This window comes from Sciurus vulgaris, assembly GCF_902686455.1.
Source record: "Sciurus vulgaris genome assembly, chromosome: 3".
In the NCBI taxonomy this organism is placed as follows: Eukaryota; Metazoa; Chordata; class Mammalia; order Rodentia; family Sciuridae; genus Sciurus; species Sciurus vulgaris.
In genome coordinates this window covers 156,606,874-156,678,962 of record NC_136463.1, presented here as the reverse complement: position 1 = coordinate 156,678,962, position 72,089 = coordinate 156,606,874, and the positions used below count along the sequence as shown (strand labels likewise).

General features: G+C 39.7%; 1 long non-coding RNA gene across 1 annotated transcript; it reads right to left on the bottom strand.

Annotated features, from left to right (window-relative positions):
* Nucleotides 1–21,295: 21,295 nt before the first annotated feature.
* LOC306655932 lies at nt 21,296–56,665 on the bottom strand. Its single transcript, XR_013762359.1, has 3 exons — nt 56,564–56,665; nt 45,714–45,826; nt 21,296–21,421 (listed from the first exon to the last, which is right to left on the bottom strand). It is a non-coding gene; the product is annotated as an uncharacterized lncRNA (long non-coding RNA).
* Nucleotides 56,666–72,089: the final 15,424 nt, after the last annotated feature.

Below are 72,089 nucleotides of genomic sequence, written 5' to 3'. Positions count from 1 at the left end.
TACCTAGAGTAATGATGTCAATCTGATTCCACCATCTTTCCCACTCTACTGCCCCCTCCCCTTCCCTCCTGTCACTCCCCTCTGCCCATTCCAAAGTTCCTCCATTCTTCCCTTGCCCCCCACCCCCACATTATAGATCAGCATCCACATAGAGAAAACATTTGGCCTTTCTTTTTTGGGATTGGCTTATTTTACTTAGCATGATATTCTCAGACTCCATCCATTTACCTGCAAATGCCGTAATTTTATTCTCCTTTAAAGCTGAGAAATATTCCATTGTGTATATATACCAGTTGTATCTATTGTGTATATATATCCATTCATCTACTGAAGGGCATCTAACTTGGTTCCATAGCTTAGCTATTGTGAATTGAGCTGCTATAAACATTGATGTGGCTGCATCACAGTAGTATGCTGATTTTAAGTCTTCGGGGTATAGACTGAGGAGTGGGATAGCTGGGTCAAATTGTGGTTCCATTCCAAGTTTTCTGAGGAATCTCCACACTGCTTTCCATAGTGGTTGCATTAATTTGCAGTCCCACCAGCAATGTATGAGTGTGCCTTTCCCCCCACATCCTCGCCAACACTTATTGTTGCTTGTTTTCTTGATACTCGCCATTCTTTCTTTTCAAAACATGCCCTCTTCTTGGTTTCGGGGGGACCACAACTGACAGTTGTCTGAAACTTCAATGGCTCTTACCTTAGAGTCATTTGTCAGGTTTTATTTTTTCCCTTGCCTTTGATTTTTAGTAAAGTTATATCATAGATAGTTTTAACAAATAGGAAGCCAAAGCTGATAATGAGTAACACATCCTCTGATATTACCTTTGTTTCTTACCCTCACTCTTAAAAGTATTTGCTATGTTACTTGTCTCCATATTTTAAAGAACAAGCCATTTCTACATTTTTCTCTTTTAGATTAATCTGTTGATTTTCGGGTTAGAAGTCGAGTATTTAAATCCATTATATCTTCTCCTGCAAAATATACTGTCTTTTCTTCTTTCTATCCTATTTCCTCTCTCCCCTTTCTTCCCTCATCCTATCAAGAAATTACAGCATAAATTTTAGTAAAATCATGAATTAGTATTTATTCTTTTACAATTATATAAATGCTATGCATGGCAAAATTCCATTAAATAAAGGTCTAATTATTGAAAATGTAGATAGTCTTAAGGATTGCTCTGGCACAATCGTTCTTCACCAGGGGTGCTGTTGCATTGTTTGGAGATAGTTATGGTCGTCACATTGGGATGGGAGGTGTTCCTGGCAATTAGTGGGTAAAATTTAGGGATTTTGCAAACATCCAGAACAGCCCCCTATAACAAAGAAGGATCCAGTCCAAAGTGCAAGAGTGCCAAGGTTGAAAATTGCTACAGTGTGAATGGATGGAACTTCCCCACATGGGTGACACTGCTGACCAGTTCTTACGTCAGCTGCACTGGAACCTATTATTTTCCCGTGTTTCAGAAACCTAAGTTTCTTTTTCCCCTAAAGCTACAGTCTTTATTTTTTCTACCACAACTTTTTATTCTTTTTATAGCACCTTTGTCTTTGTGAAACACTCTCTAGAAAAGAGTGTAAGTTAAATGTGTTTAAGATTCATCTATTCCATGCATTCTCTGTGCCCATCTTAACCCACTGTGCTCTCTAATGTATCAATTGCTACTGTTTGGGTAAAAGGACACAATATTCATTTTGTATGATTATGTCTTGCCTTAAGCAGTAAAATTGAGCTTAAGATTACTTCAGAAGAGATCTACACCACCAATTTGACCCTTTATTCAAATATTGGCCTCACTTAAACCAAATGCCCCTGAAAATTTGAAAGAACCAACCACAGTAACTTAAGCAAATATTTCTGTGCTTGTATTTAGCCTGGGTCAAGAAACAATGTAAACTATAATAATCCACCACCAGATAAGTCCTGTTTGCATAGCAATCTAACCTGACCTAAATCAAGATAAACAGGTAAATCAATACACGCAAGTTTGGCAAGTAGGCTTAATTTCCAGACCTCAGAGATTAGAGATGAGTTTGGAAAGACATATAACACAGACTTGCAACTGTATACAGATTGCTTTCAACCCATTAACATGCAAAATTCCTTTTCTTCATCTACTTATTTGTCTAACTGTGGTTTGCATCGTGTCTTAAAAAGCATTGTAACCTTGGGAGTTTCCACTTATTAATAATATTGGAAATTAAATGACCACACGGCAGGCAGAAGTCTAGGCCAAAAGAGACTGAATTTGCTCCTGGATTCTCAATTCTCTCCACTGTGTTTCTGCTCTCCTTAAACATTGTCCTGGCATTTATTCCCAACAAACACTTTCCCTCCTCTCTAACTGCCAACTCCTTTCTCCTGCCACCACGCCGATTTCTGGCTCCAGAGAGAGCCCCTCAGCAATGATCCACACTCATCATTCAACGATGTATCTTCATATCCAGGGACAATGAGCTACTTTTTTCACGAAAGGATAGTCAGTACTGAAGCCCTTGTCTTATATTACAGGAAATTGCATCAAGCATTATGTTTTCAAAATCTAATTTTTTTTAAGGTAGAGGGAAAAAGGAAGGTATAAGAAGAGATAAACTCCAAATAGATTTTTACTGAAGCATACCAGAAATGGAGCTTGAAGTACAAGCAGAATATTTCGAATACCATTTTTTAATGATTTTCTATGAATGTAAAGAGTGAATCCAGCATGTAGCTTATTACTGGAGTTGGAGTGCGTCTGATACAATAGTTTAAAGGCTACAATAGCTTTCCACAATTCAAGTGGCTAAGGCCAAGATGAAGGAAACCGGAAACTGACGGTCAGTTGAGAAAATGGGTTTTCTAGGCAATGAAACAATGCCCGAACCTCTGAGATACATAGGAAGTGAAGATGGATGGAAGATCCAATCAGAAAATGAAACAAGCACCTCCTTTAAGGAAAGAGGAATTATTTTTAATGCATTCATCTTTTAAAGAAAGAAGTGAAGGATAACAAATCAAACATTTCAGTTAAAAGCTCAGAAACAGCTTGTTCTCATTTGGTTTAATTTAGTGCAAAAGATAAAATACTATGTCCAACTTTCATCCATAACTGTCATGAGACTTTAGTACACTCTATTTTCTTTTCTTTCAGAGTGTGTGCTGGTTTTTCTTCCTTTCTTTCATACCGTATGCCAACCAGTAGAAACTGGATTGCTACTAACTTTTGAAGGAAAGTGCCAAGCCATTCCAGTGAATGATTATGAAAATGATGACATGTGAATTTGTCCCTGAGGTCCTACTGGTTTAAGAACTGACTCTTCATCACCTTCTCCACCATATTGTCCATCTTTCAGGCTTATCCTGAAAAGACATTAGAAATAAAGTAAACAGTGAAGTCTGATGATGACATTTGAAAAATGAAGAATCTTGGAATTGAGAGGATGGGGGCATGTGAATCAGGATTGGACACAGCTGAGATGCAGTGGGATTTTCATCTGTTGACCTACCAGGACATTCACACCCTTTTGCCCCTTAGTTATTGGGCAGTGGAGTGGGGGGAGGGAATTGGTAACTGGCAGTCATAATTTTTTTCTTGGAAACTTTCCCATGGATCAGGAAATTATGGAATGGACCTAGCCATCCTTGCATTTGAGCTGGTGAGGAAAGAAAAAATGTAAGAAAAGCAGAGAAGAAAATTAGTTTTCAGATTTGTTTAAAGATATAGTATCATGAATCTACTTTGAACAAGTGAAAAAATCCATGCACAAATTATTTATATTATGGGGATATTTTTGTAAGTCTCCTTAAATATTTTTGGAGCATATTTATATATCTTTTTTAAATCATAAAATATAAACTAGTTTTGCTAAGAAGCACTAGTCAAAGAATCAATCCACCTGGTCTCTATATTCATACCTTGTTATCGATAAGAAGTAATCACCCTTAGTCTTCTCTGTTTCCCTCACATGCTATTTAAATCCCCTATAGAACTTTTCTCATCTGAAGGCAACTGTCTAGTAATATATCTGTCTCTGTCCACAACCATAAGCTTTTTAAAGAAAAAGATTGTCTTGTTCAGCTCTGTAACTGCCTGACATAATAGGGATCTTTGTTGAATAAGTGAATGAATGAACTTTCTGCATCTCAATTTCCTTTTTTATTCCCCATTGAAGAGTCGTTGTGAGAATAAAATGAATGGAGGCAAGTAAAAGTGTCATTAAAATGCAATGTATCTTTGGGAATCACTTAGAGAAGAATGACATCAAGATAAATATGGAATCTGAGCAGATGAAGGTAAGAAATACTTTAAAGGAATATCTAGCTAATAGTTCATTGGCTGTCACCACAGCCTTCTCACAAAGGTCTAGTGATGATTGAGGAAGACCCAATCTGAAGCTACCAAAGGAAAAGTACCTAAGTGATTATTATTCATTGCACTTGTTCTCCCTGTTGTCCAATTTGTGAAGCCAAACTTATGTTGTTTTTGGAAAAGTCTTCCCAACCTGATGATCCCAAGGGACACACAGGAGCTTATACCTCTCTTTTTGACTTTCATTTGAGGTTGATCTAATCCAGATGGAAAATTTTGCATAGACATTGTAAAGTACTCCATCTGTGAACCAAACAAAAGAGAGTAAGAGATAATGAACTCTATGAGAGCTGAATTACCCATTAAGGGGTTATGCTGAGGTCTGATAATGAATTAACTCAGTGTTGTGTGAATGCTGTAGATAATGCTGAGAAAAACTCTTTCTTCCTCTGCTTGTCCTTTTGAGGATCACTGACATTATGAGTGTCTTTACCAGTTGGTGGACAATATAACTTCCTATTTATTAAGTAATATGTTTAGATGGCCTTTTTAATCCCAGCTCTCCGTGTGAGATAGACAAGCCTCTGGGTAGCAGTGTGATCATGGGCAATACTTTTAACATTTTGAGCTTCAGTTTCTTCATTGTAATTGGCAAGAGGATATTTATTTCTCAAGATTGTTGAAGAACAAAAATGACAAACGCTTGGCAGGCTTAGCAGAGTGTATGAGAGTCAGTAGTGTTATCAAGTTTCTGTCAGACAATTTGTTTGTATTACTATGCTTTGTTGTTTATTTTGTGCATTTTATTTTATACTTTGTATCTATTACCTTAGACCCAAGAAACAATAAAGCTCAGGACCACTTTCTCTCCAAGGTGTTAGAGGATGGCTAGAAACTTTGAACATCAATCACATTGAGGTTAGGCTTAGAAAAATGTGTACTAAAACAGAGCAGTATCCACACTTGATCCAAAATTTAAAAGAGTGCCAACATCACATGCCAGGTGTATTGCAGGGAACCTGGAACTTTCATCTGTTGTTGGTGAGATGGTAAAATGGTATGATCACTGTGGAAAATGATCTGACAGCTTCTAATCAAATGCACATCCAAGGTATTTGCCCAAAGGAAATGAAGACATACATCTACAAAATATATTATGAAAATGTTTGTAGCAACTTTATCAATAGCCAAACACAGGAAACAGTCCAGATATCCATCATTAGGAGAGGATACACAACCCACAATGGGTAGTTACTACTACACAACAATAAAGAGGAACAGACTACCAGACGTTGGGTGAATCTCAAAAACATTATTCTATTCTGAGTGAAAGAAGCCCACCCCAAAGAGAACATGCCATATCAGTCCTCATTATTTCTTTGTTTCTATATCTATTAATTGCATAAATTGGTATGATCACTGTAACATCATTTCCATACATGCATATACTGTGTACTGATCACGTCCACCTCCCTCCTGCCCTCTCTCCCCCTTCCCTACAGATGAGTCCTTTGATATTACACTTTACTACAGGGACAGGATAGGATGATTAGAAGGGTCATGTGGAAACTTATGGGATGAAGATAACTTTGTATCTTGATAGGAATTTGGGTCACACAGACATATGCATTTGATATACTCCACAAATGTGCATTTAAGATTTGTGCATTTCGTTGTAAGCATATTTCACATGAAATGAAAAAACTGTAAGCAAATATCAAAATCTACTTAGTGTATTAATCAGTCTTGTGTTCTTGTGACTAAACTATCCAACAAGAACACTTAGAGGAAGAAAAGTTTATTTTGGCTCATGGTTCCAGAGGTTCAATCCATGGTAGGTCAACCCCTTTGCTTTGGGCCTGAGGTGAGCAGAACTTCATGGCAGAAGGGAGCAGCAGAGGAAAACTGCTCAGGTCAGATAGCTAGGAAGCAGATAGAGATAGACAGAGTGAGTCAGGAGGACAGGAAAATCCCCAAGGGCACACTGTCAGTGACCCACTTCCTTTAGCCAAGTCTTACCTGCCCACAGTTACCACCCAGAACAGTAATTCTTTCAAATTATTAATCCATTGAATGGGTCTATCCACTCATTAGGGTATAGATCTTATAATGTAATCATTTCCCCTTGAACATTCCTGCATGTCTCACACCTGAGATTTTGGGGCACACCTCACATCCAAATCATAACAATTAGGCACAGGACAAAATAGTAAAGTGGAAATATACTAAGATCTCTAACTTATTTTGAAATGCACCAAAATATGATAAATTAACAATAGAGGCTTAAATTTTTGATACTGCAGGGTAAACACAAATGGGTGGTGGGCATACAGGTTTTTGATGAAAAATTATTTCAATGACATTATATGTCCAGTAATTTTCTAAAGAAATGTTGGGGAAAAATTTGTATTAGCAAAAGAGCTTCCCTGCCAAGAGTAATCCATTAACTTTCTTTTGTCATAGGAGTCCTGCTATGTTGGAGGAAATGATTCCACAAAGTATTAAAAAAGGAATATATCAAATGTACAATAATTCAGGGGGAAGGTGAGATGATCAAAGATATCTTTGCAGAAGACAGATCTAGTTAAAATCAGGTGTTCCTTTACTACCTTTGCTCCCACCTCCACTCTTTCATTCTTTCTTCTTACTTTTCTACAGCTCTGGCAATGTCCACTAAGTCCTATCTGAAAAGGAAGGTCCTGCCCATATGTGGTGTGAGTTGGAGGCAAGACCAACCAGTTTAAGAGCCGGGGGAAATGTAATACAGAAGATGAAAGTATGTACCAGTTTGCTTCTGCAAAGATTAAGCTTTGTGTGAAATGAGTGTAGTGATAGATCTGCGCCTTTGCTATAAAGATTGAAACGCCAGCTTTGCCAACACATTAATATAATAAATATGGAGAAAAGGAAAGTGCTTGTTTCTCACTGGGCCAGGAGTAAGAGCAGTACCATGTATGAAAAATGGAATTTTCCTTTTGTTAAGTGGATCGGGTTTTCTATTTTTCCACATTAGGACTAGCTGGCATCATTATTTATAGGGCCTGGGCTCATGCACACTAGCCATTGCTGATTTTGATAGTTTTGCTTGATTAAAATTTATAACAAAGTAGAAAAAATATATATTACCTAAAAGAAATGAAATCTTATGGAAGTCTTTGTCAAGGCGATAGAGTTTGTTCCTTTAGAAATATTATAGGACTTTTATTTTGTAAATGAGCATGTGATCTGCTTATTTTGGCACAAAGAAAAGGAAATTTAGGCAGAATCAAAGGAAATGATCGTATCAAGGTTATGACCCCATAATAATAAATGGGCGGACAACACTTGATTTTAATGAACACATAAGTGAAAGTAATTAAGCATAATAGTTAAATTTGCTTTATATAATTTCAGAATAACCACTTTCAGGAGATGGAACTTTCTGCTAATGAGTTCAAGGAAGCAGCCAATGAGCTTTTTCAAGCTTCAATAGCTTTCCCAGAAGCCTTTTACAGGGAAGGTGGTGAAAAACAGCATTCAAAAGATAGCCATTGGTCATGAACGCCACTGGAATTCACATCATCCAAGAGGGCCTCGAGGCCCACACCCACTTGGCAGGAAATTTATCTCTTTAAACTTTTTCAGCTTAGTGCTAACACCTTATTAAATTTTCTTAAAAAGGACTGTGTCCGTAAATACAAAAATAATTGCTACAAGAGCAAATGAGTCAAATATTCACTTTCAGTGTTCATCTGAATAAGAGAAAAACATTTATTAAAGTGCTTTCTTTGACTTTCTGGAAATGGAAACTTGAAAACATTATTTTAATCTGCTGCTGCTATTTGCTTTTCCTCATTTTGAACAGAAGGCATTTAGAAATAAGAATGATCACAAAAAATGTGCATAGCCATAAAAATGAAGAATGTCCATTCTCATTAGTAATTTAAGAAATATAAATAAAGCAAGGAAATATCATTTTACTCTATCAAACTGGCAAGTATTAAAAATAGGCAAGAGAAAGGAAGGATAATTCTTATAAATAGCTCTGGATGTAGGGATATAAGTTTGCTATAACTTTTCTATAACCTTTTTGGGAGGAAGTTTTGGCAATGTGCATTTTGAGTTTTAAAATATTCTTTTTAAAAAGTTTTCTGCTAATGTAATATTCGAAAGTATACACAGACATATATTTGTAAATTTTTTTATGAATTTCAGGCATTCATTTATTTTGTATTCAAGTCATGTGTGATTATGTGCTGGGTATGTTCACTGTTTAGTGACATGTGGGACATAAAAGCTGACATATAGGAGTCCACAATTTAGCAGAGGAGCTTAGAAATAAGAAACCAGACAAATTACATGAAAGCCTATCTAGGAGTCACATGACTGTCTTTCCACTGCTGTGTCCCTGCTGTGTACCCAGCCTACCTGTATGCTGGCTTGTTGTCAGTGCTTAGTAATTATTTATTGAATGAATGGATAGGATGTTGGAAAGTCCAATATTGAGGGATCAGTCAAGGCCCCTCTGACAATGATTAGGAGACTTGAAGACTTAAAAGGGAAGGTGGTAGAAGATGGAGGAAAGAGGGGGTTGAGAGGAGTTGGATTTTGCAGTTAGAGAGAACAGCACAGAGCTGAAGATGAGGATTGTAAGTTTTATTGCAGTTTTTTTTTTTTTATAGTAGCCCCAATTAGAAATTACCCAAACACCCACCCATAGGGGATTGGTAAAATAAACAATAATACCTCTATGTGTTGGAACAACAAACAAATAAATTGATTTTTAAGGATATTTACTGATATATGTATAATATACCACTATGTTAAAAAAAGATAAATCGGGTGAAAATCATATTTAAATTTGCATAAAATCTGTTTAATTTATGAAAACCCTGCAAGGGTATATATCAATATTTGTATATGGTAAGACTCTGGGTGATTTTTGTTTTCTTACATCATCTGTATTTTCTACAATGAGCATATTCCACCAGACAACAATGAATCAATGCTTGGAATTATACAAAACAGATTTTATGCTTTGTTTGGATCTAGCAGGCCATTGTCAGTCAATTCGGTTGAATGATGGGGCAATTCAGTGAAGAAAAAAAAAAAAAATCAGGCAACCTGGTTGGTTGGCAGTTTGTAGACAAAAGAGTTGGCTAATTTCCCATACTTGTAATTTTTCAACTAGTTGGTTTGGCGTCACATAAATACAGCCAGAGTTGGAACGTTTGAAACTGAAAAAGCTTTAATGCCAAAAATCTCTTAGACCCAAATTGAAAAAAGATGAATACTGAATTTTTTGACTACAGTTTTTCTCATACATAAAAATGAACTAATAAAGCAAATCTTCCATCACCACCAGCTATATTTTGAGCATTTTTAACAACAAGTCTAGTCCTTAACCCCCATCTGGCCATCAGAGAGTTATTTGCTAGGCTGTAAGGGGTGCAGAGCACTCCATGGGAGAATAGGAAGCTTTCCTGCTTCGGGTATGCTGGGGCTTCTTGCTTTTAAAATTTTTGCCATATTCTACTGTGCTCCTGTTTCTTGGTTGGTCACCTTGCATAGGGTCATATTAACATTACAGTTGTTACCTAGTAAACATGAGCTGAAAGGTGCAAAATTTGAGGTCCTTTAGAATGAGTTAGCATCAGGAAAGAGAGATGGCAAAAGAAGTTTCAGGGGCCTAAAAGAAAAGAGGGGAAATAATGCTTTTCCTCTGCAAATTATCATTCTTTAAATAAGCAGTCATGTCCTTGAATAAGTTGAGATTCCTAGTAAATGTAAAAGAAGAAGGATTTTCTACAGCAAAATAGCCTAACATCTCATTAGATGCTTTTCCATGTTCTATTTACTGCAATCCTTCCAAGCAAGACATTTTTGGGGGGTGGGTAGGTATTAGGGATTGAGCCAGGGGTGCTTAACCACTGACCCACATCCTTAGTATTTTAAGACAGGCTCTCACTAAATTGCTTAGGTCCTTGCTAAGTTGCTGAGGCTAGCCCCAAACTTGCAATCCTCCTGCCTCAGCCTGCCAAGCTGCTGGGATTACAGAAATGTGCTACTATACCTCTCTGGATACAAGACGGTTTTTGTTCCCGTTTTGCAGATAGAAAACTGAGGCTCAGTCTAAGTAACTTGTCAAAGGACCAACAGCTACAAGGTAAAAGAACCTAGATTTATTTAATTCTAAAGCTCCAAAACACAAAGGAAATAAATTTGTTTTTTAAATGGAAGACTATGAACGCTCTATAGGAATTTGACTGTCTTTTCAGTTTTGCGCAGATATTCCAGCCTGGTGTCACTGGTGGTAAATCTTTCAACAGAGTTGAGCTACTGGGTGGCTTCCCAATAGAAGAAATTTAGAGAATCACTCCTTCAACCAAGCAGGAAAGACTATTGTAAACCTACCGCCACATTATCTTTATGAGTGCTACACCATCACTGTGCCAGCCTCCTGGGCAGTTAAAAAACCCTCCCCAAGCACTCCTCATATCCTTAAACAAATACTGGGAAGTTCCAAGTAAATATCCAGAAAGCAAAGGTTGAACTGAGAGCTAAACAACATTAAATTATTTAAATTCCTGAATATCAAATAAAAGAACCAGACACTAGGTAAATTAGTGGGATGTTTACACACCCAACTGGATAATTTCTAATCTAATTTGCACTGGCATTTGGAACATTGCTGACCATTTGAAATAAATAATATGTTGTCTTAGATTTGGATAATTTGAATACTTTGCAAAGATCTGTTTTATGGCACAATTCAGTCTAGCAAAGGAATATTGCTCTAGGAACAACTATTGCCAAATTGGGAATTGTTTGCAGAATATACACGACTGAGGATAATTGTGTGCAACATCAATCTTATCACAGTACAGAAAACTCAAACAAGCTTTCATGCATAGTAGCCGAAACTGAAATAAATATGATTTAGAGTGCTTTTATTCCGGAGAGTAATTGTGCACTCTGACCAGCAGTTGAGAACTATAAACAGTGTTCGGGAAGTCAGAAACAAATGTTTTAATTTTAGTGAGTTAAAGAGTTTGTGAAAGAACATCTGAGTAGAACAAGACTGCTCTTGAAAGCAAGAGTAGAAACCGACTACTTCCTCAGGAGGGCAGCTGGCCAGACAAGGGTTTTGAGAATTGGAAAATTGGACTTACTTCAGCCCAGTTTCCTACTTTCTGGAGCTCTGGTTTCCTCTTCTGCCAACAGGAAAAGCAAGGCCTGCATGAAAATAGAAAATGTACACTTTTCAGCAAGTCTTGCAGATTTTGTGGCATTCAGGTATCTCAAAGCAAAAAGCATAATGGGTAATGGCAGTGGTATGCCACCAAGAACAAATTTTAGTCTGTACCTGTTCCAAACTAATATTTAACTTTAAGTACCAATGAGTGGGCTACAGTGAAAGTTTGCAGTAACAAGTAGATTACTAGATATTGTAATTTTAGAATATTGATTTAAGAAAGGAATAATATTCTGGGCCCAGAGTACATAAATATATATATTTGATGTCATGTTCAAGGATGTGGGTCTCTAGGTCAACCATGTTCTGGTCAATAAGTATTGATTAAGAAATATTGTATGATTGCATCTAATACCTACTATGAAGGAGACAATATTATCAGAGTACCTTCAACCTTTTTGATAAAGAGGAAGGGAAAGAGATGGGAACTCATCAAAGGTCAACTGTAGGCCAGACACAGTTCCAAGCACTTTACTTTTAATGTGACAATCCTGCAAGGGAGTTGATAGGTTTTCTACTTTATGAATGAAACGTGCATGAAAACAATTACAAAATGAAACAAGATAGTATATCATGAAGTCTTATACTGAACATCATCAGGTCCTATAGTTTAGGATTCTCAGGAAGTAGTTTAGATAGTTCAGAAGGGAAGAAAGCATTTACTCAAGTAACTATACATGTCATCCTGAAGAAACAGATTCTTGGAATAGATTTTTTAATACAGAGAGGATTAGAAGAGATGAAACAATGTTTGGATGGGAAGAGATTGGACATGGGGAGAAAAGTCATGTCATCAAAAGTAAAAATTCGTTAATAATTTATTCGTAAATAAATGGCATGGAACAGTGGCCATCTGAAAAGTTAATCAGATGGTGAACAATCTAATAGGAAGAGAGAAGGTGTATTTAGGAGAGCATCACAGGATAAACTTAGAGAAGACGTCTTGAATGTTTAAATTCCGGTTGATCCAAAAATCAAGAGGAGGCAACTGTAGATTCTTGAGAATAAATGATAGGATTCAGATTTCCAGCCAGGCTGATGAGTAAATTCTTGGTCATGGGGGCAGTTCCATTTTTGGCATCGTTCAGCATACATCTACCGAGTATGCTACGATGACATTGATGTTTTAGGAAGACTTTGCTTGTGTCTGATATAGCAAAGATGAGTACAGGAACAAGACCTGACACAGGAATATCACACACTCTCCCTACCGTGACTGCAGTGGCCTGAAGCAGAGCTGCAGCAGTAGATGTAGAGACAAAGAAAAGCTTTGGGTAGTTGAAAGGAAGACTCTGGTGAGAGACATGGAATGGGGACAGGGAAAGCACGCAGGTGACTCCTGGATATCTTGCTAGGCAAGGAAAGAGCCCCTGGCAATGCAAGTATCAGTACAAAGACAGTACATAAAATCCAGCTGTGCTGTGCCGGGCCTGCAGCAGGGTTTTAACTAAGCACCTTGTCCTCACCCACAATTCAGAGCTAGATCCAGAAAGAATAGAGAGAATGGATTATAACATACACCTTTTAGTGCAGATACCTATCTTTCCCTAAGAGGATATGAAGGTGAGGATGGCAGGTTTGCAGAGGGTGACTTCCACATGTTCATACCACCAACTGATTAAAGATTGACGTGACTATTTGAGTCCCATTGGCCCCAGAAGATCTCACGTCAACCTATTATCAGCGACCTCACCAACACCCACACCCTGCCTTCACCTTGTTCACTACCATGAAATAGCAGGTTATTTTATTCGAGAGCAACAAAACCTATAGAGAATATTGAGTTAAAAAAATAATGCTAAAAGCAAAAATTCTGACCAAATTGAGGTTGTAATCCTCAGAAATATATACTATGTGTCTTTGAATCATTTGCTAAAATAATGGCTCAGCACTGGGAGCAATATCTGGCCCCAAATCAGAGTCCAAGAAATATGTGATAAATGAATAAATTGATTTTCTCATTTCCATCTTCCTCTTGGCTTATGTATTGACACTGTTTGAACAGATCCAAAGGCTTCCATCACTGCAGCACTCTGAAGAATGGCAGAGAATATCTAGACTTAAGGTCGCTGTGAAATTTTTTCTGTACAGTGGAGTGGAAGGAACATTTGGCTCAGGATACCTGGCCTTCGGTCCAGGCTTTGCCTCAAATCATGTGTGTGACAAATCACTTCCTTTCTCTGGGCCTCCATTTTCTCGGTGGAAGAAGAAGAGACTGAACCAGGAGAAACCTCTGGCTTACTCTGCTCTAACAAACTCTGAGTCCCTGCAAGCTTGCTGAGCCAGCTTTGATTAGCCCTGCCCAGAGCATCTGGTTGGCTAAAATTTCTGCTCTGGCCTTAAAATATGACTTAGTAGGATTTTCTTTTCATCGCCTGACATACGTCATTCAAAGGGTCTTTGGTGACAACTACAATGAATGTGGCATCCAAGCCCTTGCAAGGCCCTTAAATAAATATAGTAATTATCCTGTGACATCCATGAGTCACCCATGAATCTTACCACCCCAGGCATAGGATTTGTGATCATTATTGGTACAGCCCTTTTTACAGGAAACACCTGCCGAGATGTAGGTCAGCCCAGCTGCTCTAAATATGAAACACTTCTACCCAAGTCCCTATAGAGACACAGATAAGCAGGTCAGACTCAACTTCCTCTTCACTCTTCCGCTTATTCTATCAGGGGCCTATCTTTTCTCCTAGAGACCCCACTTTATAACTTCATCCTAGGAAAAGAGCAAAGGAACCACCATTATCCTGTACCTTCTACCAAATTCTACCTCATTTAATTATCCTGGTCATATTTGGGTTTACTTTTTTTTTTCTTTCCCATTAAAGACAGCAAGCTGTCAGTGTAGATTTTACTTGAGGGGAAATTGTCATGTGATAGGAAATGTTTCCCAACCTAACAGATGACTTTAGAGCTAGTTCTCATTCTATCTCCCATGAGAGACTTCTCATCTCCTCTGTGTATACTTCCAGGACTAGAGAATTGTGTCCCAGCAACCCTGACTCCTTGAAGTCAATTGTTTTGCTCTGGGCTCCCTGTTCTGAGGCTCCTGGCTATTCATTCTCCATCCTCCCCGAAAGGCCTTCCTCGTTCTCCTGTGGCTTTACCATTCACCTAGGATCCCCTCTTTCTATACACCTTCCCTTTTAAGGAAATCCAGTGTTGGACCTTGGAGTTGATACAGCTTCAAGCCCTTTACAAAGCATGCTTCTGGAATTTATTCTTTTTACAAGTATTTATTCAACTATACCCAGGTCTGTGCCAGATGTGAATACATGGCAACCAGGGAGCCAGTGAAGAGGGGGAGGAGGAGTAGGAAGCAGATGGAAGATTCTTCATGAAGGAGGCAGAGTAGGGCTGAGGGCATGTGGTGGGATGAGTAGTGTCCCCTCAAGGTTCATGTCTATCTGCCCCCTAAGCACATGACCTTATTTGGAAATAGGATTGTTGCTGATGTCAAGTCAAGATGAGGTCATAAAAACTGAATTAAGACAGGCCCTAAATTCAGTGTAAGAGGAGAATTTGGACACAGAGACACAGAGGGAGAAGACCATGTGACAATGGAAGGGGGATTAGAGGACTGAAAGCCAAGGGGTACTAAGGATTACCAGCATTGGCTGGAAAGTAGGAAGAGGAGGGGAAGGATCCTCCCCTAGAGCCTTCGGAGGGAGCAGGACCCTACTGACACCTTGATTTCAGACTTAAACCTTCAGAGAACAAATTTCAGTTGTTTTCAGCCACCAAATTTGTGTTAATTTGTTGCAACAAACCCTAGAACATTGGCTCTGGTTATCAAGGTGAACTGGGAACATTCCTAATAACCTTGTGCTGGAGAACAGCAGGAGAGGGACTCTGAAGTCCCCCACTGTTGGGAGCCAGGGCTTGTAATGTGTTGTTCTTCTAAATCATGTGGGTGTCAGAGTACGTCAGCATTTGGGTCAGATGAAGACAGTGACAAGAATGACTACTACTGTCACTAAGATAAAGAAAAATGAAGACGCAGAAGAGGAGAGAGACCAAAGAAAGTAGATCATGGAAAAAGAATGATTTTAGAGAAAAATGACAACATCATTATAACTTTGCATCTATGACCAGAGTCAAAGTTGAATGTGGAAGAAAATACCCAAATTGAGCTTTGCTGGATGAAACTATTAATTATGCAAACTGCATACCATTTATGCCTAATAACTTTGCAGCACAATAACAATTATGCGTATCAGTCAATGTTAGATTTTAATTATTGTAAATGTTACATGATGAAAGCCGTCAACTCTATGTAAACAGCCTTTATAAATAATGACTCCCACCATGTGCTCATCAGCTCGCCACCTAAAAACAAAGAGCAAGAACTGTAGGCAACGTTGCTTCCTGCCACTTGAATAAGTACAGGAAATGTGACATTGATACTCGTCATTTATGGGTTTTTGCCATAATAATAAAGATGAAGAGAAATGAAACACGTCATTCCACGTGAAAACGAGCGTTGAAAGATCACAGTGAGTTCACGTTGATTTGTCCCTTTGTATATAATACTCCTTGCCCCAAATAAAAGTGTTATGCGTTCAACCGAGGAGTGCTCGGCTTTCTTTGGCACCCCTCAGTCAAGGCTGCTGCCTGGGTTCTAACAAAGACTGTTTGTCGCCAGTGTGTGCTCTCTGGTTTGTATACCAGTCCCACATACAAAATAAGGTCTCTTTTCATGCTCCCACCAAGACTTAAGGAAAATTCCCTGTGAGTGTGAATGCACAATCATGTATAATTGTTGGAACTCAGCTGAACTTTGTCTCTTTCGCTTGGAGACCAGGAACACAAGTCTCAAAGTTTTCCTCTCCCAAATACACCGGATTTTTTTGTTTAATGATCAGTCTGGGTTTAAACAAGATGCAATTTGTTTTTAGAGATATTTGAAACTAAAATAGGAAGTCTCGTTATTGGTTTATTGGTCTATAACCAGGTTCTTTCCCGTAGAGAGATGTTTTTAACATTTGGCGCGGAACCCACATCCCAGGGATGGGGTGTTGGTGCCCTCTGGAGGAAGAAGGAGCGAGGTGGAGGTAGAAGAAGGGGAGGAAGGAAGCAGCTGGAATCTAGAAGCATATTTGGGTCAGGACTGTGCTTCAGACAAACCCGACGCATCCCAAAGACAATTCGGTTGCCACCTGGGAGACAACCAACAGATTTTTGCATTTTTTTCACCACTCAAACACACATATCATAACATTTGTAAGTGTGGCCTGCTTTGCTCCTGTTTTTTATTTAAAATGTGTTTGCCAAGGTAATGCCATTTTGATGAAGCAGTGCCTGGCTCACAGGTTAAGAGTGGTTTCTGATGATTCAATCCACACGGTCACTCTGGCACAATGTTTGCCATGCAATCCCTGCTAGCAATGCCTGGGAATTTCAGATCTCAAGGTGCTGCTTCTATACTCTGCCTCCATCTGATTCTGCACTTTTACTCCTTCCTTGTGCTCCGCCACTGCCAAGTTTCTAATCATTTGTCTTGAGCTTCTTTGAACTCAGTCCAATGTTCAGCCTAATTCTGATTCCAGGAATGTGGGCTAGGAGAAATTTTTGTTTTTTTTTTTAAATGTAGGACAAGTAAAAATTCCCCTAAAATACCCCTCGTAGAGTGTTTGTGAGGATTCAGTGAGATCATGTTGGTGACACACTCATCATAGTGGTGACACTCATCCTGGAGTGTCATGATATGATTGTACTCCATAGATATCTGTCGCTACTTTTAATGATGCTTTCCTCTCTGGCTCTTAGAAATGTCTCAACGGGGGGAACGAAGGACTAAGCTTGGGGCCTGAGCTGCCCTCAGGGACACCAAAGCACAGGGAATTTTGCTGTCCTAGAAGGGACACAGGACAAGATGACAAGGATGCCCGTCCCTTTCAGTCCAGGCAGGGACAGACATGGGAACCACATATTTCCCACACATTCAAGTCCACCTTTGTCTTCAGGACCTGTCTCAACAGGGTCTCAGGGGTTCTGTCACTGAATGCTCTGTCAAACCTCTGACATCTTCTGCGGCATGTTCTGCACACGCCTCTCAACTATCTCTAACATCTGGTTCTCTTGCTCACCGGCCAGAAGGAACGCCTCCCGACACATGTCCAAATTTGCTTTCCCACTGTCTCCGCTAACAAACACCTGGAGGGCTGCACATGTTAGTCGTTATGTGCTATTGATTATTTTATTGACGCAATTCTGGCTTCTTAAAGAAGAGACTTTCCATGAATAAGGTATTTATTTTTTTTCCTTAAGTAAGGCAAAAATTTTCCCCACAAGCCTTAACTCTTCAGGAGGTTGTGACTGTTTAGATTTGGAGGCAGTGCAAAATTAGTTTTCCTTGTATTGTTACTTGTGAACATATCTTTGCCCACTGAGTTTATTGCTTGAAAGGTTAGAAAAGATCCAGTGTTAGAGATCGCAAGAAACACTCATTTTTCCTGGGCTTGACCTCTCGCCTCTCAGTATGTATTAATCGACTGCAGATCTGAAGAGACCATAAAAGGGATATTTGGGGACACTTTTGCTATGTATTAGTGATACTTGAGGCAGCTAGCCAAGAAGGGTAGGACAACCCCTTCCAGAATATTCCCAGAATCTGCCCCATCTGTTTCTCATAAAACCCACAAAAGCAACAGGATTTTTCTTTTGCCTCAAGTGGGACATTAGCTTACACAGGCATCCTTGAGGTTTAAAATACAATCAAGGGCAATTGAAATTTTTAACTTATGCAATACATGCATGGATAAGGATGTGACAACGGGTCAGGGCCTGGTTTCTTTTTAAGGAGAGCTAGTGTTATTGTTTAATCATCTCTGCTTCGAACAAGCAAATGCCAAGGATTCAAGATCTCAATTTTACCCTCTAGAGTTTTCCCTGTTACTATAGAATTCATGTAATGTGGTCTCCTCATCACCAAAAGGCAGTGATTACATATATTCCATTCTGTGGAAATGTTTTCTGAGATAAGCCTTGTTTTTCTTAATGCTGGATAGCCAGGAAAAAAAAAAAAAAAAAAAAAAAGACTAACCAGAATCACTAGATGCCATCAATCGTAGAGATTAAACAAGTCTATCGAATTCTGTTCTAATATTTTTTAAGCTGTGTTCCAAATAGACTGTTGAGTCTGCAGCCAGAGACTCCAAAATATGAACTGAATATGAAAACATTTTAACTTTCATGTTTTAATGATAAGAATGTTGTTGGCATTAATATTTGAACATTTCAGCATACCTAGTTCTGAAAGCTATGTCATGGCAGGCTCAGAATCCACTGGCAGACTATAAATAAAATCTTTCTATAAATATACTTTATGCCAAACTACCAGCAGAATACATTTTTCATCTTCTAAGCAGATGGTATAAGAGAAAAATCATGCATGTATATGATTAATCAAACACATTTTTGCTGATAGAATTTTCATTACCCTTACCAGCATGGGTTTTGTGAAATTTCCACATTTTATATTTTCTTTTGAGAAAAAGTTTATTTAAGGAAACGATTAATATAAATGAAGACGGAAAGATGATAGGACTTTGTGTGTTTGACTTCTTTGAGGTTCAGTAGGCCTGAGATTGAAGGGCTTTTTTTTTTTTTTTTTTTTTTTTTTTCCTCTGCAAAATGAGAGGCAGGCAGGTCCTTTTAGGCCTGGGGTTCAACCACATTCTCAGGGCCTCACCTTCTTATGATCCTGGTCTTGCTCCAAGCCCTGATTGGTGATTTGTCTGAACTCTTCTTCTGCTAAGAAGTTAGCCTTTATCAAAGTCCCTCCTCTCTTGATGATGATCTCCAACATGTAAGGTATGAAAAGCAAAGGAGAAAAAAAAATGCAAAGGAGAACTTCCCGGGGAAAATGCCTTGGCGAAGGGTTTGGGAATATTACAAAATAGCATTAAGGGCGGGTATTGTATAGTCACAAGAGTGCAAGAGCTTCTCTAGAATTAGACAATCCAGTCTCCAACCCAGTCCCCCACTGCAGGCAAGAATGCTGATTGCTTACCGAACTATCCATTCCCCTGTTTGCCCTTTACAGAATACCACCCATTTTTTTCAGAGCATATTGCCATCTAGATTAAAAGACTAGTCACCCTACTGGCTAGGTGAGACCATGAGACTAGGTTGTAGCCCAACACTAAATTTTAGCCAAAGAGTTATCAGTAGGATAAATAGCCTCTACTTCTCCTCCTCATCCTCTTCTCCTTCTTCTTCCCCTTCTCCTTCTCCTCCTCCTCATTCTTTTTTCTTCCTCCTCCTCCTTCTATCTTTTTTCCTACTTCTCAGTTGCACTGTGGAAATGATGGCTGGAGTGCCAGCAGCTATTTTGAACTATGAAGTAACCATACACTGAGTGGGCTAAAACGGTATGCAGAAATTTAGAACTAGAGTCCCTGAAGTGGTCAAGGAGCTACCATATCAGCTCCATTCTGCCTCCTGGTAAGCTTCTTTCATGTGAATATAAGAAAGACCTGTATTTTTTAGCATACTGGCTATGGAGTTTGGGCAAGTTGTTCTGAACACCTTAGTTTTCTCTATTTGAGAATGGGTTTTAGAGGGTTGTTGTAGGTGTTAAATAAGATGATATATGCAAAGTACCAAGAGTAGGAACCTGAGTGTAAGCACTCTGCATATTCAAGCCATTGTCCTTATAACAGACATTTGAGTATGCAACAGTTTCAATAACTGAAAAGTAACCTGGGAAGTTCCTCAGCAAGTTATTATTCTAAATGTTCTGAAGCATGCATGTGAATCATGCCATCTGAGAGGGCCTGAGTCATTTAGATGGCAGGGAGGCTGGCACATGCCTTTTCACCACATAGTTGTCCTTTGCTCATGCAATTATGTTCATGACATGACTCAACCTTTGTTTCTTCATGCAAACAGCCCTGGAAAAACAGCTAAACACTAGCACTAGTGACCATGATAAAGACAATATTTAAAGACCTACTAAGGGAATAAAATGAAATTTCCTAGTTAGAAAATTGATATTGTCTGTGTGTGTGTGTGTGTGTGTGTGTGTGTGTGCGCGCGCATGCGCGCACGCACCAGAGATTTGACCCAAGGCCACTCAACACCTGAGCCACATACCCAGCCCTTTATTATTTTTTATTTTGAGACAGGGTCTCACAAGCTTGCTTACAGCCTCACTAAGTTGCTGAGGCTGACTTTGAACCTGTGATCCTCCTGCCTCAGGTTCCCAAGCTGCTGGGATTACAAACGTGCACCATGGCATCTGGCTAGGAAATTGACATTGTGGCTATGAGCCATGAGGTGAACTCACCCACCATAGGCTTCATGCCAAGGGAGTTGCAGACTATAGATATCATTTCAAATATGATGGTTTTCAAATATTCCTAGCATCTAAATATTAAGAGCCTTCTATGATATGTGATCCACAAGCAAAACCCACAGGTAATAAAATGATAAAATGAAAGAATTAAGAGGTACTAGAACCTGCAGAATTGACACTGGACACATTCCTTCTGATTCAGAAAAATACTGAGAGATAAGAAGCATTTTTTCCTCAATTATACCCACCGACTCTCCCATTCCTCAAAGACTTAAAACTTTTTACAGCTTTTGAATTAACCAAAGCACATACCAATGAAAGAATGATAAAAGAGGGTGACTGGGAGGGGAATCACTATTATCAGATGTCCTGGTTCCCAGTCTAGGGTTGCTGCTTACTCCCTGTGATGTCAGCAGGACCATGGGTAATGCTTACTGAAGCACATTACAGCAGAAGAGGCATGGTGGTCTTGCTGATCTTTCCCTTTGCCCCTCTGGATGCCATCGCTCCTTGTCCACAGAGGCTGACCAGAGGGCTCACATTCAAGGCTCCCCTCTGACTTCTGGTTGGGTTCAGCCTTGGCGAACCCTGGCAGAAGATCAGAGGAGGAGAAAAGATTGAGATCACAGTTTTGTATTTATTTGCAGGTTCCCTTCCTGTTAGGTTGCCTTGAATTGTCTGCATCCCCAGACAGGAGCTTTCTACTCCCTCCAAAATAGCTACATGACTCTCCTTACAAGTTCTCTTCTCTTCCTTTCCCTTTGAGTCTAAGATTAAGATGTCACATTTAGCAAATACCAATACGAGATGGCTAGTGAAATTTGAATTTCAGATAAACTGTAGATTGTTAAATATATGTCCCATGCAATATTTGAGTCATACTTATAGTGAGATTTTCCATTGTTTTCCTCAATTTCAAGTTTAACGGGGCAGACTGTATTTTCTCTGGCAACCCTAGCCTCAGGGTACTGTCAGTGCTAACCCTGAGCTCCTGCTCTGCTCTGATGGTCTGCCTACACCCTGCCCACATCTTCGATATGAGTCCCTTTGTCTGTAAGCCATCCTCAAATTACCTTGACTTCAGCTGCCATCTGTTTTCCCTCAGGATCCTGATATAGTCAGTACACCTCTTAGTTAATCCCTGTCAAGGTTATATCCTCTCAGTCACTTCTCATATGTCATTCCTTTCAGAAGATTTTCACAAAGGTTCTATAGCAGACAACCCAATGGGACTGACAGAAGATCTCACTCTCCAGAAAAACAGATGATACAGAGGAGGCAAAGCTGACATCTTAGTCTGAGACTCAAGAAGCTCGATTTAGAACTTTGTGTCAAAGTATCTTACCTGGGGTTCCTTGAAAGCAGAGTCTGAGACCAAGGCCTACTACAGGTAGTTTGTTTCTGAATGTGATGTCAGAGAGCAGGAGCACAGGGTGGGAAGAGTGACAAAAGAAAGGCCATGTGAAGAAGTGCTAGTGGGTTGACTATAGGCAACTGGCATTTGATCCCACCAAGACCTTCTGAAGACCCTTACAAATGTGGTTCAGACCATCTACCCAGGGAATAAAAAAGGAAGGTATTTATCAGTGACTCTGGCCCTCCAGTGATCATGAATAACCCCAAGCCCTCCCTGCAATTCTGACTTAAACAGAAAGAATCCTAGACCTGTTCTAGGAATTTCCATGCTGAAAAATCAGAGAAATCTCAACACACACACAGAAAGAAAAGAAGTCCTTAGCCCAGGACTTCCACACTATCCCTTGGCAATGGTCTGGAGATGATCAAAGCTTCCATAGAACTGGTTGGAACCAAGAGGAATTTGAATGGGTGACAAGTTGTCTACCATGTCCAAAGGAAGGAAGGCGAGCTACACACTTACCTAGAGAAGTGCCAAGACATTAATGAAGTGAAGCTAATGTCATTACCACTGAAGACATATCCTTCTCAAGATGGGATCTCTGGAGGAGTTACCTCAGTTGGCAGCAGCTGGAAGTCAGACTCCTTTTCAAACTTGGTCTCTGATGACAGATGCTTGAGTGGAGCTCAAGTAGCTGAGAGGAGCCAAACTGTGCTCTTCTTTGGGACCAGAACTTACATCTTGTGTGTGGTTATAATGGCCAAGAATGGATCATCCCAGAGAAAGTTCACAAGTGGACATCCTTGGAGAATTCCTAGACTTTTCAACACAGCTATAGTTCAGAGTCATTTAGCCCAGTCCTTCTACAAAAAGAATTTCAAGGTCTAGAATCCATGTTCATGCAGAGTAGAATAATTATGGCTTTATATGGTGGGCTAAGTGGTTTCTTGGTGAAAATATGACTATCGGTATAAAGCAGTCTATGCTTCTCTGACCTGGCAGACATTTCCTTCCAACCACATAGCCAAGATCACCAACCTCAGGTTTATTTCAGTGATAAACACAAGCAGAATGGAAAATCACAGACAACCACCTATATCTTTCCCTTGTTTTGGTAAAGTCGCATGTGAAAAAGAAGTTCTTGAATTCAGTGCAAGCTGTTATCTTTGAACCCAAATCATACTCCAAAGTCATTAAATGGTAGACAGAAGATTCAGCAGTTTGGTATTGATAAAATTATAGAGCACTGCCAAGAAAACATGATTTATCCATAGTCATACCTATAAGCTCGTCCAGTGACTTGCAGTAGGGAACAAATAAGTTTTAGTCTAATTCTCTTTCTAGCTTGAGATTGAAGAGTGATAGCAGATAACCCTCATATCCAAGCTTAGCATATAATTCTGCTACTCAAATAGCAAACCAGAACATACTTTGTAAGTTGTGTGTTAGTTTAGATTACTATCAACATGGGAATGACTCAACTTTTCACCTTGTAGCAAATAAAGAGACCTGAGCAGTACTTTAAATATTTTTCTCCTTCATGTAAAATATGCTAGAGTGGAATACAGCTATAATAATTTGAAATTGCTCAAATAGTTTAGCTTTTTCAACACCATCTGACATAGACCCCTACACACTGAAATAATCCTTAAAAAATACTTATAATTAACACTTTAAATTTAAAAAGAGGGAGATATGGAGCTTGGGGGCTTAAAATATAAAATAATCATTTTCCATTTCTTTTTACATTCTTCCAGCATTTAGCAAAGATGAAAAATGCATGAGCTACCAACCTATCTGACCTTAAAAAGTCTGGAAAATTCAAGTGCTGTTTTATCTTGCACCCTGCTCCAGAACTCGTGAGCTTTTGACCTATCAGTAGGATTGTGCTCAAATCATACCCCTTAAAAGAGTTCCACTTCAACCACTGTAGTTAAATGACAAGACTACAATGATTAAGATTGCCTTCTTTCCACAGAAAATTTCAATTTGATCTCACCTTCCTATTACACCAATATATCAGTCATAGATTGCCTCTCCCTCCAAAACTTTACATCCCGTAAAGTATTTAAACATCATGAGTGGGGACACTTGTGTGGTTGTCATGGTTTGGATGTGAGATGTCCCCCCTCCCCCCCAAAAAATTCTGTTTTAATGCAGGCGTGTTCAGAGTTCAAGTGATTGACTTGTGAGAGCTTAACCTAATCAGTCCATCCTAGTTCGAATGACTAAGTGGTAACTCTCAGCAGATGGGGCATGACTGGGGACATACTCTGGAAAGGTGCATTTCCTCTGCAGGCCCCTTTCTCCTCTGCTTCCTGAGCCCTCCATGAGCAGAGCAGTTTTCTTCTGCTGGGCCCCTCCTCCATGTTGTGCTGCCTCACTTGGACCCAGAGCAATGGAGTCAACCATTTACAGACTGAGACCTCTGAAACTGAACCCCAAACAAACTTTTCCTCCATTAAGTTTTTCATGTTGGGTATTTTGGTCACAGTGATGCAAAAACTGACTAAAACAATTGTCTAAGGGCTGAATATGTGCCTTGAGTATCATCAACAGGAGTTATCATTTCAAGACATCACAGGTATCAAACTTCCTCCAAATGTTCTTAGGTCACATATATCTTGTTGAGCAATCATGAAGTTAAAATATTCATATTATTTGACTTCCCTATCATCTGTGCTGGTATATTCCTTTATAAGTCTAAAACTATACAATAACAAAAATGACAGAGAAATTCATCAACTGAAGACTTTGTTGAAAAGGAGAGAAGTGATTTGTGGGTAAATAACTATCAGACAGGATTGGAGCTGCAATAAAAAAATGTTTTGACTCATTAATAAGTGATTTCACTTGACAAGTGTTAAAAGAATTCTAAGAGATCGATAGTGCCCTGGTTTATGGTCAGTGAGGACAGGGTATTGATCTGAGAAGCAACACTCGACTTCCTTAACCAAGTGTCTGACTACAGGGACCCAAAGAGTTATTAGAATAGGCTGTGAAGATGTGACCATGTGCCTTGTCTTCCTGCTGCATGGTGACCATGGAAGGGGTCAAGGGCTGAGGACCAAGAAGGAACTGGTAAACTGAAATTCTCTTGTGACCTCTGGCTTCAGCTATGTAACAGAGCTTGAAAATTATCATTACCAATTTTGTGACAAGAAGAAAAATCTAAGCAAAATGAAAGTCAATGACTTTTCTTGCATCTCTCTGGGGACTGAGGTTGCAGGGCAAATTACAACTCTGAAATCTGGAGAGATGAGGCCTGCAAAGAAACATAGTCAAGATCTGCTTTCCTGGAATGGAAGCTACTGGAGCCATAAACTAGCAAATATGTTTAAACTTTGATGTACTACAGGAGGCTGAGTGTGGAGTGATATGAGAGGGAAAAATTCCTGGAGACCATAGTCTTAATGAGACTCCCACAACTTCATCAACTTTCCTGTGAGGAATCCTACCAGAGCTCCTGGTGAAGAACTGAGAAAGATGCTCAGGAGAAAGAAAAGTCCTTTAGTTCAATCCACCAGAGACTTCTCCGTAACAAATACCTACCCTACTCTCTAAGGAAAAACAACTTTGCCAGTCTCATCCCAGCTCCAGGAAGGGCATTATTCCCATCCCAGCCCCCTGTAGCATCCCTAACTGTGCAAGTCAGGGTTCTGCACAGGTACAGCACCAATAGAATGTACATAATTATAACAGGGGATTTATTAAATTGGCTCACACAATCTGAGGCTAAATAGTCCCACAATGGCCATCTGCTGGTTGCAGTAATTTTTCAGTCCCCAAAACCAAAAAGTTCAGAACAAGAGGGACAATAATACAACCCCAGTCCAAGGCTGAAGGCCTGGAAGCTCCCCGAAGCTGGAGCAAGTTCATGTCCAAAAGTTGAAGAATCTGGAGATTGATGTTCATGGCGATAACAGAAGTAAAAAAATGTGTCTGCTCATGAAGAGTCAAGGATGTGCATACATGTGAGTTGCTCCTTCCTTCTGCTTCTTGTCCCATAAATGTCCCAGTCTGTTGGTGCAGCCCACAATCAGAGAAGGTCTTTCCCTCTCAATTCACTGACCCACATGCCAGTCATCTCTGGAAACACTTATAGACACACCTGCAAGTGTGCCGTACCTATTTTCTAGGCATCTCTCAATACAGTCAAGTTGACAACCAGGAATAACTATCATACCATCTCACCTAAGGGTAAAAGACATAGTCAACAGAGGCCAGAACTTCAAGGAAATAGATTGGAAAAGAGCAGAATGCAGGGAAATAAGAGCTGTACCATAGGAGAAACACTTGTGAAGGTCACAGTTCTAAGACTCAGTATTCACTAGAATACTGAGAGTTAGATTATAGAGCAACTCCCTCCATACAGCTTGCCACTACACAGGTATTGTAGTAGTGTCTTACAGTCAAAAGAGTTGTAAGATACTAGTTCTTCCTGAGGACAGGAAGCCCAAAATACCTGTACATAGAGAAGCCTCACAGTTTCTCTGAAACTGAGACTGATCCAACATCTCTTTCCAAACTTGGAGCAGGTTGATAACTAGTCTTGTTGGTTAACAAAACACCATGATTCATTGGCATCTACCCATAATGTGTCTCTGTAGGAGGTTCTGACACTGACAACATATCATGAAATAAGTTATGATAAGCAGAGGGGAAAAGCAGAGCTATGCCTGGCAAGCTTGTCCATTCTCATCTCCTATAAATGGGCCATGGGCTTCCCAGGTATAGAATTTCAGGCATAACATTGCTAGCCACCCTATGGCACTAACAGCTTCCCATGGTATTAGTGGACTTGCTTAAATGAATCTTTGAAGAACTTTCTTCCTCTCCTTGCCAAAGATCATCTTGAGTCTCAGGACGAGCCTGGAAGACTAACCAATATTCTGCTCATATATATGATTCAATTAATGGCCTAATTTGCTGACTTTAGCAGTCCAAAGTGGTTCATCATAGAAGGTTCTAAAGAGGTCTTTCTAGAGTTGCATTAGCAAGATGCTATTGATTCAGTATAAGTCACTTAACATTTATGCATTGCTCAGGTAGAGCAGCTGTCTGACCTGATGTCCCAAGTGTGACAGTAAGTGGTAACTTTAGTGCTCCCAGCATGACAAAACTACTGTTAAGGCCCCTAATAAAACCTTCAGAAGAGGTTTCCTAGCTTCATGTGCACAATGGCCAATCTTATTGGTTAGGATTCTCTCAGTTGCAAGCACCCAAGTTCAACTCAAACTAGCTTAAAACAATTGGGAATGCATTGGTTTTTTGTCACTAGGAGGTTGGATATAGAACTTTTTTTCAGAAATAACTGTTTTAAATTTAGCTTTTTAGCCCTCTCCGGCGGGAAGCGCCTCTCTAGGCTAGCTTCCCGGGGCAGACCGCCCAGTGAGAGCCTCTCGACGCAGAGCCAGCCACAAGTCCCCAAGCCAGTGGAGATATTCGACACGCAAGCGGCTTCTGGGACCAGGGCTGGGCAGCCAGAGACCTCTCCAGGCAGCATTGTCCCCCTCCAGCTGCAGGCTTTTTCCACGGGGCGATCCAAGATGGTGGACTAGAGGGTGACTGCATCTCCAGTCGCCCCAGAACGCAGGATTCAAGAAGGGGAGGCATTGAGAGACTCGGACTAAGATAGAACCACGAGGTGAGTCTCCCCGACCCAGCGAAGCTCAGCTGGGCGGCAGGCCCGGATTCGAGTGGCTTAGTAGAGTGGGACAGGGCAGATAGCGTCTCCCCCAGGTAGCTCTGTGCAGTCTGGCGGTGGGCTCCGCCCACAGGGACAAATCCTCCAGCCTCTCGGAACAGGCCCCCCAGTGAGAGCCCTTCTGCACAGAAGCAGCGCGGCCAGCTCCGGCCCGCCCAGCCAGCTCCAGCCCGCCCCACTGCCAGCTACAGCCCGCCCACAGGTTGCTTCAGTGACCAGCACAGGGCGCCAGGGACTTCCCCAAGCAGCCCAGCCCCCCTCCAGCAGGAAGCGCCTCTCTAGGCTAGCTTCTCGGGGCAAATCACCCAGTGAGAGCCTGTCTACACAGAGCCAGCCACAAGTCCCCAAGCCAGTGGAGACCTCCAACCTCCAACCAGCCTCTGGAACCAGGGCTGTGCAACAAGAGACCTCTCCAGGTCTCTTTCCCTGGAACCGGTAGCGGGCTAGGGGCAGCATTCTTCGGAAGCACTGCATTATCAAATTAATCCAAGACTTCTGGCTACTGAAGGCTGGTAGGTGATACACTGGAAATCTACAGGGTCACTATAAGCCAATAGAGGAAATCTACAATATCACAGAGTCCCATTGACATCTGACCAATATGAGAAAACAAGGGAAGAAAATGTCCAAAACAAACCTAGATACTATATCGATAAAACCCAATGACAGCACAGCAGAAGAAATGTCTGAAAGGGAGTTCAGAATGTACATAATTAAAACAATCAGGGAAGCAAAAACGAGGAGATGAAAGAACAAATGCAGGCATTAAAAGAACGCACTAATCAACAGTTAAAAGAGCAAATAACAGAAGCAAAAGAGCATTTCAATAAAGAGTTAGAGATACTGAAAAAAAACCAAACGGAAATCTTTGAAATGAAGGAAACAATAAACCAAGTTAAAAACGCCATAGAAAGCATAAACAATAGGATAGATCACCTGGAAGACAGAACTTCAGATATTGAAGACAAAATATTTAATCTTGAAAACAAGGTTGACAAACAGAGAAGATGGTAAGAAATCATGAACAGAATCTACAAGAATTATGGGATATCATGAAGAGACCAAATTTAAGAATAATTGGGATTGAGGAAGGCTTAGAGAAACAAACCAAAGGAATGAACAATCTATTCAATGAAATAATATCAGAAAATTTCCCAAATCTCAAGAATGAAATGGAAAACCAAGTACAAGAGGCTTATAGGACTCCAAATATGCAAAATTACAACAGACCTACACCAAGGCACATTATTATGAAAATACCTAACATTCAAAATAAAGACAGAAGTTTAAAGGCCGCGAGAGAAAAGAATCAGATTACATTCAGGGGAAAACCAATAAGAATATCAGCAGATTTTTCAGTCCAGACACTAAAAGCTAGAAGGGCCTGGAACAACATTTACCAAGCCCTGAAAGAAAATGGATGCCAACCAAGAATTTTATACCCAGCAAAACTTACTTTCAGATTTGACGATGAGATGAAATCCTTCCACGATAAAGAAAAGCTAAAGGAATTTACTAAAAGAAAGCCGGCATTACAGAACATTCTCAGCAAAATATTCCATGAGGAAGAGATGAAAAACAACGATGTAAATCAGCAACGGGAGGAACTAGCCTAAAGGAATAGCCAAATAAAGGAGAAACCAAATCAGGTCAAAAAACAAAAATGAGTCCAATGAATAGGAATACAAATCATATCACAATAATAACTGTGAATGTTAATGGCCTGAACTCATCAATCAAAGACATAGACTGGCAGATTGGATTAAAAAGAAAAATCCAACAATATGCTGCCTGCAAGAGACCCATCTCATAGAAAGAGATACCCATAGACTGAAGGTGAAAGGATGGGAAAAAACATACCATGCACACGGACACAGCAAAAAAGCTGGAGTATCAATCCTCATTTCAGATAATGTGGACTTCAAGCCAAAACTAGTCAGAAGGGATAAAGAAGGACATTACATACTGCGTAAGGGAAGCATAAATCAGCAAGACATAACAATCATAAATATCTATGCCCCGAACATTGGCTCATCCATGTACGTCAAACAAATCCTTCTCAAATCCAGAAATCAAATAGACCACAACACAATAATACTAGGCGATTTTAACACACCTCTCTCACCGCTGGATAGATCGTCCAAACAAAAATTGAACAAAGAAACCATAGATCTCAATAACACAATCAACAATTTAGACTTAACCGACTTATATAGAATATACCATCCAACAAAGAACGAATACACTTTCTTCTCAGCAGCACATGGATCCTTCTCTAAAATAGACCATGTTTTATGCCACAAAGCTACTGTTAGCAAATACAAGAAGATAGAGATACTACCTTGTACTCTATCAGATCATAATGGACTGAAATTAGAAATAAATGACAGAATAAAAAACAGAAACTTCTCCAATACTTGGAGATTAAATAATACACTATTATACGATGAATGGATAACAGAAGACATCAGGAGGGAAATTTAAAAATTCTTAGAAGTAAATGAGAACAAAGACACATCATATCAAAATCTCTGGGACACTATGAAAGCAGTACTGAGAGGAAGATTTATTTCATGGGGTGCATTCAACAAAAGAAGTAGAAATCAACAAATAAATGACTTAACACTACAGCTCAAAGCCCTAGAAAAAGAAGAACAGACCAACACCAAAAGTAGTAGAAGACAGGAAATAGTTAAAATCAGAGCTGAAATCAATGAAATTGAAACAAAAGAAACAATCGGAAAAATTAACAAAATAAATAGTTGGTTCTTTGAAAAAATAAACAAAATTGATAAACCCTTAGCCATGCTAACAAAGAGAAAAAGGGAGAAAACTCAAATTACTAAAATTCCGAATGAACAAGGAAATATCACAACAGACACGAGTGAAATACAAAACATAATTAGAAGCTATTTTGAAAATCTATACTCCAACAAAACAGAAAACCTCGAAGACATCAACAAGTTTCTAGAGACATATGAATTGCCTAAACTGAACGAGGAAGATATACACAACTTAAATAAATCAATTTCAAGCAATGAAATAGAAGAGGTCATCAAAAGCCTACCAACAAAGAAAAGTCCGGGACCAGATGGATTCTCAGCCGAGTTCTACAGAACCTTTAAAGAAGAGCTCATTCCAATACTTCTCAAAGTATTCCATAAAATAGAAGAGGAGGGAACCCTCCCAAACTCATTCTATGAAGCCAATATCACCCTGATACCTAAACCAGACAGAGATACATCAAGGAAAGAAAATTTCAGACCAATATCCTTAATGAACATCGACGCAAAAATTCTCAACAAAATTTTAGCAAATCGCATACAAAAATATATTAAAAAGATAGTGCATCACGATCAAGTGGGTTTTATCCCAGGGATGCAAGGTTGGTTCAACATCCGGAAATCAATAAATGTCATTCACCATATCAACAGACTAAAAGTTAAGAATCACATGATTATTTCAATAGATGCAGAAAAAGCATTCGATAAAATTCGGCACCCCTTCATGCTCAAAACACTAGAAAAAATTGGGGTAGTGGGATCATTCCTTAACATTGTGAAGGCCATCTATGCTAAGCCCATGGGCAATATCATTCTAAATGGTGAAAAACTGAAAGCATTCCCCCTAAAAACTGGAACAAGGCAGGGATGCCCTCTTTCACCACTTCTATTCAACATTGTTCTTGAGACTCTAGCCAGAGCAATTAGACAAACCAAAGAAATTAAAGGGATACGAATTGGAAAAGAGGAACTCAAACTATCCCTGTTTGCTGATGACATGATTATATACTTAGAGGAACCTGGAAATTCCACCAGAAAACTCTTAGAACTCATAAGTGAACTCAGTAAAGTAGCAGGTTACAAGATCAATGTTCATAAATCCAATGCATTTTTATACATAAGTGATGAATCTTCAGAAAGAGAAATTAGGAAAACTACCCCATTCACAATAGCATCAAAAAAAATAAAATACTTGGGAATCAATCTCACAAAAGAGGTGAAAGACCTCTACAATGAGAACTACAGAACACTAAAGAAAGAAATTAAAGAAAATCTTAGAAGATGGAAAGATCTCCCATGTTCATGGATAGGAAGAATTAATATTGTCAAAATGGCCATACTACCAAAAGTGCTATATAGATTCAATGCAATTCCAATTAAAATCCCAATGATGTACCTTGTAGAAATAGAGCAAGCAATTATGAAATTCATCTGGAAGAATAAGAAACCCAGAATAGCTAAAGCAATCCTCAGTAGAAAGAGCGAAGCAGGTGGTATCGCAATACCAGATCTTCAACTCTATTACAAAGCAATAGTAACAAAAACGGCATGGTATTGGTACCAAAATAGACAGGTAGATCAATGGTACAGAATAGAGGACATGGACACAAACCCAAATAAATACAATTTTCTCATACTAGTCAAAGGGCTAAAAATATGCAATGGAGAAAAGATAGCCTCTTCAACAAATGGTGCTGGGAAAACTGGAAAACCATATGCAACAGAATGAAATTAAACCCTTATCTCTCACCCTGCACAAAACTCAACTCACAATGGATCAAGGAACTCGGAATCAGACCAGAGACCCTGCATCTTATAGAAGAAAAAGTAGGCCCAAACCTTCAACTTGTTGGCTTAGGAGCAGACTTCCTTAACAGGACTCCCATAGCCCAAGAAATAAAAGCAAGAATCAACAACTGGGATAGATTCAAACTAAAAAAACTTTCTCTCAGCAAAGGAAACAATCAGTAATGTGAAGAGAGAGCCTACAGAGTGGGAGAATATCTTTGCCAATCATACTTCAGATAGAGCGCTAATATCCCGAATCTATAAAGAACTCAAAAAAGTCTACACCAAGAATACAAATAATCCAATCAGCAAATGGGCTAAGGAAATGAACAGACACTTCACAGAAGAAGATGTACAAGCAATCAACAGATATATGAAAAAATGTTCAACATCTCTAGTAATAAGAGAAATGCAAATCAAAACTACCCTAAGATTTCATCTCACCCCAATTAGAATGGTGATTATCAAGAACATAAGCAACAATAGGTGTTGGCGAGAATGTGGGGAAAAAGGTACACTCATACATTGCTGGTGGGGTTGCAAATTAGTGCAGCCACTCTGGAAAGCAGTATGGAGATTCCTCAGAAAGCTTGGAATGGACCCACCATTTGACCCAGCTATCCCACTCCTTGGCCTATACCCAAAGGACTTAAAATCAGCATACTACAGAGATACAGCCACATCAATGTTCATAGCTGCTCAATTCACTATAGCCAGATTGTGGAACCAACCCAGATGCCCTTCAGTTGATGAATGGATAAAGAAACTGTGGCATATATATACAATGGAATATTACTCCACCATGAGGAATGACAAAATTATGGCATTCGCAGGCAAATGGATGAAATTGGAGGGTATCATGCTAAGTGAGATAAGCCAATCTCAAAAAACTAAAGGACAAATGATCTCGCTGATAAGCGGATTAGGACATACGGGTGTCGGGGGTAGGAGGGGTTAGTGTTAGGGTTAGGGTTAGGTTTAGGGTTAGGGATAAGGAGGGTGGTAAGAATGAGGAAGAAAGGAATGTATAGAGGGAAAAGAGGGGTGGGAGGGGAGGGGGGAAGGGGAAAAAATAACAAAATGAATCAAACAACATTGCCCTATGTAAATTTATGATTTTTAATTAAAATTAAAAATTTTTTAAAAAATTTTAGCTTTTAAGTCTCAGTCTGTCTGTCTTGGGGCATTTCTTTTTCTTCCTCTCTCCCTTACCTCTGTTTCTCTTTCTAAGCAAATCTCATTCTTTTTATATATATTCCTTTCAATTTGGTGGGGAAAGTGGTCACTGTAATCCCAGTCCTAGAAAATTCTAGTACTAAAACTCCAGCAGAAATGGAAAGTTTATTCTTCTAGAAACTTATATAACATCTCAGGTAAGGGCCTGCTTGACAGTGTTTACAATCCTTGGACCAATCACTGTTTCTAGAAGAAGGAGTACAAGGACTGCCCATCTCTGTAACAAGAAAATATTGTGATCAATTAGTATCCCACAGAATGGGAAGGAACAATCTTGCAAAGAAAAATATGGGAGTCAATGCTAGAAAAGGGTGAAGACATCTTGGGATGACAAGGACAGTAGACACTTACTCTGTCCTACCCTTTGATTTCCTAGCCCACACATTTATCCAATACTTGTGATTTTGCAGATTTCAAAGGTGTCCTCACTTGAGAATTTGATCTGCTTCTCACTAAAGAGAGGTATTCTGAATCATATCCAAGTTCAACATCTCTGGGTCATATACAGACCCTGACTAAGTTCAGATATGGTTTCTTACAACCTAGGGCTAACTGACAACATTTTCCATCTTTAACATTCCCTGTATAAAATAGTAGAAGGACACAGAAAAAAAACATGGAGGAAAACTGTCATTTGGTAAGCAGAGAAGAGGAAAGAATACAAATACCATATGCCATATCCTACTGGAAAGAAATCATAAGAATGGATGCCCTAGGGCTGGAAGGCTTCTAAGGGAAGCCAATGCCACCTTCGTCCTACTTAACAGGGAGACTGTTCCTTGGCCATGGAACACCAAGGTTTCCTTGTGAAGGGATATTTTAGGGTCTCTTTGACAGCCCCAATATCAGAGAGACCTAGGAATGGTCTTAGAGGTTGAGCCAGCCCAGGTCCATTTCTAGATGTGGGATTTCTAAGATAACATAACTCCTTAAAATTCTAGTAATTTTTTAATGGACTCAACTCTAAGAAAACTCCATTAGCTTGGAACCAATGCCAGAAATCTTGGCCAGTCACAATTTGTAAATCTGAATCCTGATTTTCAAGTTTCTGTCTCTTAGCAACGAGCCTTGGTCTTCTGCCCACACTCTTAGACTCCGTTTTATGCATCAATCTTGGTCACTGTGTGAGGACTGTATAAAACAATAAACTGAGGTGGTAAGTCAGAGCAAATCAGCCCTTGGCCCCCAGGCCATATCCCATTGGATGAGGGCTTTGCATGAGGGTAATTGTTATCTTTGTTTAGCAGAGTGGCACAGAGCAGGAAGTATTTGGGAAGCATTCCCACATTCTCTGGCCTTTCTCTGATTGCCTTATAATCTTGCATCTTTATACTAAATTGAGAATGGGACAGATATTTGACATCTGCAGTTCTACAATACATAATTATCTTACCCTTCGTGCTCTTGGCTTTCTGGCTATCAAGAAAGACGTGCTATTTTCTGCTTTTAACTCACCAAACCATCCCTTTATTCCACGGCAATAGTGAAGACTGCAAAAATTGGCATCACTCTCCAACATTTTGATGTTTTTTAAAACAAAACTCCTGAGGTTCCAGATATGGCAAAATCATAGTCTAAAATCCCAAAGGTGATAATGATTCAACCTCTGTGCTACAGCCCAGCAAACATTTGATCTTCCCAACCTGGGATGGGAGACTCTTCACAGTTTCTTGCTTCACCTCAAGTAAGTTCACACTGTAGAGTCCATCATTAACGATGCTCTGCTTCAAGATTCCAGTTTCTGTGTTGGCCAAACCTCTTCTTCTTGCAAGTGAAAGAAACCTAATGTGAATGAGCCTAAACAAAAAGGAGAACCAGTTTATGTACTATGGTTGGGGTGCGTTACAAGGGAACCTGGAGTCAAATGAGGTCCTCGGGTCTCCACTTCTCAGCGTCATTTCCCTCATGAGTGTCGCTCTTATTCTCTTGGGCAAATGACCTTCTCCCTGGCAGTTAGAATCTCATGATATCCCAAGTGCAGGCATCCATCAGAATCAGAAACACCTTTCTCCCAGCTTCTGGTTATCATCCCATGACAGGTATCTGGTTGGCCCTTCCATACGCTCAACTCATGAACTCATTCCTGTTTTCAGGGGAATGGATCACAGTAAAGTGGCAGGCCTGAGTCATTTATCCTTATGTGACTGGGAGTTGGGTGAAACAGGGATCATGCTAGTAGCTCCCCCCATCACCACATGGAATGAGATGGAATCATTCTCCAAAGAAGAGTGGGTGCTGTTTGCTATAAAAGCAGGGAGGAGAGATACAGGGAAAAGGAACACTGAGTCCACTATACTGACTTCCCTTAGGCTGGTTCCTAATCTGGTGCACACATTGCCTTGACTGAGAACTTGAGGCTTATGGTTCACATTAAAAAGAAAAAGAAAGGAGGAAGGAAGGGAGGAAGGGAGGAAAGGAGGAAGAGAGGGAGGGAGGAAGGGAGGGAGGGAGGGAGGAAGGAAGGAAGGAAGGAAGGAAGAAGGAAGGAAGGAAGGAAGGAAAATATGTCACGTTACTTACAAAAATGCCTAATGTAGATATTTACTTGTGAAACCTGCAGGAAAAGATTATAAGCCAAGGGAGCATTTAGCCAATATTTCCAAACTGGCCTCTTGTGCTTCTCAGGGGTGGCTTTCCCCCCGAGTGCCGTGTTGGCTAAACACAGAAACTGTGTGACAATTCTTGTATCCTCCAGTCACTTTTGGAGGAATCCCGGAACTGATCCTCAAGGCCTGATGTTCTGGTTGTATCTGAGGAGCTCAAGTTAATAGGGTAAAATATCTTCTTTCAACAGTCTATACGAGGTTAGTATTTTTTGAGCACCATCAAGTTGAGCAGACTGTCACATTGGAGAAGGCTCAGGCAGAGGATAACCTCTATTACAGCAAAAAGCATGCAATGGGTATGGTGGTCAGGGCACATGCTCCCAACCCAGGAAAGAGCTGGAGGTGTGAAGTTGTGTTAGGAGAGGGGTTAGAGCTGAGAACATGGAGGATACCACTTTCTGTGGCTTCTGAAACCTCCCAGGGAGGTAGGTTTGATGCTGAAAGGAATTGCAGGCAAAAATAGGACAATAAATCACACATTGAAGTCATTGTCTAAGTGCTCAGTTGTTTTAAGATTTTTCATGCATATTTTATTGATTGTGATTTTGAAATGAAGAAAATATATTGTGGGAGGTTATCATGTTACTTATCTTTTATATTATCGTCATCCTAAAACTTCATAGAATTGTTTTTAGAACACAGGAGGCTTTACAAAGCATTTAATTCAGTGGTTTTCACACTTGCTTTTTTTAATCAATGAAACTTTCTTTTTCCTCCAAATGAATTCTTTATAAGAAATTCTCATCAGTAAGCTGAAATCATTCACCCAACAAATACCTGTATTTTGAACACTTAACTAAGCAGTGAAAAAGGGCCACAATCAAATTTCATCAAAAGTGCTCTTTTTGAAGCCCAAGTGAAGTCTGGAAGTTCCAGGGAGCCACCTATCATCCCCTGATGCAGACTCTGGGGTCCCTGGAGAGTCTGACAACTGTCCAACTGATCTAGGTTTATTCTGTCATTCAGGAGGAGGATGTTGAGGTCTGGAGTAACCATTCTTGCAGATATTTCACAGTGTAACTATGAGAATATTGAGTCATTTCAGTAATTTTCCTCTGTTGCTTTCAAACAAAAAGAACAGCAGAAGTTACCCACTGCCCACCCCCCAACAAAACCTATTCCTCCTACATGTGCCTTCAAAATTCTTTTGCTTCAAGTGGAGGAACACAATCTTTTCATCTCTTTCTTTTTATTGTTTTATTCTTGATACTCTCTTCATATTGTGATTTCATTTTTTAAAAAAATCTAAGTGGGAGGATGAGAATAGACTTTAGCTGGCAGAACTAAGAAAGTAAATAATTGTCCCTGGGGTGCAGCAGAAGCCCTGGGGTAGAAAAGGAGCAGGTACAGAAATGTGATTGTGGTAAAATTATCAGGAAAGAAAACTGAAAGCTGAAGGTCCAGAGAAGAAGAAAAAGCCACTCTCTGAGGATGCCACATGGATAACCAGAGTGTCATGGAAGGAAGAAAAGCACACTGAAAAGGGAAAAACCTCAGAAGCCATGGAATGACTGGAAAAAATGTGTAGTAAAGAAGTTTTCATGGGAACACACTTTCTTCATGTATATGTTCTCGTTTTGCAACCCTTGTGATTGAAGAAGCTCTTAGGATACACTTCTTGGTCAATCTGAAGGCCAATCTGTGACATTGAAATGGAATTGCCACATCATTCAAGCATACAGACTGAGCACCTAGCAGGTGTAAAGGACTTTGATATGTGCTGGGACATAGCAAGGGGCTGGGGATAAAGCACCAAGAATTAACGGCCCTGACTCCAGGAGCTTTCTAGCTTGGAACAAGAGAAAGACCCAAAAGGAAACAAATAAAACATGGACTCATTTGTTTGACCACTGTGAGCTCAGCACCTATTCTGAGTCAGGCACTGGCCTGGACAACTGGAAATACAGACCAGCAACAAGAGAAATAAAGTTCCTTCAACTCCTAGCAAATATAGTATGTGGGGAGACAGCCAAGCAAATAATTGCACAAGCAATTGTAGAATTGCCTCTGCTACAGGATATGAAGATGAGTCCCAGGGAGCTCTCAGAGCCTAATGTGGGGGATTTGATCTAGTCGTGGAGCCCAGGGAAGGCTTCCTGGCTGAAATCTGCAAGGAAACTATGGATTAACTTAGCAAAGAGACTGAGGGAAAGTCTTATAGACAGGTTTCCTGAGGTCAGGAAGTGAGGGGGAGTCTGAGCACAAGACTGGTAAGGTAGATGGGACCTATATAGGAACCTGTAAGCCTCATGAAGGTTTTATTTTTATCCTAAGAATAATGGGGAGATATAAAACATTTTTGACGCACTATGGAAGCCGTTTTAGTCAGTTTTTTCATTGCTGTAACTGAAAAAGACTTGACCAGAATAATTGGAGGGGAGGAAAAGTTTATTTGAGGGCTCACAGTTTCAGAGGTCTCAGTCTATAGACAGCCAGCTCCATTCCTCAGGGCTAGAGGTGAGGCTGAACATCATGGCAGAAGAGTGTGGCAGAAGGAAGTGGCTCACATAATGATCAGAAAGCAGAGAGAGAGACTACACTTGACAGATACAAAATATATACCCCAAAGTCACACCCCCAATGCCCACCTCCTCTAGTCACACCCTACCTGCCTTCAGTTACCACTTGGTTAATTGCATCAGGGGATTAATTGACTGATTGGGTTAAGGCTCTCATAACCCAATCCTTCTCCTCTGAACCTTCTTGCATTGTCTCACACATGAGCTTTTGGGGGACACCTCACATCCAGACCATAAAAGAAGCACATATGTAAGAAGCACTATGGACAGAGAGAGGATGTAATTAATTCTTCCTGAAGGGCGAGAAAGTCTGAAGATGCTACTGAGATGTGCTGGGCTCTGTCAAATAAGTGGGAATTTTTCCAGCTAGTAATACTGGGTAAAGTCATTCCAGGCAATGTCAATGACATGAAAAAAGAACAAAGGAGAGAAAACTTGGCCATTATTGGAAAACATGATCAGAAAATGCCATGCTCCAATTGGGATGGCAGAAGATGGTGGGTACTTGGGGATACTGAAGAAGGCAGAGTTAGGAATAGACCAAATTTGGGCAGTAAAGGCATACATCAGAAATATAGAAGGGAAAAGAAACAGATAAGGTCAACACAAAAACCTTCATTTGTCTCAGAGAAGCATTGAGCTGGAATCTTAGTTTTCTTATACCTGATGAGAACTGTCTTCCCTCCCTCCTCTGGGCAGTCAGGTAGAAAAAAAATTGCCTCCCGTCAGACCTAGGGGATGGCACTCTGAGAGTCTGGTTCTGGCCTAGGCAAGAGGTCTTCAAAATGTCAAGTTCCCATCAGGTTGTCAAGTTCCCAGCTATACCACACAGCTGTTCTCTCGGACCCTTTGCCTTGATTCCAATATTTGGTTGCCCAGATCCTTGTCTAGGGTTCTTGAACCTATGTTATGTGGACTCTGCCTTCTGACTTTCATTTTTAAATTTCCCATTCTGGGTTTTCATCCTCCAGCTTGATTTCCAAAGTCCTTCTGCCTTTCATCTCCACTGTCCAATCTGATCTTTAGACTCTTAGGATCCACAGGACCCATATGGATCCTTTTGATGCCTTATCCATTAATCCTCCAGCCCTTTTCCCTATTCAAATTTTCCTCCTCCATTTTCCACTTTTCCCATCAAGGACCCTGTCAGATGGTGCTATTCACAACTCCCCTAAAATAAAATAGGAGCCACAGTGTGTTCTTACTACTTTCCAGGGATTCTACTACTACCCTCTCTGTCCTACATGAGCCCATTCACCTCTGCCCTTTGGACAGTTCAAGGGAATGTAACACTTAAAACATTGCAAACCTAAATCATTACCATGCACTAGTCTCCCCAGAATCCAGTTAATGACTGAATAAAACAAAATGAAAACTGATGCTGGCATACATTTGTCCATATCAGCTTTGCGAATCTGGGAAACCACATTCACTTCAATACTTTCTTTTTCAAGTAAAATGGGACCCTGTCAGGATTTCACAGGATGGTATAGGTAACATGCTCAGCCCAATGGCTGCTACCTAGTAAGTGCTCATTGAAAGATCACTATGATAAAATACTTGGGCAGAAAACACATTTATTTGTGTTATTTCGTTTCATATTTTCCTGGGATTAGTTTGTATGCAATTGACCAATGAAACAAACAAGAAGTTAATGATTTAGATCAGAAGTGAGCAAATGTTTTCTATAAAAGGCCAGACAGTAAGTACTTTAGGCTTTGCAGGTTATGTAGTCTCTGTCCCAATTATGCAGTACTGCCTTTATAAGAGATAATCAGCCAGAGGAAAGAATAAATGAAAATGCATGGTTAAGTCCCAATAAACTTCATCTACAAAAGCAGGTGACAGGCTAGAGTTTTCTCATCTCTGATGTACTAAGTGCTCTGTGACTTACGATGGTGTCACATTCCAATAAAATCATAGTAAATTGAAAATGTATTTAAAACACCTAACCAACTGAATATCATAGTTAAGCAATTCAGTACACTGTAGTGTGTTGGTTGTTTACCCCTGTGACTGTGTGACTGACCAGGATCTGCAGTTCATTACTAATGTTTGGCTTTATTAGAGACTATCTATTGCATGTCATGAGCCCAGAAAAGATTAAAATTCAAAATTTGACTTATGATTTCTGCTAAATGCACATCACTTTCACACCATTGTAATGTTAAAAAATCATGTTAAACCATCATAAGCAGGAGACCACCTGTAGATGGTCGTCTGTGATATAATGTTGACTAATTTAGATTTTTATTTTAACAAATATTCACTGAGAACCTACTCCTTTGGGAGCTGGCAATAAAATGGTAAGACAAACAGACATAGTTCTTGCTCCCCAGAGATGATAGCTAAGTGGAGGAGGTGAACATATATCAAATAAGTGCCCACATAAATTTAAAGTTACAAAAATGATTAGGTCTATGAAAAAAAAAAAAAAGACGTCTGAGGCTGTGAGACTAATTGACAAGGAATTTGCTTGTTTATTTGTACATTTGGTGTAAGTTGGTTAGAAAATGTCTCTAAGGAAATGTTGCTTCAGCTGAGATCTGAAGCACAAGGTAAAGTGAACAGATTGAAGGAGCAGTGGAGGGGCTTCCCAGACAAAGAACACCACCTGTGCCAAGTCCTTTGATGGGAAGAGACATGGAATATCCAAAGAACTGGAGAACACTGGCATTGCCAAAGCACTTGTAATGGGGGTACATGGTTTACGGTGTGATAAAGGAGATTGGCATGGACCTTGATAAGAATGATGACCATTAGTCTCCGAGCAATGGAAAGCCAATAACAAGCCTTACAAAAGGATCAGATTTGCATGCTGAAAAAATTATACTTCAAACTTCAGTGTTAAAAATGAAATAGATGCTCCCCCGTCCTTTTCTTTGCATCACAACCTAGCTTGTCAGTCTGAAAGCTTGTTCTTCCCACCCTTTCGGCTGCAGCCATTTTCCCCGCCTCCCAACTACTGTCAGTCTGTGAACATCCTAGCTTGCTATTGGTTCATCAGTCAGCTTGCAAGTATCCTTCTCCGTTATTGGTCCCCTGTTAGCCCCTGGGAATTCAACTGCTTAAGGGAGGCTACCCCGCCATCTTTTCTCATGCTTTCTTTCCCCCTGACTCACTTTCTTTCTCCTCGCTTTTCCACTCTCTCTAGTGCACACCCTTTCTCTTTTCCTCTCTTTTTCTCTCATTTTCTCTCTTACCCTGCAAGGAGACACTCAGTTTGCTTAATAAACTTCCTTATGTGAAAAAAAAAAAAAAAAATGAAATAGAGATGGACATGCAACATTGGAGAAAATACCAGGCTTAGCTAGACTATTCTTTTGAAAGAGGAATATTGGGTAATTTGGTGATTTGTAAGTAAAAAATTGTGTTTCTACATCGTGGAAAAATCAATTAAACTCTCATCTGTGGAAAATGAAGAAAAAAATGAATCTTTGTACTTTATCAGTGCCAGCCTTTTGATCTTCTTTATTTCTCTTTCAGTGGCAAAACGCAGATGAATTTGCATAAGAGTTTATTTACACTCAGTTCTGGTGACCTATGACTCAACTTGTTTTTCAACTTGACTTTATTTTCCACTCGTGAAACATTTTGACTCAGAGAGCCAATTGGTTATAATGAAATGTAACTAACTCTTGTTTGAAAAATGCCATGAATCAAAACTATCTGAAGCAAATTAAGCATTTTCAAAGATTAAAAACCAATAATCCAACTGCTGGGTTGGGTACTTGTAAAACGGGGTTAAATAATAGAAATAATCCTTTTGGGCTCATTAATTTGTTCATGTTCCTTATGACAGCACCACAAATATAAAGGATCTAGAAGGACGGTTCTCAACAGTGGGTGGTTTTGCTTCTCCAGGGAACATTTTGATTGTCATAGCTTTGCAGCAGGGCGGGGAGGGGATTGTATTGTATCTAGCATGGAGAGAACACGACAAACACACACAACAGACCTCCCTGCCCACCAGCAAAGAAGAGTTATACAAACTAAAGTGTTAACAGGGTTGAGAAACCCTGTTCTACAAACTTCCTTCAACTCTGTTTGCTCCAAGTGATCTCTCTTCTTCTTTTTCTCCTCCTCCTCTTGTTCCTTCTTCTCCTCCCTTCTCTTTTCTTTCCTTCTCTTTCCTCTTCTCCTCCTCTTTTGCCTCTTCCTCCTCCTCTTCCCACTCCTGTTTTCCTCTCTTCTCTCTTTCCCCTTGCATAGTATATAACCTGACCCCTGTGGGTACCTTCCTTTGCACACCTCAGATACCCCATTGCATCTGATCCTTTATTTCCCATGACTAAAGTTTCCCTCTCAAGAATATATTCCAGACATACTTTTGAAGGGGATCTTAGAATCTAATGCAGAAATGCCTTCCACTGTGCTTAGCCAACCAGCTAGTCTCTGCTGGAATATTTCCAATGAACTTAGTTTCTGAGCCTGCCTACTCAACTTCAATGAAGTTCTGTTAAAAAATGTCCTCTAAATTTGAACCAAGATCTGCACCCTTAATTGGTGACCAGTTTGTCTTTGCTGACCCACCTGTTGTCCCTAATCTGAAGTGAGACTTCTTGCCTTTTTAAGAAATCATAAAATATCTCTTGGGCACAGGTTGATTTCATTCTGATACATAATTAGAATCTATAAATGATTGAGTCAGCTCCAATCACAGTGACTTGTGTCTTCAGTATGTCAATCATTATCTGTCATTTTGACTCAGTTATTTTCCTATATTTATTTCTGTCCCCTCTCCTACAATAAGCAAGTAACCTCCCCCACTCCATCCCCACCCAGTACTGAGGACTGAAGCAGGGGCGCTTTACCACTGACCTATATCCCCAGCCTTTCTTATTTTTTATTTTGAGATATGGTCTCACTCAGTTGCCCAGGTTGGCTTCAAACTTGTGATCCTCCTGCCTCAGCCTCCCAACTAACTGGATCTACAGATACGCACCACTACACTGGACAAGCAAGCAGACCTTTAAACATGTACATTTAATCTTATATTTTTAATCTCTGTTATTAAAAATGGACTTCAATGGCTTCCAAAGTTGATGTTTAAAATCCTTATTGGTCTATGAGACCCTTTATATTCTCTCTCTGCTCTATCCCCTCCACTTCATCAGTTTAATTTTGTGCCGTTTTTCCTCCTTACTCCAACGTCACTGGATTCTCTCAATCCCTGAAGCATACTGTGCTTTTTTCTGGTAAAGGCACACCTCATGGGTCCTTCCCTCTGCCTGGGATGTTCTTCCCTTTACCTAATTTCTATTTACTCTTCAAGTTTCAACTTGGACATGATATCTCAAAGAAAAATTTCCTACCAGACTATATGTATAACATTAGAAAAACAGAGAATATTGAATTATTTCTGTATTATCTTTCACTTAATGTTCACCTTCTCCACCAGACTAAAAAGCAAACCATGAGTGGGTGTTCAAAAAGAACCTTGCATTTCAAGCTGTAGCAAACATGTTTAATCTTTTATTTGTAACCCCATATCTGTCACGGATCTATTGTTTCCTCAAAGAAAAGAATGACTTTGGCAAACTTTGCACATAATTCTGGAATCTCTGTGCAGCACTGTACAGTGAATCACATTTATAAATCCCAATACAAAGTCATTTTGCCTCTGGCAAGATATTGGACATCTTTTCTATCCCACCTCATGTTCTTCTGGACTCTGTTTAGCCACATGGTAGCAACCAGATGGCACACCAAAACTACTCACATATTTCAAGTCTTTGGCCCTGGAATTTTTTGATATATCATTGGACACCTGAGGGAGCCTGCCTGGACCCATTAATGGGCAGCTTATAAGTACAAGTGATTTAGCACCCATTAGGGCAACTCTTGATCATTGGTGAATGGAATTAGTGTTTTCCTACTGCTCTATAGTCTCTTGGACAGACTATTCCAGAAAACATTCTATGTCTTCTTCAGAAAGTCTTGATGACTCAAGCCCTAGTTGCCTACAGTGAAGATTAAGCCAATAATTTGTCCTTGAAATGTTTTTCCTTCCTTCCCTCTTTCCAAACTCCATTACATATGCCCTCAGAGACCTCTTCCAAAATAAACTACCTGCACATAAACCCTCATCCTGGACTTGTCATTTTGAAGGATACCCAGTCTAAGACAGTGATATTGGATATTGTAGCTGTTAATTACCCAGCAAATGAATACACTTAGTTCCAGAAATCCTAGATCTACCTGCATTAAACTAAATGATCATCCTCCAGATCTGTCCATATCCTAATCCCTTAACATAGTAAGAGGGACTTTTTAGATGTGATTAAGACAAGGATCTTGAGGTAGGGAGATTTATTTTGGATTATCTAAGTGATTCCTAAATATAATCACAGCTCCCACAAGAGAGGCAAGAGGGTCAGAGTCAGAAAGTAAGTCATGTGATGTTGGCAGCTGAGCCTGGAGTAATGTACTCTGAACTGGAGGAAGGAGCCACAAGCCAATGATTGTTGGTTATCACCAGAGGCTCAAAAAGGGGAGGAAATTGACTATTCCTGGGACCTACAAATGAAACTTGACTTTAGCCAAGGGAAACTGACTTTGAATTTCTGATTTCCAGAACTTTTTGTGTGTATGTGTGCCAGGGATTGAACCCAGGGGCACTTAACAACTAAGCCACACCCCCAGCCCTTTTTATTTTTGATTTTGAGACATGGACTTGCTAAGTCGCTTAGGATCTCGCTAAATTGCTAAGTCAGGCTTTCAACTTGTGATTCACCTGCCTCATTCTCCTGAGATACTGGGATTACAAACATACACCACACCACACAGTTTGATTTCCAGAACTCTAAGAGAATAAAGGTATGTTGTTTTAAGCCATTAACTTTGTGGTAATTTGTTACAGCAGTAATAGGAAACTAATGTACCACCTAATTCTTGGATTACAGTTAGCTCCATGTTCATAGCCCGTCTTCCATATATCCCCCTCAATCCAGGTGGTGCTTCCAAGAAATTAGCTCCAGCACAAATGGATTCTTGACTGTAAGGGCAGATGAAACATATTGTAAGTGAAACAGCTGAATGCCTCTGTTAATAAAGATAACAGTAACTTCTAATATTTATAAAAGCAGGTGCTTACTATAAGTTAAGTTCTGTGTTAGTCACTTCTCCATTCCTCCACAATCTTCCCAAAAACCCTATAATATTGGTGCCTCTACCATTCAATTTGGTGGTTATTTTCCCTCTAGATCCACTCTCCTCCCTTCCCTCCCCTTTTCTCTTCCCTGGGAAATGGGTCCCTATGGAGTGCCTCAAATGACTCCTTTGATTTCTGGCTACCAGTTGTGTTTGGTCAGTGGGAGGAAAAATAACAGGAGGTGTGGAGGGTAAGAGAATGGTGGGAGAAGTCTCTAGCTCACCTCCTCCCAGGTTATCACAGGTTAACTGTGTCCCTCTCCTAAAGTCACAGAGCACATCAGATAATGCCTACACAGAGCTTTCTCGAAAGGTCCTTGTACCTCCTGCCCCCAGATATTCTCCCATCACTTGTTGCTTTTCTGGAATCCTGCTCATGCTTCAGTAAATAGCCTTTGATTAAATGTTCCTTTAACAATTTAGTTTCCAGGGGTTTCAAGATGGCAGACTAGAGGGTGGCTGCATTACATGTTGCTCCAGGACTCAGAATTCAAAAGAGGAGATATTGAGAGACTTGGGACCAACTCAAAGCAGCCGGGTGAGTCTCTCCCATTGGGGAGGCATCCCGGATGGGGCGGTAGTCCTGGAACGTAGGGAACTTTGTGAAGTAGAGTTGCCCAATGACTGCACCAGAGCTCTGGGTGGCTGCTCAGAGGAGGAGACGAGTGGTGAGTTGTTTGGACTCAAAGCCACTGCTCTTGAACACCGGGGGGCTGCCCGGGGGAGGAGTGTGGCAGGTCGCTTGGTCTTGGAGCGGCCACACCAGAGCTCGGGGTGGCTGCCCAGAGGAGGAGGTGTGCGGCGGGTCGCTTGGACTCAGAGCAACCACTCCTGAACACCCAGGGGTTGCCCAGAGGAGGAAGAGGAATGAGGCGGGTCACTTGGACTCAGAGTGACTTCCCAGGGCTATGGGTGGTTGGCGGGAGGAGGAGGCACACAGTGAATTGCTTGGACTCCTAATGACCCCACCGGAACACCGGGCAGCTGTCTGGAGGAAGATGCATGTGGCAGGTCACTGGGACTTGGAGCGACTGTACGGGGCTCCAGGTGGCTGCTCAGAGGAGGGGCCGCATAGCCAGGCAATTAGGTGAGAGCAGGGTCCAAGGACCTGGGAGACTTCTTGGTGGAAGAGCTGCACAGAGACACGCTTAGGGGCAAAGTGAAGGTTCCAGGACTGCGGGCAGATTCTCTGAGGAGAGGCACCCTAAGGAGACTCATCTGCGAAGGGTGAGGCTCCCAGGACCAGGAGGTAGGTCTGGGCCCCTGGTAACATTGCAGAGGAAGGCAGCCCAGCCCAGGCGGTAGTTGTAGATTGAGGGGAACCTCTAGGAGAGGAACTGACCAGCAAGACCTCCCCACCAGGTGAGTCTTCCCTGCCGGGTGAGGTTTCCCCACAAGGACGGTAAAACCAGAGACACAGGCCCAAACAGGCCTTGCCTCAGCCCACAGCGTAGTTTCCCTTTGGATGACCATTGGTCAACAAGTGGAGGCACCTCTGCCCACTAGCAGGGAATATACCCCACCTGAAGGCCACCACTCCTAGAGAGGAAGCTTCCTTGTGGAGCACCACACTATCAACTTCCTCCAAGACTTCAGCCTACTGAAGGCTAAGAGGGGATATACTAGAAATCTTCAGGGACATTATAAGTCAATAGAGGAAATCTACAATATCTTAGCGGTCCACTGATACCTGAACAATATGAGAAAACAAGGGAAGAAAATGCCCCAAACAAATCTAGATGTTACACCAATAAAATCCAATGACAGCATGGCAGAAGAAATGACAGAAAAGGAGTTCAGAATGTACATAATTAAAATGATCAGGGAAGCAAACGATGAGATGAAAGAGCAAATGCAGGCATTGAAGGAGGAGATGAAAGAGCAAATGCAGGCATTGAATGATCACACCAATCGACAGTTAAAAGAGCAAATACAGGAAGCAAAAGATCATTTCAATAAAGAGTTAGAGATATTGAAAAAAAAGCAAACAGAAATCCTTGAAATGAAGGAAACAATAAACCAAATTAACAACTCCATAGAAAGCATAACCAATAGGATAGAACACCTGGAAGACAGAACCTCAGATATGGAAGACAAAATATTTAACCTTGAAAACAAAGTTGAACAAACAGAGAAGATGGTAAGAAATCATGAACAGAATCTACAAGAACTATGGGATATCATGAAAAGGCCAAATTTAAGAATTATTGGGATTGAGGAAGGCTTAGAGAAACAAACCAAAGGAATGAACAATCTATTCAATGAAATAATATCAGAAAATTTCCCAAATCTGAAGAATGAAATGGAAAATCAAGTTCAAGAGGCTTATAGGACTCCAAATACACAAAATTACAACAGACCCACACCAAGGCACATTATAATGAAAATACCTAACATACAAAATAAAGACAGAATTTTAAAGGCTGTGAGAGGAAAGAACTAAATTACATTCAGGGGGAAACCAATACGGATATCAGTAGATTTTTCAATCCAGACCCTAAAAGCTAGAAGGGCCTCAAACAACATTTTTCAAGCCCTGAAAGAAAATGGATGCCAACCAAGAATCTTATACCCAGCAAAACTTACCTTCAAATTTGATGATGAAATAAAATCCTTCCATGATGAACAAAAGCTAAAAGAATTTACAAAAAGAAAGCCAGCATTGCAGAACATTCTCAGCAAAATATTCCATGAGGAAGAGATGAAAAACAAAGAAGCAAATCAGCAAAGGGAGGAATTATCCTAAAGGAATTGTCAAATAAAGGAGGAAACAAGTTGTGTCAAACAAATAAATAAATAAATAAAATTTTTAAAATGAGCCAAATGACCAGGAATACAAATCATATCTCAATAATAACCCTGAATGTTAATGGCCTGAATTCATCAATCAAAAGACATAGACCGGCAGATTGGATTAAAAAGAAAGACCCAACAATACGTTGCCTGCAAGAGACTCACCTCATAGAAAAAGATACCCATAGACTAAAGGTGAAAGGATGGGGAAAAACATACCATGCACATGGACTCAGCAAAAAAGCTGGAGTATCCATCCTCATTTCAGATAATGTGGACTTCAAGCCAAAGTTAGTCAGAAGGGATAAAGAAGGACATTTCATACTGCTTAAGGGAAGCATAAATCAGCAAGACATAACAATCATAAACATCTATGCCCCAAACGGTGGCTCATCCATGTATGTCAAACAAATCCTTCTCAGTTTCAGAAACCAAATAGACCATAACACAATGATACTAGGTGATTTTAACACGCCTCTCTCACCACTGGACAGATCCTCCAAACAAAAATTGAACAAAGAAACCATAGATCTCAATAACACAATCAATAATTTAGACTTAACAGACATTTATACAATATACCATACAACCAAGAGCGAATACACTTTCTTCTCAGGAGCACATGAATCCTTCTCTAAAATAGACCATATACTATGCCACAAAGCTAATGTTAGCAAATACAAGAAGATAGAGACACTACCTTGTATTCTATCAGATCATAATGGATTGAAGTTAGAAATAAATGAAAGGGTAAAAAACAGAAACTACTCCAACACCTGGAGATTAAACAATATGCTATTATATGATGAATGGATAACAGAAGATATTAGGAAGGAAATTTAAAAAAAATTTAGAGGTAAATGAGAACAAAGAAACATCATATCAAAATCTCTGGGACACTATGAAAGGAGTACTTAGAGGAAAATTTATTTCATGGAGCGCATTCAATAAAAGAAATAAAACTCAACAAATAAACGACCTAACACTACAGCTCAAAGCCCTAGAAAAAGAAGAACAGACCAACACCAAAAGTAGTAGAAGACATGAAATAGTTAAACTCAGAGCTGAAATGAATGAAATTGAAACAAAAGAAACAATACAAAAAATTGACAAAATAAATAGTTGGTTCTTTGAAAAAATAAACAAAATTGATAAACCTTTAGCCACACTAACAAAGAGAAGATGAGAGAAAACCCAAATCACTAAAATTCGGAATGAACAAGGAAATATCACAACAGACACAATTGAAATAGAAAACATAATTAGAAGCTATTTTGAAAATCTATCGTCCAAAAAAATAGAAAATTTTGAAGACATCAACAGGTTTCTAGAGACATATGAATTGCCTAAACTGAACAAGGAGGAAATACACAATTTAAATAGACCAATTTCAAGTACTGAAATAGAAGAAGTCATCAAATCCTACCAACAAAGAAAAGTCCGGGACCAGATGGGTTCTCAGCTGAGTTCTACAAAACCTTTAAAGAAGAGCTCATTCCAATACTTCTCAAAGTATTCCATAAAATAGAAGAGGAGGGAACCCTCCCAAACTCATTCTATGAAGCCAATATCACCCTGATACCTAAACCAGACAGAGACACATCGAGGAAAGAAAGTTTCAGACTAATATCCTTAATGAACATCGACGCAAAAATTCTCAACAAAATTTTAGCAAATTGCATACAAAAACATATTAAAAAGATAGTGCACCACAATCAAGTGGGTTTCATCCCAGGGATGCAAGGTTGGTTCAACATCAGGAAATCAATAAATGTAATTCACCATATCAATAGACTTAAAGTCAAGAATCACATGATTATTTCAATAGATGCAGAAAAAGCATTTGATAAAATACAGCACCCCTTCATGCTCAAAACACTAGAAAAAATAGGGATAGTGGGAACATTCCTTAACATTGTAAAGGCCATCTATGCTAAGCCCATGGCTAATATCATTCTAAATATTGAAAAACTGAAAGCATTCCCCCTAAAAACTGGAACAAGGCAGGGATGCCCTCTTTTCACCACTTCTATTCAATATTGTCCTTGAATCTCTAGCCAGAGCAATTAGACAGACCAAAGAAATTAAAGGGATATGAATAGGGAAAGAAGAACTCAAACTATCCCTATTTGCTGATAATATGATTATATACTTAGAGGAACCAGGAAATTCCACCAGAAAACTTTTAGAACTCATAAGTGAATTCAGTAAAGTAGCGGGATATAAGATCAATGCACATAAATCTACTGCATTTTTATACATAAGTAATGAATCTTTGGAAAGAATAATTAGGAAAACTATCCCATTCACAATAGCCTCAAAAAAAATAAAATACTTGGGAATCAATCTCACAAAAGAGGTGAAAGACCTCTACAATGAGAACTACAGAACACTAAAGAAAGAAATTAAAGAAAATCTTAGAAGATGGAAAGATCTCCCATGTTCTTGGATAGGCAGAATTAATATTGTCAAAATGGCCATACTACCAAAAGTGCTATACAGATTCAATGCAATTCCAATTAAAATCCCAATGGTGTACCTTACAGAAATAGAGCAAGCAATTATGAAATTCATCTGGAAGAATAAGAAACCCAGAATAGCTGAAGCAATCCTTAGCAGAAAGAGTGAAGCAGGGGGTATCGCAATACCAGATCTTTAACTCTACTACACAGCAATAGTAACAAAAATGACATGGTATTGGTACCAAAATAGACAGGTACATCAATGGTACAGAATAGAGGACACGGACAAAATCCCAAATAAATACAATTTTCTCATACTAGACAAAGGTGCCAAAAATATGCAATGGAGAAAAGATAGCCTCTTCAACAAATGGTGCTGGGAGAATTGGAAATCCATATGGAACAGAATGAAACTAAACCCATATCTCTCACCATGCACGAAACTAAACTCAAAATGGATTAAGGACCTCGGAATCAGACCAGAGACCCTGCAGATTATAGAAGAAAAAGTAGGTCCAGATCTTCAACATGTCGGCTTAGGACCAGACTTCCTCAACAGGACTCCCATAGCACAAGAAATAATAGCAAGAATCAATAACTGGGATAGATTCGAACTAAAAAGCTTTCTCTCAGCAAAGGAAACTATCAGCAATGCGACGAAAGAGCCTACAGAGTGGGAGAAAATCTTTGCCAATCATACTTCAGATAGAGCACTAATCTCCAGAATCTATAAAGAACTCAAAAAACTCTACACCAAGAATGCAAATAATCCAGTCGACAAATGGGCTAAGGAAATGAATAGACACTTCACAGAAGAAGATCTACAAGCAATCAACAAACATATGGAAAAATGTTCAACATCTCTAGTAATAAGAGAAATGCAAATCAAAACCACCCTACGATTCCATCTCACCCCAATTAGAATGGCGATTATCAAGAATGCAAGCAACAACAGGTGTTGGCGAGGATGTGGGGAGAAAGGTACACTCATACATTGCTGGTGGGGCTCCAAATTAGTACAGCCACTCTGGAAAGCAGTGTGGAGATTCCTTAGAAAACTTGGAATGGAACCACCATTTGACCCAGCTATCCCACTCCTTGGCCTATACCCAAAGGACTTAAATTCAGCATACTACAGAGATACAGCCACATCAATATTCACAGCTGCTCAATTCACCATAGCCAGATTGTGGAACCAACCTACATGCCCTTCAGTTGATGAATGGATAAAGAAACTGTGGCATATATATACAATGGAATATTACTCCGCCATGAAGAATGATAAAATTATGGCATTTGCAGGCAAATGGACAAAATTGGAGAATATCATGGTAAGTGAGAAAAGCCAATCTCAAAAAACTAAAGGACGAAGGATCTCGCTGATAAGTGGATGATGACAGATAATGGGGGGTGGGAGGGGTTAGTGTTAGGGTTAGAGTTAGGGTTAGGGAGGGGAGCAAGAATGGAGGAAGGAAGGACTGTATAGTGGGAAAAGAGGGGTGGGAGGGGTGGGGGGAAGGGAAAAAATAACAGAATGAATCAAACAACATTACCCTATGTATATTCATGATTACACAAATGGTATGCCTTTACGCCATGTACAAACAGAGAAACAACATGTACCCCATTTGTTTACAATTAAAAAAAAAAAAGAGGCAGCAATGCCACCAAAAAAAAAAAAAACCTTAGTTTCTATGTGCCATGTAATATCTGCAGGGACCCGGCCTGATCATCTCCATTTTACAGTTAAGAAAACTACAACTCAGATGGGCCAACTCAAACATTTCAGCCAAGGATAAAATAACCAATTCGTGAGAAAAATAACAGGTTTCATCTGCTTCTTCTGTGGTAGGAACTGTTGCTGATGTCTTCCCAAACCTAAATGCGAGAATCAAATTCACTGTTGTTAATTTTGGGCCTTTTGATCACTTGCACATTTAATCTGCTTGCATTTTTATGAGGTCTGTCTCCCTGAAATGTTTCTTTCTCATTTTGTAGGTGCACCCTCTGGTATTTTTAATAATATATGCAAATTTTGTGAAAACATATTATTTCCTATCTGGCTTTGATCATCTTAACACCACATTTTCCTGTTACACAAACATTTTATAGTGTGGTTTGTCCTCAAAGACCAAGTCAATTGAGAGGAAATGTTTCTGAGAGGTGTCTGAGTTCTATGTGACCATTTTTTGATGAACTCTGCAATTTTAACATCTGTGTCCTAAATTAAGAAGAAGATGGGCATTTCTCCAGAGATGAGCCAATCCATCAAGAACCCATCTTGTACATAATATAAAACTTTAATAATCCAACCCTACTGAGGGTTTGGCCAGGCTGAAACATGTTGTTTAAAGAAATGCAATTTGATGGCTTTGAAATACAAACAAGAACTTGAACTAGGTAAATAGAATATGGCCAAACATAGTTCCCAGGAAATCTGCTTGAATGAACAGCTAAGAAAGATTTATAATTGGTGTATCAATTATTTCTATGGGAGTGGATGTTTTTATGATGCTTGAGGGTACTTAAAAAGTTTGTTCTCATAAGTAATTTAAACATTCCTCTTGAAATACTGTTTGCACTATTAATTTATTTAGCAAATTAATCACAGAATCATAACATTTTAGAGCTGAAAGAGGCCTCAGAGAAAATCCAGTGCAACTCTCTTTTTGCAAACAGTTTCTTGGCTCACTCTTAGCTCCATGCTCACAGTACAATGGCCAGTCCCCCACACACCCTGTCAATCCTGCTCAAATCCCTGAGACACTCGCTCTAGCACAACTGACTTTTACTTGTCTACAGAAGAAGATCAAACATGTCATAAGTCATGCAATGCAATGCTCCTCTCACCGCTCCCCCAAGCAGAGGCTCTGTTCTGATCTACCCTTTTCCACCTACCTCCTCCATCTCTCTTTCCCAGTCTCTTCTGCTGTAAGGCTCAGCAGAGGAACAATTCATTGTCATGCCTCATCCATCTTCTTCCAATCTGCACTCATTCTCCAGCCCTCTGAAATTCCCATTCCACTTGCTCTTGCCAAGGTCACTAATAACAAAACTCAAGACGCAGAAGACTAGACCATTCCTTGGTAGCATTTGGAATGCTTGCTGACTCCCTTCTTAAAGCTCCCTCCTTGGGCTTCTATCACAGCAGCTCCCTCCTGGTTCATCCTCACCTCTCTGATCATTTCTTCCCAGTCCCTTCTGTTGGAGTTTGTGTTTGTTGTCATATTACCTTCTATTCCTACATTTCTTTATTGGAAATCAGTGCCACTTTCTCATTACCCATAGGTTATTTACTCTCATAGTCTCTGGTTCACATATTTCTCCTGAGCTTCTAACCACCTACTGAACCTTCTGAAGTTCCACATGCCATCTAAACTCCACAGATACAAAATAGATCTATTCTTCCCCCCAAGAGTGTTCCCCACTCCTATCATTTTCTCTGTGAATAGCATTATCATTTATACAGGTGTCCCAAAGAGAAAGGTAACATTGCTCCCAAGATAGAATCCAAACTTTCCAGTATACCATATAAGGAAGACTCACTGACCTAGTCCCTGCCTACTACACCAGCTCCATCTCTTACAACTCCTGCTGGTCGTCACCCCACTGTAGCTAGACTCTCCTTCTCAGAACTCTCAGATGAACTATGGTTCATGTTCCAAAGTCAATTCAAGTATAAAATTATCCTTTATATATTATATATATATATATAATATATATATATTTATATAAGTATATATTTATCCTTTATAAAGCTTTTTCTCACCCAGTTTTCCCCTTTCTAGAAGATTCAGTCACTCCTGTGTGTCTCAAAGACTGCTTGTGTGCTTCCACTTGTGACTGTTTGCTACACATATTTATTCACATGCCTCTTTTTTTCTATCAGACAGAAATACCCTCAGGTCAGACATCATGACCAGTTCATCTTGATGTGCACTGGATTTAACATGGATTCATATAAGAGTCATTCAGAAGATACTTATGAAAAGATCAAACTAAACAAGTGAATGGATTAATCAGTGGCTGTAATTGAAGTTTTAAAGACAGGAGTTGCTACTACAGGTACCCCCAATTAAGGTTTTTGTTCCTAGAGGTTCTAAATATCAGTAGCCCAATGGAGCCAGAATTAACTTGGGGTTGGAGCTGAGGGGAGGAGAGGGAAATATGATAAATAAATCAATTTCGGTAAAGAGAAGGCTTTTAAAAGGTCAAAGAAGGAATCATAAAAAGTATAGAGAGATGGTTGGAACCAAATTATGGTGAACTTGAATGTCCAGATAAAGTGTTCACAGGCTGAGGATTCAATATAGGCTCATAAGTAGAAGAGTAGCAGGACTCTTGTCAATTCATGAATAGCAAAAGCAACAATGAAAACCAGGAATTTTAACATGGCCTCATTGTGCAGGAAGAAGTAAAGACCAGAGTCCAAGGAATAGGCGGGGTCAATGGACCAATTTAAGCTCTTTATACGGAGACTATTGTCATTGGGAATAGGAATAAAGAGGATAGGTCAAGTCAAGTGAACAATCGGTTGTGTTGAAAAAATTGAAAGTTTTCTCAAGTAAAGTGAACTAAGCTAAATAACCAGCTTTAAAAATAGGAGATGTTCTAAACTGTTCCCTCTCTGATGTCTCTTTGTGAAGAGACAGATACTTAGCTGAAAGTGAAATAGCTCTGTGACTCTATTTACATAACATCTTCTCTATGGTTTCTTTTCTTTGGCTACTGAGTTCTGGAGACACACATCTCTGTGTGTTGCAAATCACAACCCTGTTATCAGGGAGTAGATAGAGGAAGGATGTAGGTAGGGGAAAAACAAAAACGCATTATTTCCCTATCTGATGTCTTTAATCTATTAAGGCTAGACATGTGGGAAGAAACAGACTGAATGACAAAAGATGCCAAGAAATTACAGATTCAAAAGAGGGGATTTCACAGAACCAACAGCCCAGTGAAAGATGAAGCCTGTTGTGATCAAGTAGGGGAAAGCATCTGTCTCTGTTCATTCGCTATGTAGAGCTGTGATGGAGTTGTCCATGACCCCTTGACCATGGTCTAGTCAAATATCCTGAGATCAGTAATACTCCAGACTCTGTAAGTCACATCAGTCTGTTTGGTTTCTTTCAAATCACCTCAAAGACCTGAAACAACCATTGTTACTGAAATCAGAGTTCTGACAACAGGAACACACCAAGCAACCCACACCGTCCATGGGATGGATGCATGTCTAATTTATACTCTATCCCTTGGGCATTTAAATGTGTCATATGACTTTGCCCAATTTGTCAGAGCTCTTGTATAAAAATTTATGAAGCAGCTCTCACCTCATGGTACTCAATACATGGTTCCTAGGTTAGAAATATAAATGTAAAACTTTCCGAAATCTAAACTGAAGAAGCAACTGTCTTTACCATCTTGTTCCCCAGATCAAATCTGTAGATTTCTTCCATGAAGCAGCAGGATAAGTCATCTAAAATAAAATCAGCCAAAGTTTTGAGATTGTACTGAGGAGAAAGGAGGAGACAGCTCACATGATTAACTTTGTCCAGTTGAATTGAGAGTTTCTGAATGATTAAGAAGCTGGAACTTGACTAAGTCAGAAACCATGTGGTCTATAACAGAAAATCTTCTAAAGGAAAACAACAAACTTGCAGGTGAAGCAAACAGATGATTTCTTTGTAACTGTATAACTAGAACCAGAATTCCCATTTCTCCTCAGTTCTGGATAAAGTCCCTGAGCCAAGACCATGCTAGAACAAGGGGATAAATGTATTTTCAGTGATTTCTTAGAAAGGGATTTATTTTATAAATAAATTTATTTTAATATGCTTCCATTTCAGGCAGGTGAATGAATGTGAGGGGAGTAAGTTTTAAATTGTTTGCCCCGCCAGTATACCTGGTTTTTAACTTGCTATGTTTTTCCAATGAGAAGGAAAGCAACACAATTCTCACTAGAGGAAAGGGTACTAACCTTTCATTGCACCTGCCATGAGCTGGGCACTGTTGGGTCCTTTCATATTCATTCTCACCTTTAGAAGTAGGAACAGTATTGATGGAATATGTTGGCATAGCTACCCTTGACCTAGAACTTCCTACATGCCAGGAAGTGTGAAGTATCTTAAACAGATCACACCATTGTCAAGGTTTTCAAGGTTCATCAATTTTGTATCATGTTTCAGCACTTCATTCCTTTTTTTATTAACTTAACTTCAGATGAATCCCTCAGTTGTGAAAGATAGCTGCTGCAGTCATTGAATATTCTGTCCCATTGAATTCTTATTAACACTTCTAAGATTTGATTTTGTCATAATCTCTGCAGTAGCCATGTAAGGATGACTATACTGTAATTTTTATTTTTAGGAAACTCACAACATTTTGCATCTTACAATATCTTCTTTTTGAGCTCTCTGGACAGTTGGTGCATGAATATATAACCCATTTGTAACTGAGAGATGAAATGACCCAAAAATCACAGACCTGACTAGTTGATATAGAAGATGGGCCAGATCAATAGTCAATGTATTCAAAGTCTGTGGGTCCTTGTGTGTGTGTGTGTGTGTGTGTGTGTGTGTGTGTGTGTGTGTGAGTGTGTGATGTGTGTGATTTAACTGCTTACTTATTTTGCTGCTTCCAAAATACCATAGTTCTAATTCATGGGAATTTAGGCTTCCTCTTTTGACTCTTTGGGCTTATTATCTTATCTTAATGGTACAAAACTTTAGGTTGAGTAATCAGATCAAGATTAGTTACATTATTCCTGTCTAGCATTTAGATTTGTTCCCATTCCTTCATTAGGTGATGTAATCAGAGAGAGACTCACAGTGCTAGAAATAACCTTGGTCAACATCTTTTTAAGATGTCTATCAAGGTCAGAGGTCAGTTAGTAGCAGAATAAGGTGGGGAGGAGTAAAGCCCAGAGAACAGGGTTTGCTTCTTGATGAACAGATAGTAACATGGATGCATGTCAGAGTCAAAGATCTGTGAATCTCTACTCTGAGATTCCTAACTGAGGAAAATTGTGAAATTATTTAACCTGTTCAAGCCACTTCCTCATACCAGTGTGAATAATAAATGAGATTAAAAGTGTATGTTGCCAAAACTACACTTGTACAAAGTGTATTTATTAAGTATTAATTGCCATCCTTTTCAGGCAGAGCTCTTAAGTTTGGAACTTTAAGGGGTCCCTCCCAGGTAGTTGACCAGAACTTATAGTTTTCCATTACTTCCTCCACTTCCAGGGCAAGGATGCTAGTGGGGACTCAGGTCCCTAGAACTGTGCCCTTTGGTGACCTGTGACCTGGGTTCAGTAGTCGCTATGCCAGGATTGACCAGGATTTTCCTTTGTCTAAGACATGCTTCACTGAGTCCTGAAACCAGCAGTCATTCCAATCTTTACTATGGTTGTTCCACCCTGAGAAGCTCTGGGTAGACCTCTGGGAAGTATTTTGAATAGAAAATAAAAGTTTATTGTTCTTACTTTATGGTTCCCAAGGGCAAGAATGAACACAGAATGCAGCTTGAACTCCCTCTTAGGCTCTAAACACATTACACTACCACATACAACCCGCTCCCTGTAATTGAATCATATTACTTACAGTCACAGATTTCCCACTACAAAATATTGTCTTAATTTTAACTAACATGCTTACTCCTCAAAACCTAACAGAAAACTTTCCATCCTACCCAAATATCCTAGTTAAGGAAACACATAAGCTCCATCTTGCAGTAATGCTCATTCCAAACTTCTTCCCTTTTCATATGTTATTGGCCCAGAGTAATTTTATATTTTGCTACTTTCCCAGATATGGATCTCACTGATTCAGAAGCATATGTTCCTCATCTTACAATCTTTACCCCTCACTGGCAGGTCTACTGCTCTCTGACTGCCTCCCCCTAAATCTTCACAAGGCTGTTTCAAAGATTACCTCAAAACTATCCTTTTCAATATCTTTGCTTCAGTCATTGGGAAGCACAATTAAAAAAAAAAAAAAAAAAAAAAGACCAACCAAGACATAGCTTGTGATAATTAATTATTCAACTTTTGGGGTGCCTATTACATATAAAAACTGAACTGGATTCTGTGCCTTTGTAGGTTACCTAATGCAAATTACTAAATATCTCTAAATTTGCTTTTCTTATATGAAGAATGGAGATAATGATGGCACCCACTACACAGGGTGGTTTTGACTACAGATCCTCCTCAGCTTATGATGAAATGATATCTTGAAAAAAAAAACTTTGTAAGTTGAAATTTTATTGAATACACCTAACCTACTAAACATCCTAATTTAACAATACCATGCACACAGAGTGTCACTGTCTGCCCTCAAGATCTCCCAGCTGGCAGGGAGCTGTGGCTGGTGGCCCTGCCCAGCATCACAGGAGAATATCATAAAGCATGTCACTACTTTAGGAAAACATCAAAATTCAAAATCTGAAGTACAGTTTCTACTTTCATATCATTATAAAGTTGAAAAACCAATGGAACAATCATAATTTGGGGCCCATCCATATTAAGATAGATAATCTAAAGGACTTGTCATGGTGTCTAGCACACACAAATAATCAGCCAGTAATAACTCTTGTTATTCATCATTAGACAATGGGCAATACAGAGATACCTAAGACATATTCCCCATTCTAAAGGTGCTTGGAGGATACTTGGGGTTTATAAGACATAAGCATGTGATAAGATAATCAGCCAAAGTCTGGTGCAGTAACTCACACCTATAATCTCAGTTATTCAGAAGACTGAGGCAGGGGGACCACAAATCTGAGGCCAGTCTGTCCCTGCCTCAAAATAAAATGAAAATGGTTAGGGACACAGCTCAGTGGTAGAACCCTTACCTTGCATGCACATGGCCTGAGTTCATTCTCCAGAACCACACGCGCACACACACACACAAACACACACACACACACACACACACACACAAGATGAGAACTATCCAAATAAAGTACATGATGCCATTATTTGTCTGATGAGTATAGGACAAAATACTGTGGGTCAGAATACAATCTAGAAAGACCTCTGGGCGAGGTTGATGGAGAAGTAAGGAGCTGGGCTTTGACAGATGGACTGTACTTAGAGGTGAGGAAGGGTGAACACTGCAGATAGGGAAATAACAACAAGCAACATACAGAGGTAGGAAGGGGCAAGTGTCCAAAGACCACTAATACATGTCATGGAAACCTCATGCAGATTAGAACCATATTATGACAAGTAGTGAGCAAAATGTATGGTGCAGGTAGACATGAGATTTTAAACCACAAAGTTGTGGAAGCTTAACATGGGAGTAGTATATGGGATGGTTTTAGGAGAAAAAGACTACAACAGAAAAAAATATATTGTTGCAATAGACTCAATTTAAGGTGAGGTACAGAGCTTGGGTAACTCTCTGGAGGTCAAAAAGGAAGCAGCCAGATCTGAAAGATAATTGCAGGGAAAAGATACACCCTGATCTAACAGGCAAGGGCAAGGTGGGGTGCAGGTGTTTGCAAGAAGAGGGCACAGAACACTTTGCTTTAATCCCAGGAGGCAGAGAGAATGAGGTACAGTATCAGTACTGAAATATGAAAGTCATTCACCCAGTCATTCATTCAGCACACACCTGCTACCCAAGACGCTGTACCAGGTCACGGGGATCCAGAGATGAGCACACCATCCCTGCCTTCCAGGAAATAGCAGTCTAGTCAGAAGGGGAAACTAGCTTGGGGAAAAAAGATGAGTATTTACTCATAAATTGATAGATCTGAAAAAAATGTAAATGTCACCTAGAGTATTTCTCACCTGAGTCAGACTTTAAAGATGAGAAACTGAAATCTAGAGGCAGTGTGTGGTTGCCAAAATTCACACCTTTAGTTACTGTGAGCCCAGAATTCTTTGTATTATACCGTTATTGTCTGTCCATGCACAACACTCTCTGTTGGGAATGTGTATTTGACATTCAATCATGCATTGCCTTGGGACATCATTCACAGGGTATCCAACTAGGGAATGGAGACCCATGGCATATTGCAAACTATGAGAGAAAGCAAACTATTGCTAACTCACTTCTATGCTCTGGTGCTTTTTTGCCCCCCAAAGATTCTAGGTTACTTCCAAGACCCATGCACCCTGATGTCTGCAGAAATGAGGACAAGGTCCACCATCCATTCATAAGAAACCCTGCCTCTGCCAACTCCTCCACTGCCTATATCCAAATATTCTTGAAGTCTTATCACTCTGTATCCTCAATATTGTTCAATCAGTTACTTCATTTACACACTACCACCAATCATTCCCTCAATTCAGGTCCTCACTGTAGTTGCCTCCTATTTATTTGCCTCCCCAAATAATTCATCGATTCACTCTGCCATTAAACAGTCAAAATTTTCACCTTTCTACTTAAAAACCACCAGTTTCTTCATTGACTACAGGATAGTGTCCAATCTCTAGTATGACTGGAAGTTCTTTTCCTTCCACAAGTTCCTCTCCACTTCTTTCTAGATGTTCTATGTCCCTGCAAAAGATCTTCCCACCATTATCTGAACACCCCTAGGTCTTTCTTCTCCCTGTGCTTCTCTCCATGTGTGCAAAAGACACATGAGTGTCTTTTGTCCTTTTTCCTTTTCTTGTTATTTGAATGCCCACTCATCCTTCAATGCCCACCTCAAAAATCACCTTCCATTGATAATTTCTATTAATAGCATTTATTTATAACACACTATGGCAAAAAATAAGATGATATAATGCCACATACAGAGATACACACTACATAGCAAAGTAAAATACATTCAATTTGGCAAATGATAGAAAAGTAGGCTGCAGACAGGGGTAGTGTCCAGCCACAAAGTGCTTCTCAAGCCACACTATATTGCCAGCTATTCAGTTATTCACCTAAGCCTCAGGGGCCTTTTTGTGCTTATGTGCTTTACTTCTACCCTAGACAGTGGACCTTGCAGATAAGAATTTTATCTTCATTATTTCTGCATCTCCAGTTTCTCAAATGATGTCTGGCATCTGTTAAACACTGAAGAAATGGTTATTGAATAAATGAGCACCTGAACAGGTAAGTCATCTTTATGCCCCACACTCTGTGCTGAATAATTTCTGAATAATGTGTGAAGTGATAGAAAGAAATTCTGAAAAATATCCAAGTACTCAAAGATATGATCATCCTCTGTGGGGAAAACAGATAAATAGTTGGAAGTACATTGAAGAGTTGAACACATTCTCCATATAAAAGTGCCATAAATACAAACTGCTTGAGGTATTTATAAAGTCTTTTCTTCCTATTAACTCTCACCAGGGCAATGCACTTATCCCCATCTAACTTTCAATGGGGGGAACATAAAAATTGCAATATAAAAATGGGAAAATGGAAAATCCCAAACTGAAGTAAAATCTAAACAGATTACCCCTTTCTTAGGTTCTGGAAGGGTAAAAGATGGAAATAGTATCTTAAGATTTCAGTGATTGCCACAGTGAATATGGGGAACTTAAGGACTTTCTCAAATATTAAAGAAGCAAATTGTGAATAGTTGACTCTGAGGCTCTTAAAATTACACAACGATACCAAAAACAGACATATATTCATCTTGCAAACATAATCATGGGTACTTTTGCATACAGAATATTGTCTTCTCACTTACCTGAGCAAAATGAAGAGCTGAAGTGAACATTTTTAGCTGTGAACTAAAACAGCATGTATTCTGATAACCCCAAACTTATTATCCAGTAAAGATTTTTTTAAATGCTAAAATTCAAATTCTAGAGACTGTGCTAAAGATTTTTAAATGCACGAATAGTAAAATTGTAGAGATAGAAAAGACTTCAGAAATTATTTTTTTGAAATGAGATGATGGAGTTCTGTCCTTCTACCCCAAAATATGGCAGGTCAGCCCTTAAGAAAACAGCAGATTCAGGAAGGCCACTCTCTGAACTTTTCTTCTCCCCTGAAGTGGATCACAAGACTCTCCTTGGAGAGGTGCCTTCTCTATATCTGGAGGAAAGAAGCATCATTATCTCCAAAGACACAGGGACACAGACAAGAATCTGAACAGGCTCTCTTTATTACTTATAGGTCATGCTGCCCCACTAATGTCCACTCTTCATCAAACCTAAGCATAAAAATACTTATCCCTCTCTGTTTACTTATTTCGGTGTCAGGGATTGAACCCAGGGGAGCTTAACCACTGAGCAACATTTCCAGCCTTATTTTTTTTTTTTTACTTATTATCCCCCTTTCTTTGACTCTTCATTTCTAAAGTTTCCCAAGTCACGTAAAACATGTTAAATAAGTTTTTACACTTTGCTCTGATTAATCTGTCTTTTGCTATCAGGGCCTCAGCTGTGAACATACCAATGGGTGAGAAAAGAAATCTTCTCTTCCCTACAGAGGAAACTGAGACCTCAAGTACATTTGACTAGTCATGAAATGACTGTGTAAAGATAACTTCACAGACAAAAGCTAATCTGCTTTGAGAAGTAAGAAAAATCATGTGTAAAGATTCCAACTAAATGGAATTGGGCATGCATGACTGGGATGAGAGGAAGAGGCCTGATCTGCAACAAGCCCAGGCTTCCATCCAGAATCCCCTGCAGAACCCTCCTTGCTCCCTTTCCCTGAGTACAGAGAGGCTGGAGAACACTCAGGGGTAGGATAAAGAAACTGGAAGTCTCAGCAGTAGTGACAACTATGGGGAAACGAATAGATATGGAAAAATGAAGAAATGTGAGGTGCAAAAGTCAAAGAGCTCATAATAATTATGAGAATAGAAAATGTACTAATTTTAGGCAAATTATTAGGTAAAAATTGTATAGCCACATTGTAAACTTTCTTTCAAGCATGTAATTAAAAAACCTGTCCTAATCTTTTTAAATTTTTTTTAAGAACATGTCATTTTAAAATTCAGGTTTGCTTTTTTTTTTTTTTTTAAAGATTCATATGTTAATTTGATCTACAGCAACACTAAGTACCACTTCTTCAGAAAAGCAAATTATACTATGGAAAAAAGTGCTTAGCAAGAGCTTCTGTTTTGTTCTTTGCGGGGGTGGCAGAGTTTCTAGATTATAGGCATTCGAACTGAGTCTCATTATCTCCGCTGAGCATTGTGTCCTACCTTTGCTGTGCTTCTGAGTAAGACTGGCTCCTAAATGGCCCCTATAGCCAGCAGCAGTTCAAGGTGGCTTTTAGAGCACAGCAGGAAGAGCTTGAGTTGGGTGGGGTACTTGAGGATGTCATACTCAGTGCCTTAGGCACCAGCCTTTGCTCTTGATGACAAAGATAACAAAAGGAGGGAAAAACCCAAATGACTTCAAATAAGACTAGACTTCAAACATTTAAAAACTCAGAGGCTGCTAGTTTGAGTTAAGGATCTTTTATGGGTTGAGCTTGAATTAGTTAATGCCTCACCCCTGCCTTTACTAATAATGCACTTAAAAAAGAGAAATTGAAATTGTCTTCTGGAAATCATATAAAGGAAAAAATTGGGTCTATTTGGCCTGAAGGTGAAGAAAAGGTTTTCCAATCATCTTCTAGAATAAAATAGGATATCATGAAAGGGTTGATTGTCCTGGCCTAGAGATATTTTAGTAATAGTTGTGAGCTATTTTCATTAATGGCAAAAGAAATTCGTTTGAATTTCAACAAACAAAAAACATATTCTAGTGAGAACTACTGGAAATCATAAGTTGGACCATCAAGAATGTGACCTACAAGGAGAACATTGCCAAGTGCCAGCACATCTGTGAATTTCAACCTCCCAGATCTCGCTGTGAGCCTCATCCTGCTGATTGTTTCCCTGCTGATCCTCTGGCTGCCTGATCATGATCATCCGGCTCCTGGTCTTCATGCTCAAGAGGCAGGTTGCAGTTGTCATCGAGAAAACCCTCAATGCTGATTTCCCCTTTCCCCTTGCCTGGGTGACTGGCTACCTAGCCATTCTCCTGGAGGCGGGCATGACCATTGTACAGGGCAGCTTGGTGTTCATGTCCGCCATGACCCTGCTGATCTGCATGGGTGTGATAACCTTTGAGAGTGCATATCCGCTCACACTGGGCTCCAACATCAGCACCACCACCATCCTGGCTGCCTTAGCCAACCCAGGCAACACTCTCAAGAGTTCCCTCCACATCTCTCTGTGCCACTTTTTCTTCAACATCTCAGGCATCTTGCTGTGATACCAGATACCATTCACCAGCCTGCCAATCTGCCTGGCCAAGGGGCTGGGTAACATTTCCACCAAATACCACTGGTTTGCCCTATTCTACCTGATTTTCTTCTTCTTCTGACTCCACTATGGTGTTTTGCTGCTGACGCACATGCTGCCTGTTGTAAGTGCTGACGCACATGCTGCCTGTTGTAAGTGTAAGGCAGTTGTAAGTGCCGCCACTGCAGCAAGTGCTGCAAGGACCTGGATAAGGTGCTGGAGAGGCAGGGTGTCCCCATCAAGGCCCTCAAGGTCTTTGACAACATGACCATGAGCAGAGAGGCCCAGGATGAGGTCAAAGTCTAAGCCGATGCCAGGGGAACCAAGGCCATCTCCAACAGCACGGCCTTCTAGGGACCGCCCAGAGGTTGGGGAGGACCTCGGTCCCGGGTGCTCCACCATTCCTGCTTCCGCACCTTCCACTGCCTCATAGGGATTTGTTCCCCACTAGAAAAACAGTTGACATCAGCCCTAGCTCTCCTTCCCCTTCCTTAGGATGTCAACTTGCAGGGCAGTTTTATATCAGCTCCTGCACCCTTGGTCCCCCCTCCCAGAAGGCACAGGCAACACTGAAGGAGACATGGACAACAAAGCTGACTAGACAGGTGACCACAGCCACTCCTGCACATAGGTGCAATAGGATCTGTTCTCAGACCAAACTGCTCTTTAGAAAGAAAAATCCCCTGGAGGTATTTATGGAAGGTTCTCAAAGGTGTATATACATTTACGAAGCTGTCCTCAATTATGGTACAACCCAGGGGCCTATTAGCAAAGACTGACTTCCCCCAAGATTTCCTGTTCCCAGGCATCCCTGCCTCAGAGCAGCCCTGTGGAGGGCAAACAGCAGTTGTTTGGAGACTTGGACAAGACCATTGGTGTGGGCCTCCCACTTCTCGGTGCTCCCCAACCCCCTGTCAGGAGTGCCTTACCTGGACAGTTGTGGATGGTCCAAGCAGTTTACCTGCCGTGTCCTTTGTCCTCAAATTTCCAGGATGGGAGCCACACCTGAGCTACAGAGAGAGAGTCAGAATTCATTTGGCTCACAGAGAGTGAGAGAAAGAGAGGGAGATTGATTGATTGATTCTGTTCCTGAGCCAGGCTAATGGAGGGTGAAATCAGGGAATGGTTAGTATTTGGAGAGATTTTGATCTTCCAGTGGACCTCAGGCTAATTCAAAGTCAAATTGGCTGACAATCATTGAGGCTACACTGATGCTACTTTCTTGGTCAAATAGAAATAGTTTCTGTTGGAGCTCTTGAAATAAGTTATGCAAGTCCACTAAGCTCACCCCCTCCACTGCTGCCACCTCAAGTGCCAGGAATCGCTTGCACTTGGGACAGGTCTGTTTACCTCCACTTCCTCTTTTGTGTAAGATGACTTTCTGGGCCAATGGTCAACTTCCATCCATATTCTCACACATGCATCCACTGGAATCTCTTTTCAAAAATTTGATTTCCTGCCTTCTCCATGCCTGAGAAACTAAAACTTTTCTCAGAGGAAACCTGGGTGCAGCTAGACTGCCCTGGGAACTATGACTGTGAGTGGCTGAGGGTTAAGGGGTGCTCTCCATGTCCCAGGTGCCTTCCCTCTGCCTTTCAGAGCCCCCTATTTTATTTAAACCACTGCTGCTCACCTGGACTGCTGTAATTCTCCCCTGGCAGGTGAGCTTCAGCCTTATCTGGGACTGAGGATTCTGTGCAATGTGCCCCAAGATCCTGTCCTTCCAGCATCTCCATTTTAACAGGTTGGGATACCAAGCTGAGCCCTCTCTGACCTTCCCCCCATGTAGATACCAATTCTGAAAAAAGAGCCATTTATACTCTTTATTTGTAGACATGTACCTGTACAACATTTTTCACAAGTTATATAGTAAATAGTCTGTGATTCTGTCTTATTTGAAAATGAGGCAGGGTTCTAAGATGTAAAGCACAAAAGACCACCTTTCTATATTTTAGTACCACCTTCAAACAGGCCTCTGTGGTCACACCACCCTGCACACTGTAATTTTGTAAGTTAAACCTGGGCAGTGACCATGGCTGTCTGTGCACACCGATTTTTAAAAATGAAATCCTTGTATTTAAGTTGATTGTATTTTTCAGTTTATTTTTTTTTTACTGGTTATGGGAAGGAAAAAATAAAAGAGGTGATCAACTCCCACCCCAAATTATAATTCCATTTCTGAAATATAAAACCAACTGAGAAATAAACTCTCAATGGGAGACATAATAAAAGCACATCAAAATCTTTAGGTTTAATAAAAGACTATACAAAGCCTCTCTACTGAACTCTCCCCGATTCATGTCCTAGTTAGACCTTAGGAAAGCTCATGCAATGGAATAACTTGGATCTCAAAATAAAGCACTATTCAGGACCTTGACCTCATATTGATAGAGAAAATAATAGAGATTAACATCCTAGTGCTTAGATCAGCTCCATCAAATAGATAAACATGAACCCATGGTTATCTCCTACCTGTTGGTAAGGATGAAGTAAAAATGATGGGTAAAAGACAGTGCGAGTTAAGGAGCCTCACACTAAAAATGATGATTGACAGTGTTTTAGTCTGTTTTTATGCTGCTGCAACTAAATGATCTGATCAGCACAATTATAAAGGAGGAAAAGTTTATTTGAGGGCTCACGGTTTCAGAGGTCTTAGTCCATAGAAGGCAGGCTCCATTCCCCTGGGCTTGAGGTGAGGCAGAACATCATGGCAGGAGAGTATGGCAGAGGGAAGCAGCTCGCATCATCAGAAGCAGAGAGAGAAACTCCACTTGCCAGATACAAATATAAATATATATATATATACCCCAAAGCCACCCCGATCCCACCCTCCAGCCACAACCTACCTGCCTTCAGTTACCACTCAGTAAATGCCATCAGGGATTAATTCACTGATTAGGTTAACACTCTCACAACTAAATCATTTCTCCTCTGAAACTTCTTACATTGTCTCACACATGAGCTTTTGGGGGACACTTCACAGCCAAACCAAAACAGACAGGGATGGTGGGTGCAAGTCCCCAAGCATTTTCCATCAGTTTTTCTCATATCCTTTGGAATTAACTATGAAGTTTATTAACCAAAGTGTGACTATCCTCTGCAAGACAGATCAGCTGTTCATCAAGACAGTCTTGTTCTCACCTTCAAGGTGCATCCTCAATCCACCCACTGCTTTGGCTTTCTCCTGTGACTACCAACAGAAAGCAAGAAATTTCTCCCAGACAGTACACTAATTAGATTAACTCCAAATCTGCACTATTTTCAAACCTGAGAATTTGCTCCCTCTTCTATTTCCCAGCCCAAATTATGCCCAACTATACTGTCCAGTATAACTCACAAGAGGTTATGCAATGTGATTAAATGGCAACAGTAATGTATTCCAGTAATAAATTTCCAACAACATAAAGATGCCTGAAATTTGCATATAAACTCACTAGCATTGTGAAATTCCCAGAAGAAATTGAAGTTCAAAGATTAAATTCTCCTGCAAGTTAAAGTCCAAATAATTTAACATGCAAAAGAATTAATATCCTTAATTTTTCCTTCCCAAGTTATTATTCCACATAGGCTTAGCTAAAGGACTTAGGCTCAAATATTTGATTGGATTCCTTCAATTACTACTGCCTGGGACTTTTGTCACTGAAAGAAGCATAATTTCTTTTGTTCCCTACGTTAAAAAAATCCAAAGACATAACAAGATTACTACAGCAGCAGCACTACATATATACCCGTAGAAATAAAGACAAACCCCAGGTCCTAGAGAGGTCATCTAAGGAAAAACTGAGGCAAATGAACACAACAGGTAGGCTACACCCACATGAATGTGGCCAAAGGCAGTAGCAGTGGACAGGGGCATCTGCAGGAAGAAGGGTAATCAAAAAGAAAAGGATCTCAATTTTAGTCTTGCCAAGATGCCAGTCAGCTGATGATGACAATTCAAAGTTTGTGACCAGGAACTTAAATCCAACTGGGAAAATTTTTTCATAAAATATTGTAACATCTGAGGGAAAATTCAAGGTATACTTTCTTTTCTCACAAAGAAGTACTAAAGCTATTTTAGGCTTCCTGGAAAGTTCAGAAATGTACAATGATTACAGTACAAGTCACATGTCTTATTTCCATTTCCCTTTCCAATCTGGTTATGGTCCTCTGGTGTCATCCTGAGTAGGGTATCCATTAAGACCCTAATTTCCATACTTCCTTTTGAGCCTATCTTTTCAGTTCTGTGACACAGTCTCTGTTATCTCTTATCCCATGAAGCTAAAAATTCCACGGGCCTATGAATCCTGTTTCCTAGAACATATATTACCTTACTCCCTACATTTTCTTCTGCTGGGATCTCAACTCAGCAGATTGCTGAACTGAAGCTCCTACAAAGGCTTAGAACATCTTTCTCCTAGAAATCTAGAGACAGCTGACTTCTCTGCCTTGTCTTCTGAAAGCACTCACTGAAAAGCACCCTTTGCTTTAAGTAGCATTCCATTCTGCTCCATATTTTTATGTGACGACAGGATGTATTTCAGGGGCTCATGTTTTTTCCCTGTTCTGTTCCTTCTGTTAGCATAGTTTAATTGTGATTCCAAAAATGAATCCCAATGTTTAAATGAATACTTCCTTATTTATCACAAGTAGGGCTACCATGATCTTAGTACCTGAATGTCTTCTTTCACTTTCTCTTAGCTTTTTAGCATTGAGGTTTTGGTTTGCTTGTTTTAAAGGATACCAGAGAGAAGAGAAAAAGCAATGTTCTCATGCTGCCCAAAACTCACTGCTCATCCTTCACCTACCTTGGATAATCCCAACCTCTGGAGACATCCACTTATCAAACCAATATATAACCAAGGTCACAATTAAATCTACAACTTTCCTGCCTGGTTCTCCTTTAATAGATCTCATCTTGCCAGGGCCTGGCTCAGAATCATAATTTTACAATCCTAGGCATTTGATACATGCTCACTCCCATTAAAACCATGCTGCAGCAAAATTCACTCATCCAATGATTCATTCACTATTCCATTTTCATATTTTGGGTCCTCCCCTCTAAAATATGTCCAAATTCTTTCTAACCACGTGGCATATTTATGCCATCTTCAAGGGGCAATTTTCTGATAGGTGTTACCATGGACTTTCAATCCAAGATGGCCCCTCTCAAATCTTTTAGCCCCTGGTGATCACTAAAAAATAATTCTGATCTGTTCTTTGAGAGATTGCCTCTCTTGCTCTGTTAGATTATAAGAAGTCAGAGACACTGTCCATCATCTATTAACAAATAAAATGCCTCCCCCCACCTAGTGTCCCATTTAGGGACAATCAGACCCAGATCTTGTCTCCTCCTGCTTGAGCTGACAGTCTCCCTCCATATTCTTCATTTATTGATTTGTTCCATTTCAAGAAGAAAGACCAAGGTATATTTTCCAAACCACTTCAGCTCCTTCTGAATTTCTTAAGAACATCATATTCCTAGAGGCAGAATGTCAGAGGAGGAGACATTTTTAATAGACTTCTTAGCCTTTGGGTTTGCAATAATTTCAGTGAATTATTTCTCAACAAAACCATATGATGAAATAATCTCTTTCCAATAAGAATAACCACTTCCTCTTTTTTAACAGCTTCATTTTAAGTATAATTTATATGCGATACAATCACAAATTTTCAGTGTTCAGATTGATGAATTTCGGCAAATGTATACAATAATGTAACCACCACTGAAATTAAGATACAGCATATTTCTATAACCTCAAAAAGGTTTCTCATGATCTTCCTTCTACACCTGGCTCTAGGAAATCATTGATGTGCTTTCTGATACTATAGTTTTGCCTTTTCTAGGATATCATATAAATATAATTACATTGCATATTATGTCTCATTTCTTTCATGTCTCACTTTTTTCAATGAGCCAGACGTTTTTGACATACATTCATGCAATTTCATAAAATCGGTAGTTTGTTCTTTTGTATTGCTGAGTACTACTCCATTGTATAGATTTTTTTCATAATTATTTTATTCATTCACCAGTTGTGGAGAATTATTGTAGCTTTCAGTTTTTAGTTATCATGAATAATGATATCGGGAACATTTGCGCACATATTTTTTGCATTGTCCTATTTTCATTTCTTTTGGAAAGTCTTAGGAGTGAAATGGCCAAGTCATAGGATAAAACTATGGTTAACTTCATAATAAATTGCTAAGGTATTTTCCAGAGTGGCATTATCATTTTTCAATCTCACTAACAATGTGTGAAAGTTGCAGTTGTTCTATAAGTAGCCGCACCTTAATTTTAGTATACTAGTGAGTAGTAGTATATTTTGGTTCTAATTTGTATTGCCCTGATAAATAGTAATGCTTAACCCCTTTTTCTTGTGCTTATTGGCTATATTTATATATTCTTTAGTGAAGTGTCTGTTAAATCTTCTCATTATAATTAGTTTTTTCTTATTATTGAGTTATAACAATTGCTTATATATTATGGACACAAGTCCATTGTCAGATATATGAATTACCAATATTTTCTACCACTATGTGACTTGACTTTTTATTTTCTTAATAATAATTTTCAAAGAGCAAAGTCTAATCTATTAAGTCTGTGTGGTTTTTTTTTTAATGCATAAAATCATGTAGAAAGTGGGGTAATTGTTTCCTCCTAGCCTCCTCCACCTG